A 60,948-nucleotide genomic window follows, 5' to 3' on the forward strand; every position below is an offset into this window, starting at 1 on the left:
CCACAGCCGCACCGAGGTACTCCAGATCACACAAACACAGGGAAGCAAGGGGCCTGCGGTTCTGCCCCAAACACAGCCCGTGGGAGTGGAAGGGTCCCTGAGAGCCTCTCGGGAAAACCTGGAAGGAGAAAATACAGCAGGCTCTAGCTGCTCTCCCTGCCTCTCCAACCGAGCTCCTTGTAAACAGTTGGCAGCGATGATGATGACAGCGGTTAGGACGACCCACTCATAGGGCATGTGCCCGGCTGACCCTTTCCCTCTCCTTTCTGGATGTTAGTGGAGGGGAGGCTGAAACACAAGCTGTGGCACACACACCCCACCCATTGCCCGCCTTCCGGCCTGAACTTCCCTCCTTATTTCGGGCTCCAATGTTCCTCCCTGGGTAGTCTCTGACTTGAATCTGCCCAAAAGTCCCCACCCCTAAACTCTTCCTCCCAGCCCTGCCTATGGCCTGCCCGCCAGGCTGCCTGGCACTCAAGCTCCGTCCCTCACTCCTTCCACTCTAGCTGTAATCACAGCTCAGCCCAGACCGCCCCCCCTCTTGAGAATAATTGGGGCTGATTTAGGGGCTATCAGGGGAGGGGGGGCTAATGGAGTTCGTGGGGGGCCGCCCTGGTGATGAGGGGAAGGTTGAGAGGCAATTAGCAGGGCTGACAGCCTCGGGAATCACCTAACGTGCATGCCTGCCCGCAATAAGGGCTAGTGGAGGGGTGGGGGCGGGGGCCTGCTCCACCCCCACATCCAGGGGTGGACTTGGACTTAAGAAGGGAGCTGGGCCCTCCATCAGCAGGAGGCTGGAGGACAGACAGCAGAAGGGACTTCCAGAAAAACAAGAGCAAGGGAGGTGGGGGGCATTATGGGGAGGGAGGGAGGCTGATGGGATGAGCCAGGAGCTTCTGGTCCTCCATTGCCCCCCACTTCCCAACACACACACACACACACACACACACACACACACACACAGGGCCCAGGCTGAATCCTATCCGTCGCTGGGGACCAGCTCCTGATTAATACCAACATTAGTCCTGAACACTCTCCCCTCCTGGCCCCCCTGTCATTAATTACCTCCTCTCCTGGCCCAGCGCAAGGGAAGCCAGCTCCTTCGAGGGAAAAAGAACAGAGTCTGCCCCCCTGCCCAAGAAGCCACTCCTGCCCCCTCCTCCCTGCTGCTGGAGAAAGAGAAGAAGAGAGGAGTCGGGAGGGAGGGACGGAAGGAAGGGAGGGAGACTGTGCCCCTCTGTCCCCAGCACCCCCACAGCGTCCTTTCATCCTGGGAGTCTAGGTTTCGTCCCCACCTCTGGCTGGAAGAGAGGCCCCGTGGACGAGGCCCTGAGCTCCCTGCCCAGCTACAACCCTGGTGTTTCCAAGTCAGGAGCAAGACTGCACAGATATGGGCAGAGAGCCCAGCTGACACAAACCTTCACACAGGGACAGCCACATACAAACACAACCCCTGAAACACTGGGGCCAAAGTCACACTGGGTGGGAAGGGGCTCACACACTCTGCTGCGGGGACTGCCCACCACCACACGCAGAATCACACCAGGAGCGTTCAGTCAGCTGCGTGGAGAGGGGCATGTAACGTGTCACAGAACATTCGAGTGTCAACGGAGGAGGCTTTGCCTCACATGAAAGTGTATGAGCCTCAGGAGAAGGGATGCCAGGCTTCTCCTCCCTCCCTCCCTCTCTCTTACACACGCGTGCACACACACACACCTTAAAGCAAAGGGTAGTGAACTGAAACTAAGCCCACATCTACCCCAGCTGTCCAGCCCAGGGCACCAAACCCTAACTCCTCTCTCAGCCCTTGCCCCCCAAACTGTGTCTCTGAGTGCTTCCTTTGAGAAACCCCAGGCAGCCCAGTTCCCACTCAAGGATAAGGGGTGCAGTGGCTTCATGAGATTTTTTTCTGAGGCCCTCCCAACACCCCCGTGAGCCCCGTTATAAGACCAAGTGAGCCTGGAGACTCAACAATCGATATCCCTCAAAGATGAAGATGCTAATAACTTTATCCCCTCTTGTCCTCCAACTCCCACCTACATTAGCTCTGACCACAGGCCCCAGGCAGCTGGGACCTGCAATGGGCGGGCCTGGAGCTGAGTAACCCCTTCAGATCCAGGTGGGAAGCAGGAGGGCAGACCGCAGAAAGGACTTCCTGACCCTCAGGATCAGGAGGCCACAGGGATAACAGATAGAAAGCCTCAAAGCATGTTTCCCACCCCTGGTTGTATACACTGGAGACTCGACTCAGAGTCTGGGAGGATTCATGGCCTCAGAAGCACCCTACAGAGGTGCCAAGGTCTGAGTAATCCCTGAGGGCTGCCCAGAGGAGGTGAGCCAGGAGGGGAGTTCCCACTTGGGAGTTGACAGAGTGGTGAATGGGGGCTGCTCTGGCCCTGCTTTCCCTGCAGACCTGGTGCTTATCCTTCACCAGGGCTGGAGACCCACAGCCCATGGAGTTTCGGGGAAAAAGAGAAGCCCCTTCCTCCCTCACACACTTCACAGCCAGGCTGGATCTCTCTTTAAAGCTGCTGCAGCTGGAGGGGGTAGCTGGGATCAAGGGACAAGAGCTCCTTTTTGGTGAGCACTATCCCCCCAAAAGGCTCCCCAGGTGGTGCCAGTGGTAAAGAACCCACCTGCCAATGTAGGAGACATAAGAGACGCAGGTTTGAGCCTTGGGTCAGGAAGGTCCCCTGGAGAAGGAAATGGCAACCCCCTCCAGTATTCTTGCCTGGAGAATCCCATGGACAGAGGAGCCTGGCGGGCTACAGCCCACAGGGTCGCAGAGTTGGACACGACTGAGCGTGTGAGCACTCACCCACGCGCATCCCCCCAAAACATTCTTCCTGCCAGCCTGGCCTATCGCACCCCAAAGACCAGGGCCAGGCCTGGGACTAGGGGTGCTCAAAACCTGTCACAGGAAAGAGAGGAGGAGGTGGAAAAGGAGGAAGAAGGGTGGTGGGAAAGGGAAGAATGAAAACAGCAGACATTCACAGAGCACCTACCACCCACCACTCAGGCCCCACTGAAGGGGTTGTCTGAACCTCATAATGAGACTTGTTTGAACCTCATAATGAGCCTAGGAGATCGGTGCTGTTATCATCTGCATTTTATAGAGGAAGACGCTAAGACACAGAAAGACTGAGTAAATTACTCAGCATCACCCAGCTGGTAGGTGCAGAACCCGGCATTCTGGCAGCAGAGTCTACAGGGAACCAAGCCCTGGAAAAAGAGGAAGGGACCCAGCTGAGTGGAAGGGGAGCTGAAGAGCCTCTTAGTCCAAGGCACGATTCGAGGCAGGGCTCAGAATAAAACACACTGCCCCGGGACTCTGGCCCGAATCTGGCACTCTCTAGCTTTTTTCTCTCTGCCCTGTGTGTGCCCCTCTTGTTTCTTTGCATGGCCCCAGGCTGCCTCTCTGTTTCCTTGGCCCTCTTTGCCCCTGTGAGCTCCACCAGCATCTCTGGCCCCGTTTTATCTCTGTCTCTCCCGGCTCCAGGTCTCTTTTCTCCCCACTGCCCCAGAGCCGAAGCTGCTCAAACTTTCCATCTTAGCACTGGAGTCCATCAGAACTGGGGTTGGGGTCGGGGGACAGAGAGAAACGGTCTGGGAGGGAACTGATGCTTAGAGCCACAGAGTCACCTCACTCCTCCTGGAGGGAGGCTGAACTGCCTGGTGGTTCAGCCTGGCTAGACTGAAAGTTGGTCTTTCTGAGTCCTGGCTCCTCCTGGGACTGTCAGCCTTTCTCTCATTGAGCAGGTCACTTAGGAAGTGGGCAGGACAGGCTTTCTCCAGCTGGTACTTAGACAGTCCTTGGCCTACGGAGTCCGGAATTTTCTCTAGGATCTCTCTTCAACTTGGGGGTTCAAGCAGACCCAGGATAGAACGTTCTCTACCCAGGCTGCCCCAGCACTCTGCCTGCACTGTTCCTGGAAACCTAAACAGATGCTCTGCTCTCCTGTCGGGAACCTCACCCCTGAGGGAGCAGGCAGGAAGGAGGCAGAGGCTGGTTGGGAAAGCTGGAAGTCTTGGACCCCTGGGTTCTGTAGAGAGCTCATCCCCCTGCTGGGGGCGCCTGGGGAGCCACGCTGGCTGCTGCACGGCTGTTTTCTCCTCTCGGTGGAGGATTTGGCAGAAGCCTCCTTAGAGAAGGGAGTTCTGGGTTCTTTCCTCCATGCTGGGTGTTCTTGTGGGACCCACCAGCTCATCTGAGCCTCTGATTTCCAACCGAGACAGCTCTCCCTGAGCGGGAGGGGTAGAGGGGAACCACGAGAGATGCGGGGGACTCAGATGTCTGATCCCCACAGCCTCAGGTGGCTGTCCCTGGCCCAGGTCCCCGTGGGGTCCTCAGGGCCCCATTCCACTGACCCCCTCGTAGGGGCTCATCTCATCTGGTGCTCAGCCCTTGGTGTGTGTGTGGCAGCAGCAGGGGTGGGCAGTTAATGGACCTGGCACAGTCAGGAGGCGATTAACAGGGGACGGGCAAGTCTCATGTCATGGTGGGTGGAGGGGGCACCATTGAACACAACGGGATCCAATAGCTGGGGCAGCAGGAGCTACGTGCCGCCCAAGTTTGCCAGGACACGAGTGACCGTGAGGAGTAGGCAGCTGTGCCTGTCAAAGCGCTCATGGGCGAGTCCATCAGTGAAGTGGAGGGACTCGGCGGGGCTCCCTCTGCACCACCCAGTTCAAGGCCGCAGACCCCAACTGCCCAAAGGGATCAGAGTGACTGGCTTCACTGGCTTCAGCGCCTGTTCCCAGATTGATAAAAGCTATCCAGTGCCCTCTCCCACACCGTGACAGAAGTTTCCTTTTCTTGTCTTAACCTTGTTCCCAGAACCCCTCGCCTCACCTGCCCAGCTCTCCCAGCAACACCTCCAGCTGTGGTATTAAAAGCCTCTGATGCTCGTAACCTTGGAAATGCTTCACATGCCCTGGCAGGCCCCTTCTGCTACCTGACCTCCATCCCCTCTGCTTCAGCAATGCTCAATGCCAGCCAACCCCAGGCCCCCTACGCCTCTACCAGCAGAGTCTCCAAGGCTGGAAGTGTGTCCTACCTCCCTCCCCGGCCTGGAACAGGCTCAAGAGGCAGAGGAGGTGGGGGCGATGGGAGTGTGGATGAGCCAGAAGGTGTCCCCCACAGGAGGCCATGCTATTCCCCAGGACTGCCTGATTCAGCTGCTTGTCCCACCTGCATCTGCTCGTGCCACTCCTCTCGCCTCTGTCACTCCACTTGCGTCCATCCAGCTGTACGTCTCTTTCTCCTTCTCTGCACCTTCTCTGCAGTCTCTTGGCCTGTCTCCACGTCTATAGGTCTTCTCTCTTTGCTTTTCTGCATGGTCTCTCTCTTCGCACTGTCTCTGGCCTCACTCGTTGGATCTGATCCTCCGACCCTGTCTCTCCCAGCATATTCCAACCTCCTCTCCTCCCAATCACTTCTGCTTAAGCCCTCCCTCCCCAGGAGTGGTGCCTCGCCAGCCCCACCCAGCCCAGTACATGAGAAGAGGGCTTTTGAACTTGGCCTTCAGGGACCAGACCCCCCCATCAATCAACCTGCAGCCTTGGGTCAGACCTCCATTAGCACTAACCAGCCTGGATAAGAGGCAGACACCATCGGGCTAGGCCTCGGGGTGATAAGACCCAGATTGAATCACCAGGTGGGGGGAGCTGGACACCCAGGGACAAGAGACAGCCATGCTGTCGGCCCTGAGGAGCCATGGAGAGCGTGGGTTATTGCAGGAGCTGGGCAGGTGATTGGAAGTGATGGGGCTGGAGTAGGGGGTGGAATTGCTTCTCCCTGCTCCTGGGTGAGGAAGATGGGGACAGGGCCCAGGTCCTGGGGTGGGGGACCTTGCCCGGCCTCGGAGTTGACAGAAGCCTCAGGCCACTCAGTAAGACCAGTGGTGTTCCAAGGGACAGAGGGGCAGGGAGAGCACACCACCTCCCTCAGGCAGAATGGAACGGGAAGACGGCCCACCTGGTCCTTAGGAAATAGCCACCTTGCTCAATCCCTGGCCTCCAGGAACAGACCTCAAAGCACTTAGAGCCAAGAAGCGAGACAAAGCGGAAGGAAGAAGGGGTCCTGCTTCCCTCAGCCACTCCTTTACCCTATTCCTTCCCTGTCCCAGCCACACGTACACACACGTGCATACATGCACCCATATGTGCAAGCTCTCCACACCTCTCCTTCTTTCTCAACCATTTCTTGTATTGTGTGCTTGCTCTGTTCTGGGAACTCCAGTACAAGGAAGACTCACCCCAGCAACGCTTCCATCCTGTCCACCACCCCATCTAACTTCAATCCCTCCCACTGCAGCCTTCCTGAATGAAATACAGAGACAGGCAGTTGGGGTCTGAAGGTCTAGGAAACTTGAGCCAAGGCTCCTTCACCACCACACAGACAAGATGGCCATGGTACCAGGAGGCAAATCACAGCCCCAAGACAGAGGTGACAGCTGCACGTGGCAGGGGTGGGTGGCTGGGGTTCACCAGCTCAGGGCAGATCCCACAGAGTCATCCCCTTCCCTGAGCCCCAATAACCCTCTCCCAGAAGGATGTCATCCCAAGAACTGGCAAGAGACACAACCAAGGGATAATAAATATAATTGCTATGACGGAACCCTGCCTAGAGAAGCAAGAACATCCTGCACTCCCAGACCCCACCTGTCCCCTCCTGCATGCTGAGGGTGAGTTAGATGCTTTGAGATCACCCTGGGGCTGCTGGGAACCATGGCAGTTGCTGAGGGCAGGCTGCAGTACTCCGCATTTGGCTACCCAGCCCCAGGCCCTGGGCCAGCCTCCTAGCCCAGGACATCCAAGTAGACAGGAGGCGCCTGGGCCAGGGCTTGCAGCCGGGCATGCACATCCTTGATGCTGTGGCGTTGTTGGGGCTCCCGCTGCCAGCAGCCCCGCATAATGGCGTAGACCTCCGGTGGGCAGGCACGCGGGCGCTCCAGCTCACGTCCCTGCGTGATGCACTCGATCGCCTAGGGCCACCAGAGGGAGAGAGGAGAGGGCACACTGGGCTAGGGGCAGGAGAGTGAGGCCAGACCCAGCACTGCCTCTGCCTCACTGAGGCTCCCAAGGCAGGCCATACAATATGTCTGGGCCTCATGGCACCTAATAGTTTAAAAGGATGCAGTGAAGCCTAAGATTCCTTTCCCCTCCGACTCTGAGCAGTGACAGGGATTAGAGCTAGATAGACCCTGTGAAGGCTGGACTAGGGTAGAATTGCATCCCAAAGGGCTGGAATCAGACCCTCAGAAGACTTGCCAGGTGGGTTGAGGAAGGAGAGGGGCCAAGACATTTGCCCAATCCATCAGCTAAGTGTTGAGGGCTGATTGGAAGAAGGGAAGGGTTCTCCATCTCTCAGCTCCAGAGGGCAAAAAGAAAATACAGCAGGGTGGCAGGTAAAGGACTTGAAAAGTGGGTCTCTTGCATTTTAAGGTGGAGGACAACGCCACTTTTTCCCTCTTCTGTAGGTACCACTCTGTGGGGATCTAGCTCCTCTGACAAGACACTGCAGTGGGAACGCTCAAAGTTTGACTCCAGGAAAGACTGCTAGAGAAGCTGACAGATGCAAAGGAGAGAATGTGGCAGGGAGATGGTTGAAGGGCCTGGAGCCTCTTCACCCCCCGCTTCTTCCCTCCCTCCCCATTAGAGGACTTGGGTTATGGACGGCACTAATTCCATTCCTTCTCTCAGTGCTTGAGAAAATTAAAATCTATAACCCTCTCCCCCACCCCACCAGCCTCCAGGGAGCAGACTGCATTAGGAGGAGAAATGGAAACTGACAGCTGCGAGCCAAGGAGCGGGTGAGGGGAGCTGCTCTGGGAGAGGGAACACCTGGGGCCTGCTCTGGCTGTGTCCAATCCGGGGGGCAAGGGGAAGTGGGGACTGTCCTTCTTACAGTCTAACCTCCAGCCTTCCTGCTGCAGTGTCAGGCGCGCCCGGGCTATGTTCCTCTTTCCACGCCTCTCCCATTCACTCCGATAATGCCTACTAGGTCTACAAAATGCAGCGAGGGATGAGGGTGTGGGCTCCATTTATAAAGTGCTTTGAGGTTCTCCCAGGAGCCGGTTAAAATAGGAGAAGGTGTACTGAGAATAGGGTTGGGATGGAGGGAGCAGGGCCGGCAGGATGCCGGATGAGTGCCGGCGGCGGTGGGATGAGGGGCAGAAAGGGACAGAATTCCCCAAAACAGGAACCCAAAGGGACAGGGAAGGGGTGGCCGGCAGGGAGAGACCTGCGGAGCGGTACTGACCTCGGTGTTGGAGAGCTGGTACCAGGGTTGCTTGCCGTAGGTGAAGATCTCCCAGAGTACCACGCCGAAGCTCCACACGTCGCTCTCGGTGGTGAACTTGCGGTAGAGGATGCTCTCGGGCGGCATCCAGCGAATGGGCAGCATGGTGCGGCCTCCCACCTGCCGGCGGACCGGTGGACGCCGCGTCACCTCCAGGGGGCGCCCGCCCCGCCGACAGCCTCTCCCGGCGCAGACCCGCCCCCCACCCCCCCGCCCCGTTATTAAAAATAAACAGAAGTGGCTCTCCCTCCCAGGGCTAAGAGGGAAAAACCGATGGTGCCGTGTCCGTCCGGGACAGTGGAGACAGACCCTCCTCCACTGAGGGCCAAGGGAGTAGGAGGAGGGTTAAAAAACCAGAATCAGAGTCTCAGACCCCACACCGCCCGAGGAAGAGGACGGCGTGGCCAGCAAGGGCAAGTCCTCCGGGGTTCGCGGCCACGTGTGTCTACCGTTTGGAGGCTGGGGGAGGGTTTGGGATGAAAGACCCTTACGCGGTAGTAGTCGGTGCTGTAGATATCCCGGCTCATGCCGAAATCGCCGATCTTAACCACTAGTCCCTGACCCACCAGGCAGTTGCGTGTGGCCAGGTCCCGGTGCACAAAGTGCAGGCCTGCCAGGTACACCATTCCCGCAGCGACCTGGCTAGCCACGGCCAGCAGCTGCCCCAGGCCCAGGGGTCCTGGAGCCACGTCCTCCCCGCCAGCCAGCAGCTTGGCATCAGGCCCGTGGGACCTTCGTGAAAGAGTGAGGGAGAAGGGATGGGCTAGGCGGAGAGAACCTCGGAGGAGCCTGAGAGTGGGGGTGGGGAGGAGCTGGGGGAAATGGGGGAGGGACTCAGGGAAGGTGAAGGAGAGAACAGGGGAAGCAGGTGTCTGGAGGGGCTTGGATGGGGGCCGGCCTGTGTGCCCACCGCCAGAGCATACACTAGTGCCCACACTTCCCAAGCGCATGCCTTCCTCTCAGGCAGCCACCTTAAACTCCAACCTCAGCATCTCGCTGCCCGCTGGCTCCTACACCTCTTGCCCAGCTACATGTCCGACTAAACCCCTGCCAAGATGCTCGGCATCCTCCCCCAGGTGTGCCCCTGCCTCATGGAAGGGAATGTCCCTCACCCAGGCTGTGAGCCTGAAACCCGGGAGTCCTCCATTTCTGTCTTGCTCACCTTTGCCCTTAGTATTCAGCCATTCCTGTGGGATCTGCCTTCCTTCCCACAGCTTCCAGGTTGCCCTCCTCCTCCCCACACCTACCCCTCCAGACCATTCCCCAAATATTCCTTCTTCTGAGGCTGTCTAAGCTGGTGGTTTTGTCAGTATTGCCCTTTTCCTACTAGCCAACTTTCTCCTCATCCATTTATTTCTTCGTTTATTCCAGACATTTGGTAAACACCTCCAGTGTGCCAGGCACCAGAGCCACAGTGGAGGGTAGGAGGCAAATAGACGGGTTACAGCAGTGCAGTGTGAGGGGCCCCTGGGGGCACTCAGGGTAGGGATGGAAGACGTTAGGGAAGGCTTCCTAGAGGAACAGACATCTAAACTGAGACTCAAGCCCTTAGGAAAGGAGGCTGATAAACCACTCGAAGGGATGGGAGACAAGAGTGGGTTATGTGGCTGGGAAAGGAGGCCGAGTGCACCAGGCAGAGATAGAAATTCAAGGGCAAGGAGAGGCAGACGGCCCCTCCTGGGGAAGTCTTCCAGACTCGTCTAGGAGCTTTCATGAGTCCCTCCTCTGGTTTCCTCGTGTGCTGTCTACCATATAAAACTGCTCTCCCCACATCCTGGGCCCCAGATGGGTCCTCGCTGATATCCAGTCCCTAGCAGGGAGCCCACATCATGTCTGGTGAGCAAGGGGAAGGGCTTCTCTCTGGCCTCCTCTTGACCTGGATTCCTCTGAGCCAATCCACCTCCACACATAACCTCAGATCTGACCTTACCTCCCTCCTGCTCCACATCCTCCCGGGGCTCCTCCCCATCCTCAAGATAAGCTCAGACTCTGGGGTCTTTTCCAGCTGAATTCTGCAGCCTGGCTACATGAATGACCCAGCACTCTCAGTAGGGATGTTTAGAGACCAAATCACAACCATCAACTGTACCAAGACACTCCTTCAGAACCACAGTCCCCCGTTCAGAGAGGGAAGCTACTTGGCAAGGAAGGCTCAGTTAACAAGTCACAGTTGATCCCAAACCCTGGCCCTTTCTGCTCCATCCTGCTCCGACCTCAGAGGCAGGGGCAGGGGGGTCCACCTCGTCAGAGAAGAGTTCAGCAAATGGAACACGTGACCATCACACATCTGGATCATTTGTTACCTGTGTGCCTTTGGGAAAGTCACTGAACCTCTCTAAGCCTCATCTGAGAAATGGGTACATTTCTAGAAGTCACTGAACCTCTCTAAGCCTCATCTGAGAAATGGGTACATTTCTAGAAATTTAAGTTATTAAACCTATCAGAGTTGTTCTGTCTCAAGCCAAAGAAAGGAAATTTGGGGGAATTTTCCTCAAGTATAAATTGCCATATATGCTAGGTAACTAAGAAAAATAAATAACCATTTAGATTATTACAGATATATAGGTACAAGCACATACAGTCATAAATGAATCATAAAATATGTAACATAGCACCTGGAACATGGCAAGCTCCTGATAAATGTTTGTTATTGCTGTTATCATCGTGATCCACATTGCCCCCTCCTATGGAACCGGCTTCTGTGTGCCACACACAAGTGCACGCACACACTCCACAAAGCCCAGCCATCCTGCAGCTTCAGCTCATGGCTTCCGCTAATGCAGTCTCCCTGACAGTCACTCTGCTCTCCACACAGACTCTCCCCACATCCACACATCTGCCTCAGAGCTCCTTGGGGACAGGAGCCGTGCCTTCCTGCTCCTTCCTGGTGTTCTCCCCACAGTTCAGCAGACAAGCCAGGATGTGCTTGTAGGGAAGGGGGGACAGGCCATGGGCCGGGGGCCAGAGCCAAGGCCGGGCGGGCCCTCGTACCGGAGGAAGCGGTTGAGGTCACCATGCCGCATGTATTCAAACACCATGAGCAGCGGGCGGCCCTCAGTGCAGACGCCGAAGAAGCGCACGATGTGCTGGTGCTGAAGCATGGTGAGCAGCTCAGCCTCGCGCTGGAAGTCCTGCCGGGCGCTCTCAGACACCTCCTTCAGTGCCTGGATGGTAGGGGTCGGACATCCCTGGATGGGGGCCCAGTCTTGACCACCCCACGTCCCAGCTGGCCCAGCATCCACCCCCAAGGCGTGAACTAGGCCAGGTCCCAGCCTCTCCCCTCTCCCCTGTCTTGAGCACCCTGTCCTGGCATGACAGTGCCCTGGGAGGTGGGCCCTGGACCACCAGTACTTCGTGGCCAGGGTCTTACCTTGACGGCCACTAGCATCTTGTCCTTCTCGGGCAGTAGGTTGTGGCATTCGGCAAGGAAGACCTTCCCAAAGGCACCCTCACCTAGCTCCCACTTGAGCACGATATCTCGGCGCTTGATGTGATGGACACCTGCGAGTGGGGGCTTGCAGGATCAGCCAAGATCCCCAGTCTCGGAAGAGGGATGGGACAGGGGCAAGGACAGGACCGTCCCGCTGGGTTGTGCTTGGCACAACGGGTGCCCGGCAAGAGGGAGGGTCACACTGAAAGTGAGCCTTCACCAAGTCCCATGATGTGATGGGGACGTGGGTAGTGGGGGGCTGGGAGAAAAGGCTTGTTCAGGCCTGGGGTGGGCAAAGGCAATGACACCCAAGAACCCCTTCACATGCACACACATGTACAAACACACAGAGGCTCGCCCCCACCCTTGACCCAGCCCCTCACAGGCATCACTGAAGTATTGTGGGTTCTCAATGATGTGGCCTTGGAGCCCAGAGCCTTTGCCCTCGGAGGGAGACAAGGAGCTGCCGCCCAGAGTCATGAAATGCAAGGACATGGCCAATCCATCCTCCGGAGCCAGCACAGCGGGGCCTGGGAAGGACACAGTCATGTGGAGGGGTCACAGCCCAAGCACACACCCTGGCTCCTGCCAGCTTGCAAGGTGCCAGGTAACCCCACCTCCTAACTTGCACGGGAAGAACGGAGGAGCTAGGAGGCAAGACAGTCGCAGGGGGAAGGGGAGGCACTCCAGCCATTCTCCGTCTGGCTCCTGTCCAATCCCAGGCCCCGCGGGCCACCAGAGAACTCCCCCACTGCCCCCCCCACAGAGCTCAGACCTCCCAGATCCACTTAGCGTTTGACTACAGTCCAGCCACCAATTAGCAGCCGCTACTTCTGAAACTACCCTGGCTTCAGCACCGACACACTCACACTCACGCGTCCTCATGTATCCCAAATACCCACTCTCTAGAACCCCATGTGTGCCCAGGCCCCCATACAGAGGACAGAGTCGGGAAGAACCAGGAGGAAATAAAGCCAGGAAGACAAACTGACGGCCCCTCCACAGCCCCTCTACTCACGGTTGATCCCAAACTTGTTCCTGCGTCCACATTTGTTGAGCACAAGAAATGTTGTAGAAAGGAAGAGGCAGGCAAAAACGGCCAGGCCCACGGCCATCGAGACCTGGGGGTATGGGGTGGTTGGATCTAGGGGTCATCCTGAGCCCTCGGAGCTCCCCACTATTCAACTAATTCTCCATCCTGCATAGATGCCCAGAGCCAGGCCCCCACACCTGCCTTCTCCTCCCCCGGCCCCCGAGTCCGGGCTGTGAAGGTGCTGATGGAGCTCAGGCCAGACTCTAGTGCTCTCTGTGCTCTGACTGGAAATGACATACAGAGGAGCCTCCAGCCCAGCCTCCTGTCCTAAGTCCTGGACAAGCTTCCACTTCCCATGCTCACCCCAAAAGGAGTCTCATCCTTCTCCACTGGGTCTCCGGAAGTACTGTTGGTGTCTGTGGGGACACAGGGTAGAAAGGCTTTGTCACAGATTGTATCTCCTCCACAGACTCCCCACCCTGGCCCCAGCTGAACCCTCAAGGGTCAGGTTAACTGTGCCCCCTGCCCCAGTGGTAGCTCCCAGCTCCAGGGACCAGACAGAACCTGCCCTTCCAGCCTGGGCTACTCACCCACTGGCGAGAAGGAGACTGCAGCAGGAGGGAGGAAAGAGAGCGATCACATGGAGGAAAAGAGCAGTGAGTCCCCTTCCCCCTCTGGACTCATCCCTTCGTGGGTGGGAGTGGGAGGGGGAGGCGGAGCTGCTCCAGCTGGGCCAGGGATGCCCTGGTTCGTGGCTCTCTCTTCAGCCAGCCCTAGTGAATGGAATAACTCAGGGGTGCAGGACTCCTGGGGCTGGGGAAGGCTGGGGCAAGGAAGCCAGCACAGAGCTGGACACCAGAACTCCAGGCTACTTTCTGTCTGGGACCAGGCCCTCCAACTTCCAGGGTCAGGATCTCAGTGGGAAGTGGGCCAGGCCTCCGCGGATACCTGGCTCTGCACTGGGTTGGGGCCCAGGGAGTGGGAGCAGGGTTCAGGGTGGCCCTCGCACCAGGAATGGGGTCCTCAGGGTTGAATTCGAAAGGGTTGTCCATGAAGGCAGCCATGACCCAAGCGGCGGCCTGGCCCAGGGGGTTGGTCGCCAGCAGCGTGTAGTTGCCGTTGTTGACGTGGGTGGGCTGGTTGAGGCGCAGGCAGCCGTGGCGCACCGTCTCGTTGGCTGCCAGCTCCAGGAACTCGGTGAAGATGAAGCTGGTCTCGTTGAGCACGGAGCCATTGAAGAGCCAGCGCAGAGAGGGCGCCGGCTGCCCGTCCACCGAGAAGGGGATGCACCAGTGGTGCTGCTCCACGGCGGTTTGCAGATGCACGCTGGCCGGGACTGTGGGCCGGAGAGGGTGGCAGAGAGAGTCAGGAGGCGTCCCGGGGAGGCTGAGGGTGGACAGTCCAAAGGGGGCAAGCCTAAGAGAGACTGCTCAGCGGGCTCCCAGAAATTCACAAGCAGAGAGGTTTTGAAGAAAGCTGACAGTAAGTCTTAAGTAAAGTCAGGCAGCAGGTGTATACATTCAGAAGCTTAAAGAATTTAAGTGGTGGGTTTAAAGCGAATAAGTAACAGTCCTAGAGAAGTAGGGTTCCCGCTTATGGAAATTAGACATGGAGGCTTTCGGATGAGGGAATCCAGAAAAATTAGTGTAGTCAAGCTTAAGGGGATCTGGAAGGGGCCTAAAAGATCAAACAAGCAAATATATATATATAATTTTTTAACTTTTTGGGAAAAGATATGGGTTTAAAATAGACCCAACCTGAAAGAAGTAAAAGACCTTCAATAATAGAAAAAAGTATATATATGCATATATCTGTGTGTGTGTATACACACACACACACACACGGGGTTTCTCAGTGGACAAGAACTGGGTGAAGCATTACTGCTAGAGAATTCACCTGCCAGTGCAGGAGACGTAAGAGACACAGGTTCGATCCCTGGGTTGGGAAGTTCTCCTGGAGAAGGCAATGGCAACCCACTCCAGTATTCTTGCCTGGAGAATCCCATGGGCAGAGGAAGATACATATACACAGTTGACACTGGAATTCCAGCCCGCATTCATGCAGTGGCATACTATTCAGCAGTGAAATGAATGAACTGTTACTCCAGTTACCATGAATGGATCTTACAAATATAATGTAGAGCAGAAGAAATTAGACACAAAGTAATATATGAGGTATGATTCCATTTATATAATATATAGGATCAGACAAAACTCAACCACGCTGATAGGGAAGCATATGTGTGTAAAATTACTTTTAAAAGCAAGGAGATGATTGTCACAAAAGTCAGAATGGGGTGGAGGAGAAGGATGGGGTTCTGAATGGGGAGAAGGAGGTATCTTCTGAAGTGTCTGTAAGCTGAATTATTGTTTAAAGTGTATATGTTTTATGTACATATCTACGTATAATATGTTTCCCAAGAAAAGAAGAAAAATTTATACAATGTAGATTTTAAATAATCTGTTGGCAGACCTAGAGAAATTAGGCAGTGAGCCTAAAGAGAAACTTGCATGGAGAATTTCTTCTTTTAAAACTAGGAAGTAGGGCAAAAGTCCTACAGAGGAATGAACGTGAAGAAATACAAGGAAGCAGAGAGAATGGATGTAGCTGGTGTTGAGGGCCTCAGGTAGCAAGACTTGGGCAGGGGGCCAAAAAGAAATCCTTCTCCATCCCTCTGGCCTTGATGAGCCCCCAGGACTTCCCTCAAAGGATCACTTCATGGGAATCTGGAAACAGCTGGGAGGGAGCAGCTGTGGACGCACGTACATCCCACCCCTTTCCTGCAGCCCCCGACCCTCACATCCTCTTTTCAGGGAAGCAGGGACAGGGTGGGTGCAGAGGCAGTCACTGGCACTCACACGAGACATTGACTTGGACGGAGACTTCAGCCCGGCCCACATCATTCTCCGCCCAGCACGTCACGTTCTTCCTATTGAGGTCACTGGTGACATTGGCCAGGGTCAGCCCCAAGGACGGCAGACTCCCAGATTGCTGGGTCAGAGAAAAGGGGGGAAAATCAAGAAGAGCTTCAGCTGGCTTGGGGCTGGAGGCAGCTGGGCAGGGGGGTGGGGGGGCAGAGCTGATGTCTTTGGGGAACCCCTCTGACTCCAGGTGGAAAAGAGAGGGAGGGATGGGAAGGGAAGAGGTGTGGGAGAGAATATGGCAGAGAATGGCCCTCCTTCAGAGCCTGTTTACACCTTCTCCTGGATCACTGATTCAATGATCTGAAAAATCCAGAACACAACCAGTAACCTCAAAATAGGCGCAAAGTCTCCCAAGCCATAAAACCACCCATCTGAACAGCTGAATACATGTCACAAATCCCAAGTATAGAAATGTACACAACCAATTGGAAAACCAGCTAGCACTTCACCACCTACTCATTCTTGTTTAACACATAATTCTAAGAAATTTAGTCTCAGCCCAAGGAAGATCAGAAACAAAGAGATGATGCTGATAACAGGGCAGCAGTTAGAAGCAACAGTAGAACCGTGATGAATACCTTCGGCAGATGGAAAAAGAGGCGAAGTTAGAGAGAAGCTAAGTGACTTGGTTCTGAATCACCATCGAAAGATTGACTCATTCAGATTCTCTTCCTGAGACACCACGTAGGTTATATGGCCCTAAGACAATTTTTAATCTTGCTGAATGAAGATTTTCTTATTTTGTAAACCAAGGAGGTAGACAAAATGATCTTTTGACATTTTTAGAAAGCTATTTTCATAAAATGATGAAAATAAATGAAGTAGTGGGCAAACTGGATTTTTCTGGAAATTTCGTGAATGTGGAATCCCTTGAATAAATGCCAGGGAAGGTGAAGTTTCTCTGGGCTTCAATTGGAATATGTGAGTTCAAAGATTCCAGAAGAGCTGTCCAGCCTCTTGTGCAAGCCCTGAGTTCCAGCCACTTGAAGGGGAAGCCCTGCCCTAAGCTTCTCTCGGCTGTTCCATCTCCTCTAAGTCACCCTGGAATATGGTATCCCATGAACTCTTCCCTTTGAGCTGTTCTGCCACTCTCCTGATGGTGACCTGATGGGGACCAGCCTCCCGGCCCCCCTCTATTTAAGCTAGGGGATGGCTTTTCTAGGGGATGTCTCTAGAAGACAGAAGTGAAGCTCCCAAAGAGAACAGCAAAAATCTGGAATTTCTCCGAACATACAGCTTAGCGAAGGTCTCTCCACTGATGGTCATGGCTAGCCTCTTGCTTCTGCCTTGTCCACTGTTCCATTACTCAACCTTAGAGGCTCTGACCTATGGGACAGGTGGGGCCCCTCGGTGCTCAGTTGTCCCCCTTCCGTGTCTAGACCTCCTGCTCAGGACTCCAGGGGCTCCTCCTTCAATGTTGCTCCAGGTTGTTGTTGTTTAGTTGCTATGTCTGACTCTTTGCGACCCCATGGACTGTAGCCTGCCAGGCCCCCCTCTGTCCGTGGGATTTCTCAGGCAAGAGTACTGCAGGGGGTTGGCATTCTGTTCTCCAGGGGATCTTCCAGACCCAGGGATTGAATCCGCATCTCCTGCTTGGCAGGTGGATTCTTTACCACTGAGCCATCTGGGAAGCCCAAGGAACCACCAGCAATTCTGGGGTTGATTCCCTTTCCAAAGCGAGGGCCTCCAAACTAGACACCACACCCTGCTTTCACTGGCCCGACTCCTTCCAGGGCCTGGACTCTGTGTGTCCACCCACGCGGGGCACAGCCCAATGTCAACCCCTGCTGTCCTTGTCTGTGAAACCTCCTGAGTCAGTTATGGCTACTCTTGGCTGCCTGTTGCCAGCCTAAGGACAAAGGGCAGGATCTGGGAAGATGCCCAAACTGGATAAGAGAGCTAGAGGCCAGCAAGTGCCCAGAGGCAGGCAGAACACCTGAAGGCCATCATGTCCATCTCCTCAGTTGACAGATAAGAAAACCAAAATGTAGGCGGATTGGGGGATTTTTCCAAAAGTCACTCCAAGGATTAATTAGTGAGAGCTGAAACCAGAACTGTGTCTCCCCTACTAATACACTCATCACACACCCAGGAGGATGCTGCTTCTGGATTCTCTAGAAAATGACTGGAAGGCCCTGAAGAACTGGCCTGGGTATAGGACCACAAATGTTGCTCCCTCTCTGTGGTCCTCAGTGTCCTTATCTAGAAAGGGGGATTGGAGAGCTGGTGTGTTGGGTTCCCCGGGTCAGCTCCAAATGGGAGGGCTCTATGACCCTCTCTCTTTGCAGCCAGCATATCTTCCCAGAGTGGGGACCTAAGCTCTAGCTGATCAGTGGAGCCTGGGGACCCTGCTGGACCAAGGTCTGCCCTGAGGGCATGTGGTGTGCCTATAGCTACCCTGAGCCTGAGTCCCAAGGGTCTAAACCATCTCGGTCCATCTCTCATCCTTTATGTGCTTCCTATTTGCTGTCTCTCTTTCCCTGTCTTTGTTCCCTGTGCTTGGGTGCATCAGGAGGGGGGCGTGGGGGTGGGGACAGTGGAGGGCTTCTCACCGTCACTGTGGCTGACCCCTCCACCTCCGTGAGGATCCAGCCAGCCTGCTCCAGGTCCTGCCCCTCCGCCTGGCACTGCAGCCACACGTCGGCCCCCACATCCACGGAGGCGTTGGGCATCTGGATCTTCAGCGTGGGCTCACCTGGTGCCCGAGGGGTGTTAGAGCGGGGAGAGGCCTCCGAATCCTGCCTGGGGCCACTGATCCTCCCCCCGCCCTCCCCAGTGACCCTGCCCCTGCCCCTCAGCCTTCAGTTTCCCCCAGCTCTCTCCCCCAGTCCCCCTTCAGGGCTCGCCCCCTGAGCCCTGCCCAATGCCCTCTCCCCAGGTATGCCCCTCTTTCCTAGCCCCTCACACCACCTGCAGCACCTACCACAGCTGACGTTGGACATGAGGGCAAGGGGCCCCTGCCCGGGACACTGCAGCTTCTGTTCCCGCACTCCTCCCCGCCCCTCCTCCTCCCAGCGCTGCAGCCAGAGCAGGGCACAGGAACAGTGCAGGGGGTTCCCCGACAGGACTCTGGTGGGTGTGAGGGGAAGAGAGAGAGTCAGGGGGAAGGGCAGATGTGAAGGAGGTTCTACAGCAAGAGGGAGTGCAGTTAGATAGCGGGGTGGACTGTCCAGAGGGGGAGGAGGGGGACATGGGGGAAGTTCCTCTCATGGAGCCCTTTCACGAGACACTGAAAGAGACAGAATGCCCCAAATCAAAGACACAGGCTACAGGCTGTACAGAATTGCCCCACCCGGGCTCCCCAGGGTGGCAAGCCAGGTGAGGGCTCTGAGCAGGGTGGCAAGGAGGGAACGGCACTCACTGCTTTCTGGAGTGACCCAAAGGCCTCAGGTGCCCAACAAACACATCCCACTGCTGTCCACCCACCCCACGAGCTTGCTGTGCTAAGAATGTGGGCAGATATGCCCTTGTGCACAGGCCCAGAGAACTGTGCCAGCCCCAGGCCCTGAGAACACACAGTTCTCCATGCCCCCACCCCCACCCCAAATGTGACCAGGGCAATAATCCCCTCCGTGGCTGCAGGGACCCACAGCCTCTGCTTTGATGGGGGGTGGTTCACAGACATGCATATGGACAGCCAAACATGCCATCCCCACAGAGAACCCCCTGCCGCCCCCCAACAGTTCCATACAGACACAGTGACATACCTTCACAGAGACGTACAGGCACTCGAGGGCCCACACAGAACACACACACGCTCACACACGTGCTGCCCTTGCCCCTGGAAGCTCCTACACTCACAGTTCCTGTAAGGAGAGGCCCTGGACCGTTTTCCAGGAGAGAGACTCCAGAGCGTTGAAGGAGAGATTCCTGCAGGAGTTGAGACAGAGCAGACAGACCCCTTGAATGACCCGACCTCGGTCTGACCCAGTGTGAGCGAGGGGAGGAGCCAGGAGGAAGCTGACATCTGGCTCCTCCACCCTGGCCCTGGCAACTACAAGTAGCCTGTGGGCGAGGCCTTGGGTGGGGGGACTGGTTAGGCTCTGAGTCCCATCTTCTCCCTGGGACAACAAGGGTTAACCCCACTTAACCCCCTCCCAGACCCCAGGGAGGAGGGGGTCTGAAGGAACAGCCGCTCCCCTCCCCCACCCTTGGCCCCAGCTGGCAAAGTGCTGAGGCCCCAGCTGGGGGCAGGGGCTCCATCTGTGCTCCCACTGAGCCCAGGACGGGGCCAGCAAGGAGGGGAGGATGGGCTCCCACACTCGCTTGCCCTCTGCCGGATGCCTCGGAACTCAGAGTCCTTGCTCAGGTCCCCTCCCCACGCCTCCTTCCTTCCCCTCCTCAAGGACTAAGGAAAGGGACCCCAGGCCTCCAGCCCCTAGCTGCAGAGACAGAGAAAATGAGTTTTTCAGCGAGGGGCCGGCTCCAGGACTCTGGAGCTGCCACACCTGTGACCTTCTGCTTCTGAGGGGCCTGCCCTGACCCTTCTTGCCTGGCTGTCTTTTGGTTTGTGGGGGCTGAGTTGGAGAGTAGCCACTACACAGGGATCATCAGCAAGACCCATTTTAACGCCAGGCAGAGCTGAGTGTACTTCTGTCCTGCCGCTTACGGTTATATGACCTCAGCCCAGAAACTCTACCTGGCTGGTTCTCTGAATCCTCATCTACAAAATGGGGATGATGCTCCCTCTCTCACCAGGCTAATGGTGGAGATTCACTGACAGTAAATATTGTGAGGTGTCACCGAGTAAGCATTTTTAACTGAAGCCCCCACACCTAGTCAGGGAGGTAACATCACCTTATCCCGTCACTGTTGTTAAACCACAGGACACAACAGAGAGTTTAGAGTCCCCAGCACAACTCCGTGAGTCAGAGGCCCCCACCACACTTCCCATCTCCCCTCGTGCCCCAGGTGTGAAGGAGGAGCTGAACTCCTACCCTCAGGAGGCCAGGGGATGGTTCACCAGGGACTCTAAGGGTCTTGCCTTTGGAGGTCTCTCTCACACACACCCCTTCTCTACAAAAGGGGTGCCTGTGACTCCCAGGGGAGTGTGCCAAGTGACTGATCTGATCCCCCAGCTCCCAGGACATCCCAGAGGTCAGGAAAGACAGGAAGACAGAGTCCTAGTCAGAACCCAGGGTCCCGCTCCTGATCCTTGCCCCCTTTGGACTGCGTGTGTCTGAACCCCGGGAAGAAAACTGAGGCAGACACCTAGGAGAAGTGTCCTGCAGCATGAAGCATGGAAGCAAGACAGCAAGAAGGACCTTCTAGTTGGCAGGGGCGAGAGCTGAGAGGATCTCCCTCCCTGAAGTGGATGCGAAAAAGGCCCAGGAGAATGGGTGGGATGACTTCCCTAACCAGGCTGGGGCCGTCCTCAGAACAGTGCCCTGGGGAGGGCCAAGCCCATTAGCCGCCCAAGCCTAGGTGTCTCCCCAGCCCGCCCTGCCCAGCCCCGGTCACTCACAGTCGACTGAGCCGCGGAGTGAAATGGAAGGCATCTGGTGCCACAGAACGGAGACCGCTCTTCACGATGGTGCTGGGGAGGGCACAGTGGGGTCGACAAAGGGGAGCAGTTACCTGGGCTCCTGCTCTCCGCCCATGCCAGCCCCCCAGTCTCTAGTGCTGAGCCCCAAACACCTCCTCGGCAACCCTGGACCCGAGGCCACCAAGCTGTCTGGCCAGCCCGCCCCTCAGTCCTCAGCCAGCCCGGTCCACCCAGGCCCCTCACACCCTTGGGCCTCGCACCCTCCCTGACCCTCGGGTCCCCCAGGCCCTGTGCGGAGCCCCTCACAGCGTCCTCAGCTCCCCCAGGCCTCTCAGGTCACGGAGCTTCAGCTGCTGCAGACGCTGCTGGTTCTCGACGTAGCTGTGGGAGAGGGAATGGGACTCACAGGGGCCCCAGCCCACACTCGAGTCCCCACGCTCAGCGGGCTCCCTCCCACCCTCCCGACCACACGCACCCACAGGCATCCGGTCACGCATGTAACCATGCACAGGCAGGCCCACACACACCCATCCACGTGCGCCCAGAGACCCCCGGCCTCACACAGTCGCACAGTCCCATGCCTGCATCCTCACACTATCACACGTGCATGCTCTCACACATTCAAGCACACACACAGAGATGTGTAAAGACATACACGGAGACGCACCTCCTCACACACACCAGCATGTGCATGCGTGAACCCACAGATGTCCCCATGTGCACGCTTACACTCTCCCATACAGACACACATAGCCACATAGCTCACGCACGCACACACGTGTACATGCATGTGAGACTGTGTGGGCATTACTCGCATGCATAGACACACATGAGTCCATTCGCAGCCTGGCGTCCTGCTTTTAAACACAGAGCCTCTCCTGCACATGCTCAACAATGGGGGGTCATGCTCAAACACTCGCTTCCATGAGGGGCCTGCGCTCATCACTGCCACTGCCCCACCCAGCACAAAGGAAGGCCTGGGGCTATGAAAATACGGGCTCCCAAACACACCCGCTCAGAGACCACTGTCTGGGCTCACCCATACTACTGGGCATGGGTTCGAGGGCACACGCACACACACATACACACACACACACACACACACACGCCACCCTCTCCCCCTCAAAGCCACTGGCCCCTCCCCACACTCAAGTATAAAGCCCTCCATTCTCCGCCCCCCACCCTGGCATCTTTCAGCAAAGCAAGTGACAGGCATACAGGCTGTCAGTCAAGGACCCCTTGAGCCCCTCCCTGCCCCAGGAGGGACCCAGGGAGGAGAAAGGGGCCATGAGAAAAGGGAGTTAGAGTTGGGAATGCGAAGAGGCATCGACTGGCCTTCTCACACAGTGAGAGAGCAATGGGAAGGCTAGGGGGCGGGGGTGTGCAGAAAAACAAAGAGATAGCAAAACAGAGACACCTAGGAAGAGGAACTGACAGGAAGAGACTGGCAGAGAGACAGAGACAGACAAGGAGAAAGACAGATAAGCAAAGGGAGACAGAGAGATAAGCACAGAGAGCCAGAGAAAGCAAGATAGCGGGGAGAGAAAGAAAGAAGTAAAAGCAGGCATGCAGGGCTGGGGGATTTCTGCTGCCCTGGGGCCCTGCCCAACTTCTGGATCTCACACACCAGGGAGTTCCTGAGAAGTCAGCTGCCCTTGCAGGGGCACATCATGTCCCCCCACAATGCCCCCCACCCCTGCCGCACACACACAGGGGCTCCTGACTCACTGCCTGTTCTCAGAACTCTCTCCCTCTACCCTGTGCTTCCTCAGTCTGTGGGAACCAGGGCCAGCCTGAGTGACTACTCCCCGCACATACACACACTGCCTTCCCTTCCCAGACTTGGCCCCTGCAGGACACCCAGGTGTCAGGTCATCAGTCCCCTGAGGTCTAGGGAGTAAATTCCAGTGACTCGGAGAGTTGGTCCCTATCCTACCCACTCACCCCCCAGCTCCTGCCAAGAGAGCCTAGAGGTGTAGGGACCTCAGGAGAGGGTGAGCGACCCGGGGAGGGAGTGAGAAGGTAGGGTGGCTGAGTATGTGCAAACTGTCAGGAAGCGTGCTCAAAGCTGCCTCATTCGTTTGGATTCATAATCAATCTGTCTATTCGAGTCCATTATCTCCTCGTTAGCTCTGCGGGTGAAGGAGGAGGAGGGGACCTTGCAGATGGAGGCAGGGGTTAGACTGCTGCCCCACCCAGAGGGGCAGCTCCACTCACACCCTGCATGGCTTCCAGCCCCCTGCCCCGACCTGTCCACACTCCCCACTCCCACTTCCCCTCTGCTGGGCCCACGAGGGGCTTGAAAGGGAATCAGGAAAAGAGAGTGCTGATGGGGAACATTCAAAAGCCTGGACCCTGCTTTGCAGACCCAGAGTGATAAATGCACAAGACTGGGGGTGGCAGTCTGGACTTCAGGCCTCCCTCCCATCATGCAGAAACCTAGGTCCAGACCAAGACAAGGCCATCTCTCCTCCTGGCCTCCCTAGGGCCATTAGGGAGCGAGATGGAGTACCTTCCCGTTAATTACCACAAGATACCCGAGTAACTCAGTGCCAATTATCGTAGGCTGCTCAAGTCACTTCCAGACATTGATGGCCCCTGCTACAGATACCTTTCAGCCTATTACTGCATGAGGCCAGGGTTCCTTGCCCACTGTCTAACCTAACAGGCCTAATAGGAGGAGGATATTTTAGCAGGTCCTTTCTTCTTCTAGAAGTCTTGCTGGCCCCACCAGCCACATAGAATACTCAAGTATTTTCCAGACACCATCATATGATGCTTGAGTATCTCTAAGCCAATTATTATAGAATACTCCTATAAGTTTCACCAGTTGCTAAAAACTACTTGAGTATTTTGTAACCAATTAATGCAGGATGTCAGAGTACTGCAAATGTTGGCGATTCCTCCCAGTTTCAGGTCTGGAAGGGAGGAGAATCTCTCAGCAAGGGCCCTGTCTCCCTACCCAAAGTAGGGAGAGAAGGGTGGTGAAGGAGATGGGGATGGGGAGAGGGGAGCTTGGAGGGGCTCTCATTCCCTACCTCCAAATCAAGCTGTGGTGGGGAGGAGAGATGGTGGAAATGGGGAGAGGAGAGCTCAACCACCAAGCTATGGCCCCTCAGCGCCTCCCACCTATTTCAGTTCAATTTCCAATTCAAGAGAGAAGAGCTGACTTTGCCTGGTCATGACAAGGCGGGGAGTAAGGGCGGATTTATCCCTGGGAAAGGAAAATGGTAAGGGTACCAAACTGGGGGTGGGGAGTGTTCTCTGCAGATAACCACCTTCTATATAGGGCAGAGGGTGGGCTCCTGGCTGAGCTCCAGAAAGCGATTTCTAGAAGGCTGGGCTCTCTCGGATCTGGTCCACAGAGAGCTCCCCCTTCCTCTCCTCGAAGCTAGCACCTAAGCTGCCCTGAGCCCAGCATCCAGGCAGTAACTGCGGAGGCTGTCAGGGCAGCAGAGGAAAACCAAGGCACAGCCGAGACTGGCTTGTGTTATCAGTCTCCCGCCGCACCCGCCCCTCCTGATCTAGCACGCAAGCGGTGAGTCCGCGCCCACGGGGCACGGCCATGCCCGCCTGTCCCCGCGCCCCCTGGCTCGCCAGACACTCACAGCTCCGTCAGGTTCTCGGCGCCTGGCAGGTGGCTGAGGTTATCCAGGGCCCCCGGCCGGGTGCAGCGCAGCCCCGAAGGGCCATGGGGGCAGCAGACATCGGGGCAGGATGCAGCGCCCGCAGATGCCAGCATCAACCAGGCCAGCAGCCTTCCCGGCCCTGTAGCCCGGAGGTGCCCGCCAGGTTGCCCGCCCTGTCCGCCTCGTAGCATCGCGACGGCGCCCGCCTCGCCGCGGCCGGGCTGCCGTCTGTGCGCTTGCAGCTGCCGCTGCCGGGCCTCCCCGGACATGTGCGCTGGGCAGTGTTAAAGACCAGCCGCCAGGAAAGGGCGGAGCCAGAGGCCCCCGCCCGGCCTCGCCCCGCCCCTTCTGTCTCCAACCCCGCCCTCTCCTCTTCTAAGTCGCGAACTCTGCCCCAACCCTTTTCCGAGGACCCCTGCTCCAGCCTACTCCCCCAAGGTCCCCCCAGCTCCAGTAGATGCGGAGGGGCAGCCTCAGAAAGCCTCAGAGGTGTCTGCTGGGAATGGGGCGCCTGGGAAGTTGATACATTATTTTTCCCAGCCTAAAGCCGCTGCATTTAGCTGAGAGGAGAGATGACTGAGCTTGGAAACCGTGGTAGCCCAAGTCATCCTAGCCAGCCCCCGGCCTCAGATCTCACTACGCATGGTGCGCGTACCTGAGGAAGTGTGCATGTCACTTGGGATAAATTAGGGGAAATACTCCCTAAACTCTAGAAAGAAATGAGGAGGGATTCCCAAGAAACCAAACGCAGGAGCTGGAAAAGGAAAAAGAGAAGAGACAGAAAGGGATGATGTCTCCCCCAAACAGCCGGAGAATGGAGACTCGGGAACGGAGACGCCGATTTCCAGGAGCGACCACAGGGTGGCGCTGGCAGCCCGCGCGCAAGGGGTGAGCTCCGCCGGAGTTGGGTGGGTGGGAGCGCAGTCTGCAGCCCCCCACTGGGCTGCGCCCGGCGACCCAGCGTCAGCCACTGACCCGGGCCAGCCAGCATTGGCCCTCAGGCAGGGTAGGGCCAAGCTGGGCTGGGCAGGCATCGATCGCCGCTCTGACAAGAGCATCGATTTCTGCGCGGAGAAATTAATAGATCTTCTCTTAGCTCCTCGGACTCGGGAGCCGCCCGCGGGCGGAGCTGGGGACACGTCGGTCCAGGGAGGCCGTGCACCCGGAAAGCCCCTGGTCCCCAGCACCAGCCAGAGGAAGGGTCCCAGCCCCTTCACCCCGCGGGCCTCATGCCTGGGAAAGGGGAAGGAAGAGGGGTCCTGGTGGAGGGACTCTAAAGGAACCCACGAAGGAGGCCCTCCGAGGGGAGAATTTTCCCCACCAGGGCCCCAGAACACATCTTCCCCTCAATTCCCCAAGAAAGAGACAGAGACCGACCCACCGAGCAGCCCGAATTCAGGAAGGTGGCGAGAGAGAGGCGGAGCCCACGGGGTGACTGCCCTTTCCACGACGATTTTGGTTGGAACCAAGGGACTTAACTGGGACAGAGCCTCGCGCCAAAAGCCTCCTAAGGAGGCTGCGAGGGCCTCGGAGAAGCGAAGGGCTTGGCTATTCCGGAGACGGGTCGTATAACCGCCAGCTTTCGAGCTTAGTTACCCCGCAGGTGTCAAGGTAGCGGGTAGCAGAACTCAGAACCACCCCGGGGGTGGGGGCTGCTTTCTGCCGCTCCGGCTAGCCATGCACCCCACCTGGGAGAAGTCCTCAGGGGCGGGGGGTGGAGGGGCCCACCGCAGCTGCAGCGGGGTTGGGGGGAGCCCTGTTCTAGGCCTACCATCCCCCGGTATTTGGGCCTTATTTCCCCAACAGACCTGTCCACCCTTGAGTTGTCAGGCTAAATATTTTGGTTGGCGGGAGAGGCGGAGAGAGCCGAGAGGTCCCAGTAAACCAATCCGTTGGGTCTGGGGCGGGGAAGCGGGAGCTGGGCGCGGCCCCTGCGTGCTGCCCTGGGAGATATCGCGGCAGCCCGGCCAGCTGGCGCTGGGGAGCCGAGCGCGCCTGGAGGGATCCGGGGAGACTCTCCCCAGAGAGTCCCGCGCGCCCCGGGACCCCCACCTGCTGTCCTCGGCCTGCTCCCGGGCTTCTGCCCCCGGGCTTCTGCCCCCGCCCTCGGGGTTGACCAGGCCTCTGGCGCTATCTTTTGCTCAGCACCCTGTGTGACTCTTTTCCCTGGAAGCTGGAGTCGCCCGGTTGCTGTCTGCGTCTCCGTCCTCCTCTCTCTGTCTCCGGGTGCACACTGAGTCTCTGGCTCCAGCAGCCTGTCACTGTCTGTGTCTGTGTCGCTCTCATTACTTCTTTTCTGTCTCCTGCCATCTCTGTGCAGGATTCTTTGTGGTTCTGCCCCTTCCCTTCCCTTTCCCTCTGAAGCCTTTCTCTGTGTGTCCCTTAGGACCCGTCAGACCCTTCTACTCCCTGGAGCCATCTGGAGAGGAGCCAGGACTGGGCACAAGACAGGACCAGGACAATGGCAGTGCCCAGTCTGTGGCCATGGATAGCCTGCCTGCTTGCAATCCTCCTCTCCTTGGGATTTGGCCTGGACACGAGAGAGGGTGAGTCCCCAGCCCTGTCTCCTGGAGCCCCATCTCCCTCCCAGCAGACTGGGAGGCCAAACACTGAATTTCCACCCAGAACGTGTCTATTTCCCTACTGGGAAATGAAGACTGGGGGTAGCTCTAAGGACTTCCCACCAGGGAAAGCAGTCAGTTTCCCACATTAAGGGTGTTTTCCTCTCCATTCCCTGGGAAATGAGAAGGACCTTGAAACATAAGGATGGATAGATGCCCTCCATTTCTGCTTATGAAACAGCGATCGTAATCCTAGTAAAGCCTGAATGAGAACCAATGTGGGGGGAGGGGTAGTCTTAGAGGTCATTTCTAGAATCGCTGAATGGGAAAGGGGGCCACGATGGGAAGGAGCTGAGAACTAGGCACCATTAAGTAACTGAACCCACTGTGCAGATGGGAAATTGAAGCTCAGCGAACTGAAAGGTCAAGCTAGACTGATGTCCTGAACTTCTGCCTCTGGGTCCTGTCCTGTGTCCCCCCACTTTGAGGGCCCATCCATTGGGCTAGGGGGCTGCTTCAAATTAGTCCCCAGGCTAAACACTGTGTAGTTTGGGGGGATGGGACCACGTAGACAAAGTGGCTCTCCTGGGGGACTTGGCGGGGAGAGGAAAAAAATGCTGAGAGTGGAAGATTCAGAGGCGGAAGGGGTAAGAGATGTCCTTCTCCCCAAACCCACCATTCCCTTGCAGACTCCCTTGCAGACTGAGGGAGCTCAGGAATCCAGTGCTCTGTGCCTCAGGGGTCACGTGATGCCCTCAGACTGGGGGCTTCCAGGGCAGAGCGGAGTCTCCCCTTCCTATACAGTCAGAGGGGTGACGTGAATGGGTTGGGGTACAGAGTCCCCAGAGGCACTGCCTGGAAAGGCGTAGCCCCACCGCCTGCACCCCTCCCCTCCTCCACTGCTGCACCAGGACAGGGCATAGCAGATGCCAGCCAGGAGCACAGTTGTCAGGACAGGAGCACGCCCCTGGGGTGTGGCGGAGGGAGGTGTTTGGTCAGGGGACCCAGATGTCTGGTTCCCAGTGCAGCTCTGCACAGGGCCAGGTCTGGAGGGGAGGCAGGCAGGGGTTAACCTGTGAAGGTCGGTAGATTTGTTTTTCCAAATGACTCCCATCAGGGGAGCCCTAGAGAGGCCAGGGCATGATGGGAAGTGGCATGTGGGCTCCTGAAAGAACCCCCCATCTGCCTGCAGAGCCTGATTGGCCTTTGCCTAGAGGGACTAGAAGTGTTTTCTCATCCCTCTCTTTGTGTGTGTGCCTGTGTACGTGCAAGTGCTCAGACACACACAGTTGCTGGGTAGAGCTAAGCACAGGGACCATTAATGACAACAGGGAGAAGGTATGAAGTGAGCCCCAGGGAGCCAGCCTAGCCTGCCCACCCCCTTTAAAACATCAGGGGATGGGCCTGGGTATCTAAGATGCCTGCCATGTTGCCTGAGGGCTGGGTAGGAGGGGAGGGAGTGGACGCTGGAGACGTTAGCAGGACTTGACTAGCAAACCAAAAGATTCAGACCTGAATCTTCTGAGTGAGGACCATGGAAAGTACCTTGGGAGAAGGGAGTGTAGGAACCAGGTATCCAACCTATTAGGGAATCACTCTAGGTGACTTGGGGGAAAGGAAAAATGGGGCCACGGTCCTGGGACCTGAAAAATCCAAACACACCCAGTTCCCTGAGGGAGGAATAGACTTGGGATCCAGATGCCATCAATTCAACTCACAACCCCTGAGTGCCCAGTGCTTACTGCCCTGAACTGGGTACCGTGGTGACTGACAAGGGCCCCAACCACCAGAGAGTCCCTTCTTGGAAGTGGTGACAGAGAGATAGAAAGCAATGTTGCAGCAATACCCCAGGTGTTCTGGTGTGAGTGCTGGACTAAGTGCAGCAGAGCCTGAAGGGGAAGTGATTAAATCAGGGTCAGAGCGTTGGGGAAGGGGGCTTGACCTGAGGCTGTCTGGACAAGAACTGAGGGGTTAACAGGCCAAGGAACTTTTCTAAGGTACTAGTGGGGCCCAGTTTATCAACGTCCTGGAATGTCAGGCTGAAGAATTTAAACTTGAACTTTTGGCAATGGGGAGCCATGGAATGTTCATCGAGAGTAAACAGATGCTGGGACCAAGGTTCTAGCTTCCTTAAGCCTGGGAGAGAAGGGGAGTGTATGAAGCTCAGACTATCACTTCTCAGTCACAGAATTCATTCATTCATTCCTTCATCAAATATTTACTGAGCACCAATTTTGTGCCAAGCACTATATCAGACACCAAGGACACAGCAATGAATTACATGGTGATCTCTGCCCTTCTAGAGCTTACAACAAACAAAATAAAGAAGTAAATTGAAAAAACACTAAGTACGAAAGGGAGTAGGAGATAATAGGGTGATCAGAGAAGTCCTCACTGAGAAAGCGACATCTGAGCAGAGACTTCAAAGAGGTGAAGAGCCATCGAGAAGGAAGAGTGTTCTAGCCAGAGGGAGCAAAAGGTGCAAAGACCCTAAGGTAGCGGCTTGGCAGGCTTGTTTGAGAAGCCGCAAGACAGCAGGTGTCTCTGAAGAAGAGAGGAAAAGGGGATAAAGTGGGAGAAATGCAGAGGCCATGTAGGCTGTGGTGAGGACTTCAGCTTTTCATCAGTGATGGAGGCCGCTGGGGTATTGTGAGCAGTAGAGGAGTGTGATCCAACTTGTGTGATGTGTGGGGTGGAGGATAGAAGAGAGAGGGGAGAGGGCGGAAGTGAGGAGACCATTTAGGAAGCTATTACTGTACAGTCAGGAGAAGATGATGGTGAAAGCAGTGAAGGTGGTTCTGGGTATATTTTAAAGGTGGAGCTCATAGGGTACGGGGGTTAGAGAAGGAAAGGAATCATGGAGGCTTTCGCTTTGGAATCTTGACTGCAAGAAGAAAGTTGCAGTCAACTGAGAAGGGGACGTGAGTTTGGGAGGGAAGGTCAGGGGCTCACTTTTGCCCAGGTGGGCTCCTCTGGTAGGGATCTCTAAGCTGCGGGTGAAGTCTCTGAGGCCCAGAGAGGAGGTTCCCCCCACATCCACAGCAGAGCCTGCCTCTGCCTTAATGTCCCCTCCCAGTATGGTTCCCTCCTCCCCAGATGCCAGGGCAGGATGGGGTGCTTGGCCCAAGCTGTACTGATGGCTACCTGCCACTTGTACCCACAGTGTGCCCCAGCCTGGACATCCGCTCAGAGGTGGCAGAGCTGCGGCGGCTGGAGAACTGCAGCGTAGTGGAGGGCCACCTGCAGATCCTGCTCATGTTCACAGCCACCGGCGAGGACTTCCGCGGCCTCAGCTTCCCACGCCTCACCCAGGTCACCGACTACCTGCTGCTCTTCCGGGTCTATGGCCTGGAGAGCCTGCGTGACCTCTTCCCCAACCTGGCGGTCATCCGCGGGGCCCGCCTCTTCCTGGGCTATGCGCTGGTCATCTTCGAGATGCCACACATGCGGGATGTGGGGCTGCCGGCGCTGGGGGCCGTGCTGCGTGGGGCTGTGCGTGTGGAGAAGAACCAGGAGCTCTGCCATCTCTCCACCATTGACTGGGGCCTGCTGCAGCCTTCACCTGGTGCCAACCACATTGTGGGCAACAAGCTGGGCGAGGAGTGTGCCGATGTGTGCCCTGGCCTGCTTGGCGCCACCGGTGAGCCCTGTGCCAGGACCACCTTCAGCGGTCACACCGACTACAGGTGCTGGACCTCCAGTCACTGCCAGAAAGGTGGGCACTGGCACAGAATAGGGCCAGGGAGCACAGGGAGGGCAGAGGCAGATGGCACTGGGCAACCATAAGATGGTATGTGTCTGTACTTTGCTGACACTATTTATTTTAACTCTCATTCATCCTATGTCTTTATTTCCGTTTTGCAGATGAGGAAACTGAGGCTCAGAAAAGTTAAATAACTGACGTAGCATCAGGTAGTCAAGGGGTAGGCACAAGACAGTATCAGGTAGTCATGGAGACAGTAAAAGAAAGTAAAAGTTGAATATGGGGGAGAAGAGTAGCTTGAATGGATACAAGGTAGCTGCATAAGAGGCAGTATGAGGCAGAGGTCGAGAACAAAGCCGACTGTCCTGGGTTTGAATCTCAGCTTCACTGCTTACTGGCTATGTTCATTTCACCTCTCTGTGCCTCGATTTCCTCATTTGTAAAATGATCGTAGCACTGTGACGAGGAATGAACTGTTCTATAAAACATTACAACAGTGCCTGGACCATGGTAACTGGTTCTGTTTCTGGTGCAAACCGCCACAGTACAGGCTGGCAGTACTGAAATGGGGAGGTTGGGAGCTGGGCGGAAGAAGAAAGCAGGAGGTGACAGATGAAGAACAGGACAGGTGAGGACAAATATGTGATGTGGGATCAAAGGAAAGGTGCCTGGAGGGGAAGCAGAAGGGAACAGTGGAGAAAAGGAGGGGTGGAATAAGGTGGGGATGGTTGGAGGAGGAGGTGAAGGTTGTAGAGGAGGGAAAGGGAACCTTGAGAAGTTGGGAGCAGATCTGGGGCCCCCAAGCTGGAGTTCCTTCCATGCAGCCCCTGGAGGTCAGCTCTCTTCACCCCAGCGCCTCAGCATCAGGGCAGAAGAGTAACCGGATCCCTGCTGTATCCACTGTGCCCCCACCCCCGAAGTCTCCCTGTTGGCTGTAAACACAGCTGCTTCATGTCCTCTCTCGTGTATAGTGTCAACACGCCCTGGCTGACCCCTGCCACATGCATCACTCCCACGGACACATCCAGCTGCCACTGTGCAAAGGAGCCAGGCTCCTGGCACCCAGCCCCAACCCCTCCACATCTGCTTGGGGCTCCCTTCCACCCGGGGCAGAGACTGAAGAGGGAGGAGGGATGGGCAGAGGCCTGGGTCGAATGACCAGGGATGGCCCCTTCTCCCACACACTCCCAGGGCCACCTTGCCCTAGTCCTCACTCCTCAGGAGAAGCAGGCTGGTTCACCTTGGCCCCATGCCCAGCGATGATCTGGGCACCAGGCCTAGACAGGACAGCAGGCGGAGGAAGCAGGAGCCCTGATGGACAAGGTCACTGCTTGGTCCTGAGTTCCAGTACCCCTGACTAGGCACTGTGGGAGGTGGGGAGTCACAGAGAGGGGCCACGGTCCGTATCCTCAAGAGCCCCCATCTGAGGAAGAGTTGGCGACCAGTGTCATCTGAATTGGACAGATCTGGGTGCAGACCAAGACTGTTAGCCCTTGGGGAGCGGGTAGGAAGGACCAAGGAGGTGCAGGTAAGGTCTAACGCAGCACTCTGCCCGCAGTGTGCCCCTGTCCTCATGGGCTGGCCTGCACAGTCAGGGGTGAGTGCTGCCACACCGAGTGCCTGGGAGGCTGCAGCCGGCCAGAAGACCCCCGAGCCTGTGTCGCCTGCCGCCACCTCTACTTCCAGGGAGCCTGCCACCGGGCCTGCCCGCCAGGCACCTACCAGCATGAGTCCTGGCGCTGTGTCACAGCAGAGCGCTGTGCCAGCCTGCGCTCTGTGCCTGGCCGGGCCTCCACCTTCGGCATCCACCAGGGCAGTTGTCTGGCCCAGTGCCCTCCAGGCTTCACCCGTAATGATAGCAGGTGAGTGTCGGGCGGGTGGGGGGCACCCTTGGAGCAGTGAGGAGGCCCACACTGGTCCAGGACTCATGCCACATCCTCTGCTTGCCCCTACTAGCATATTCTGCCACAAATGCGAGGGGCTGTGCCCTAAAGAGTGCAAAGTGGGCACCAAGACCATCGACTCTGTCCAGGCAGCACAGGATCTGGTGGGCTGCACCCACGTGGAAGGGAGCCTCATCCTCAACCTCCGCCAAGGCTGTTAGTTCCTTCCAGAGCCACACCCTTCCTCCTGGCCACACCCTTTACAATGACCCAGCTAAAGCACCACTTTCCATCATCCTGGGTCCCTGCCCTGAGGGCCCCCTTCCCTGGGCCCCCAGCCAGCTCCCCGACAATAGACCCATCACTTCCCTTGCCCTGGCTCCAGTCCTGTCTTCCCCATCCCCAGATAACCTGGAGCTGGAGCTGCAGCGAAGCCTGGGACTGGTAGAGACCATCACTGGCTTCCTCAAAATCAAGCACTCCTTTGCCCTCGTGTCCCTAGGCTTTTTCAAGAACCTCAAACTTATCCGGGGGGACACCATGGTGGATGGGTAAGGGATCAGAAATAGTTTGCTCTATCATATCTCCTCTCCAGCATTCCCCAAACTGTAGTCAAGTGTGTGGGAACCAGCTCTGCCACTTACTAACTATGTGACTCTGGGTACTTCTGGTACCTTCTGGTAACTTCTCTGGTCCTCAACTTTCTCATCCATAAAACGGGGTTAACATAACACTACTTATTTATTAGGGCTGTTGAGAATATTACTGAAGCTGTTATGTATAAAGCACTTAAAACAGAGCCTGAAACAAAATATATACAATTACATAAAATTGTATTTACATATCACCCTATATGGATTGCCTATAATTGTTGTCATCTGATCCTGTTAGCTGCAGAGCAAACTGCCTGGGTTTGAAACCCATTCCTACCTCTACCAGTCGAAGCTTACCCTTAACGTAGCCAGGATTTTTCAAAATAATGTTTTAAATTATCAGCCAGCCAAGTGGTTTCTCGTGTACCCTCCAGGGTGTCCCCACTCCAGCTGGAAAGGCATAGCCCCAGGCTGAGTCTCACTCCGCCCTGTGTCCCCAAAGCCAGGACAGAGCCTGGCAGAGAGCAGTGCTCAGTTAATGTGAGATGCAGGAAGGAAGAAGATGGAAAAACTGTTGGCCCCATTTCACTGATGAGGAAAACACAGAACGTGGGTGCCTTGCTGGACGCCACACTCCTGGTCAGTGGCGCAGAGTGGGTGTGTACTAATGCCCCACGTGGACCGGTATGGGTGGGCTGCTGTGTGCCCCGCCTCCCCTCTGCCCCTAGTGCAGCCCCTTCAGGAAGAGCCCATAAGACATGCCCTTCCTCATCCCTTGCCCTCACCTGCCGTGCAGAGCAAGGTCCCCTGGCCTTCCCCAGGAACTACACCTTGTACGTGCTGGATAACCAGAACCTACAGCAGCTGGGTTCCTGGGTGGCTGCAGGGCTCACCATTCCTGTGGGCAAGATATACTTCGCCTTCAACCCACGCCTCTGCTTGGAGCACATCTACCGCTTGGAGGAGGTGACTGGCACTAAGGGACGGCAAAACAAGGCTGAGATCAACCCCCGCACCAACGGAGACCGCGCTGCCTGTAAGGCCCGACACCCCAAGCCCCGGCACCTTGGCAGTGAGAGAGGGGACCCCAAGGAACACCCAAACACACACACACACTAGAACACACCAGACACGCTCCAGGGTGGAGGGGCGGCTTGAAGGGAACGATGGGATAAGTTCTCTTCAGAGGCCACGTTAAGGGTAGGATGCTGCGGGGTCAGGGTGGGCGCTTGGGAGTAGGCGGCTCAAGCAGGTGCTCTCAACATGGTCAAAAGCAGGTGTTCGCCTTTTACCCCACCCAGGCCAGACTCGCACTCTGCGCTTTGTGTCCAACGTGACAGAGGCCAATCGCATCTTGCTGCGATGGGAGCGCTACGAACCGCTTGAGGCTCGCGACCTACTCAGCTTCATCGTGTACTACAAGGAGTCGTGAGTGGCGGGGGCGGGGCCAGATAGGGTAGGGTCGGAGAGGGGCGGGGTCAGTGGGTTGGGCGGGGCGGGGCGGGGCGGGGCGGGGCGGGGCCAGAGCTGGGTTGGGGGTCAGAGCCTGACCGGGCCAATTTGTTGACCACACGTAGGTGAGGGCAGAGCCTTGCGGGGCTGTGGAAAGCCAGAAAGCCAAGAACCCCGAGTCTCACTCCCTTGTAGGGCTCACGTCTGGCTCTCCTCTCACCTTCTTCATCCCTCCGTGCCTCAGTTTTATCTCACCCAGTGATGAAGAGGACAGTCAGGATTTCTGAAAGCCCAGGAGAGGCGCCCTGCTGGGAAGACTTGGATAATTAAAGCTCAATTCACTATGCTAATGTTTTGTACTGACCACATGCTCCTGCCCCAGCAGCGGTTTGGGAAGTACCCACTAATTTGGCCAGTTTTATCCACATCTTTGCCAGCATTTCATTAAAGCCTGAGGAAGGGCGGTAGCAGGGACAACCAAGAACCAACTGCTCTTTTCTTTGGAGAGAATGTACCGACCATAGCAGGATGGATAGTGGTTAGACCACAGGAAGGACTTCTCCAAAAGCATGGCTAGAATCAAAAATAGAAATCTTTAGAAGAGAGAGATGGAGTGAAGAGTACTGTTGCCCTTTATGGTAGATGGAAGATGGGAGCTACCTGGATTGGAATAATTTCCTGTGAATTAAAATGGAGGGATCTAAAAAAAAAAAAATGGAGGGATCTTAGTTGCTCACTAGCACAGGGCCTAAGGGAACCCAGGTGGCACAGTGGTAAAGAATCCACCTGCCAAGCAGGAGACACAGGTTTGATCCCTGGGTCGGGAAGATCCCCCAGAGTAGGAAACAGCAACCCACTCCAGTATTCTTGCCTGGGAAAGTCCATGGACAGAGGAGCCTAGTGGGCTACAGTCCACAGTCCATGAGGCCACAGAGAGTCAGAACATAGCTGAGCAACTTCGTACACACACACGCACACAGGGCCTGGCCTGGGAGTGGGGGAGAGATCTACTCACAGGACCAAGGCTCTCCTAGGCCTCAGTAGAAGATGAAGGACTTTAGCATGACGAACTGGACAGTTTGTTAAAAACAGATTCCTGAGCCCCACACCCATAGATTCTGATTCCATTAGTCCTGGGCAGGGCCTGTAAATCTGCATTTCTAACAAGCTCCCAGGTAATGCTGAATCTTCTGGTCCACATGTTGAGGAGTGCTATCATGGAACACAATGTAAACCCACCCCCCAACCTCTGGCTTGTGCAGCTCACATTCTGCATGACTATACATGGCTGTCTTTGGACTCAAAGGGCAGACAGTCTTAGAGGTTTTTCAGGAAACTCCCCTGGCATCTGCCTTGCAGTGTGGCTATGGCTATGCTCCCTTAGAGATATGTACTGTGGGGTGTGTGCATGCGTGTGTGTGTGTGTGTGTGTGTGTGTGTGTTAGTTGCTCAGTCACATCTGACTCTTTGCAACCCCATGGACTATAGCCTGCCAGCTTTCTCTGTCCATGGAAATCTCCAGGCAAGAATACTAGAGAGGGTAGCCATTCCTTTCTCCAGGGGATCTTCCCAACCCAGGGATGGAACCCAGGTCTCCCACACTGCAGGAGGATTCTTACTGTCTGAGGCACCAGGGAAGCCCTCTATACTGCAGATCATGGCTCAGTTTCAGCTCTGAGCAGATCCACTCAGTGAGTGAGTCATGCCAACAGGGCACCTGCCCCAAAGGGCAGACCCACATCTGCTTCTGAATGCCCTTGCACACACCGGGAGGAGAATGCCAGTGACAGTCTTGGAGTGCTTCAGAGAAGAGGGGGCAGGGCTAAATGAGCTGCCCCTCAACTCCAGGGATGGGTTGTTCAGCCCATTCCAGAATGCCACAGAGTACGTAGGTCCAGATGCCTGTGGGGCCCAGAGCTGGAACCTACTGGATGTGGAGCTGCCCCTCAGCCGCACCCAGGAGCCGGGGGTGACCCTAGCCCCGCTCAAGCCCTGGACACAGTATGCTGTGTTTGTCCGGGCCATCACACTGACCACAGCGGAGGACAGCCCCCACCAAGGAGCCCAAAGCCCCATCGTCTACCTCCGAACCTTACCTGCAGGTAGGCTGAAGCCTTTGAAGGGCGTGGGAGCTAGGTGCCTGGACCCTAGTGAGAATGGAAGACCATGGGCACCAGAAATAGAGAAGCTGGGTCACTGAACACCTGGCCTACAGAGGCTGGGAGGCCGGACCTCAGAGAGAAGGGCCCGTTACCAGACAGTATTTAAAAGGGGGACCTGCAGCCCCTCCGTTGTACCCTCCTCCCACCCTCAGCGCCCACAGTGCCCCAGGACGTCATCTCCACGTCTAATTCCTCCTCCCACCTGCTGGTGCGCTGGAAGCCACCGATCCAGCGCAACGGAAACATCACCTACTACCTGGTGCTGTGGCAACGTCTGGCAGAGGACAGCGACCTCTACCTCAATGACTACTGCCACCGCGGTGCGCAGGGAGGAGGCGCCGGCCGGAGGGGTTGGGGTATCGGGCTGCGGGCGCGGCCAGTCTAACTACTTCCTTGCCCGCCGCCCCTCCAGGCTTGCGGCTGCCCACCAGCAACAACGACCCCCGCTTCGACGGAGAAGACGGGGAACTCGAGGCCGACAGGGAGCCTGGCTGCTGCCCTTGCCAGCACCCACCTCCTGGGCAGGTCCTACCACCGCTGGAGGCACAGGAGGCGTCGTTCCAGAAGAAGTTTGAAAACTTTCTACACAACGCCATCACCATTCCCAAGTGCGTCTCGGCGCGAGAAAGCCAGGCGGGAGTCCAGGGTGCTGATGGGCGGGGTTTGTGAGGGGAGGGGGGGGGTGGTTTGGGGGTTGTGGGCGGGGCCTGAGGTTGTGGGTGGGTTAGGAGGCGGTGCGCCCCTGCAAAGAGCACTGAGGTGCGTTCCAGGCGAGCCTGACAGGGCCCTCTCTGGTCTTCCCAGATCTCCTTGGAAGGTGACATCCATCAATAAGAGCCCTCAAAGGTGAGCGGGGACGGAGCAGGGGCCGAGAAGCGCGGTTCCCGAGGCGGGGCCTTGGCTCTGACTTGCACCCTCTCTAGGGACTCAGGGAGGAGCCGACGGGCAGCCGAGGCCCTCCGGCTTGGGGGAAACAGCTCGGATTTCAAGATCCAAGAGGACAAAGTGCCTCGGGAGCGAGCGGTGCTAAGTGGCCTGCGCCACTTCACAGAGTACCGGATCGACATCCATGCCTGCAACCACGCGGCGCACACCGTGGGCTGCAGCGCGGCCACCTTCGTCTTTGCGCGCACCATGCCCCACAGTAGGTGACCCTCCCCCAGCTCTACCCTGCCCACACACCGACCCCAAGGACCCTATCTAATTAGTGCTCTAACTAGCCAGGTTGACAACCTCCCACCTCCCTGCCCCCTCCAAACTCAGGGCCTCTCCTTGCTCACTCCCGCCAGTCCCCATAATCCCAGAGTTTCCTTGAACCTCCCAGTTTAGCCCCCTTGTGTTTGAACATGAAGGTGACAAGAAATAATTGTAGTCGGGTTGCGTGATGGCCTCTCCTGCAGGAGAGGCTGATGGTATCCCAGGAAAAGTGGCTTGGGAGGCAGCCAGCAAGAGCAGTGTTCTCCTGCGCTGGCTTGAGCCACCGGACCCCAATGGACTCATTCTCAAGTACGAAATCAAGTACCGCCGCCTGGGAGAGGTAGGCGCCCCAGGAGACACCCTAACCTAGCCCCAGTCTGTCCCTCCACCCTCTTCCCAGCCAGCTATTCTGTGCTGCCCTCAGGAGGCCACAGTGCTGTGTGTGTCCCGCCTGCGATATGCCAAATTTGGGGGTGTCCACCTGGCCCTGCTGCCTCCTGGAAACTACTCTGCCAGAGTTCGGGCAACCTCACTGGCTGGCAACGGCTCCTGGACAGACAGTGTCGCTTTCTACATCCCTGGCCCGGGTAGGCAGGCCTCTGTCTCAGACCTGTATTCCCAAACAGCCCCACCTGGGCCCCCACCCACATCTCCCACTGTGGAAACCGCAGGCCCCTCCACCTTCCACCCCATCCGCCCCGCATCCTCATCTCCCACTGTGTCCTTGACCCCCTGACTTCACCATCTTTTTACAATTATTATTGTTTTTTTCTTTTTCCTGACTTCTCCATATTTGACCCTCTGCTGTCTTCTGGCCACCAGAGGAGGAAGACTCCGGGGGGCTGCACGTCCTTCTCACCGTCACCCCTGTGGGGCTCATGCTGGTCATCATTCTTGCTGCCCTTGGTTTCTTCTACAGCAAAAAGAGGTGATGATGAGTCCCACTGATTCCCAACCCCCTTCTTCTCTGAGCCCTCATCATAACATCAGTGCAATCAGATGGTAGTAGATGAGACAGCAAAAAGGACTTCCTTAGAAACAGTAACTCTTCCCCTGGGGGCATTGACACACCTGGAGAAAAGAGACATGCTTTTTAACTAGGGTGACCAACTTGTCCATGTTTGCCCGGGACTTTCCTGATTTTAGTAGTAACAGTCCTATATTCTGGGAAACCCCTCAGTCGGGGCATCCTGGGACTGTTGGTCACCACACTCTCAGCCTGAGAGCTAATGAAACTGGTCCGATCATAGCAGAGAAAGAAGCAGGAAATCTCAGGATGTGTCCTGGGCTTCTTGATGTCAGATCCCCCTGGAGCCGAATATGACGGGGAACTGAGGACAGGACTTTGATTAGCTGGTTCTGAGGACTAGCTGAGGAGACCAGAGCCTCGCTACTCTTGTCCTCCCTATTCCCAGCCTGTCAGACCCCAGATCCCAGGACTAGGACCAAGACTAGCTTGGGAAGTCCTTGGGGTTCCCCAGGGGTCACCCTGACCAGAGCTAAGACAGGATCAGTAACTTCCTCCCTCCTTGGAATACCCCTCTTCCTTGCCCTCTGACATGGCTCCTTCCTTCCCGAGGACCCTTCCAGGCTGACTCCCCTCACCTCTCATTGCAGAAATAGCACCCTGTATGCCTCTGTGAACCCAGAATACTTCAGCGCCTCTCACAGTAGGTCTGGGGGTGGCTGGACAGGTGGTATGGGGAAGGGAGACCAGAGGGGAGAAGAGACAGACTTCCAGGCCATCTCGGAGAAGGCAGCCTTGGAACCCAAGCCCTTGAGAAGGAAAGAGGGTGGGTGGAGGTGTGGCAGAGAGCAGTGTGCTTGCTTGTGACCCCACTTCCTCTCAGTGTACATCCCCGATGAGTGGGAGGTGCCTCGGGAGCAGATCTCCATAATCCGAGAACTGGGCCAGGGCTCTTTCGGGATGGTATACGAGGGGCTGGCACAAGGACTGGAGGTTGGAGAGGAGCCCACGCCGGTGGCCCTGAAGACTGTGAATGAGCTGGCCAGCCCACGAGAACGCATTGAGTTCCTCAAAGAAGCCTCTGTCATGAAGGCGTTCAAGTGCCACCATGTGGTAAGGAAGGGTCAGGTCCAAAGTCAGGGTCAAAATTAGGATGAAGGTCTTGTGGTTAGAGGGGAAAGATCAGAGATGAGGTCAGGGCAACATCAAGTCCAGAACTGGGACTGTGGATCCTCACTGGAGTAAAAGTCATGGTAGGGCTATAATAGGATGATGGCTAGGGCTGAGATCAGTCATGGTTGAAGGTCAATACTGAGTGTTCAGAGCATTATTAGGAGGGTGACTGGAGTCAAGGTCAGAATTGAGCCAGTCATGAAGACTGAGATGACAGATACAATTAAGGTCATGGATTAGGGAGACTTCCCTAGTGGTCCAGTGGCTGAGATTCCACACTCTCAATTCCAGGGGCCCAGGTTCGATCCATAGTCAGGTAACTAGATCCCAGATGCCACAACTAAAGATCCTGTGTGCCGTCAACTTAAACAACAACAATAACAAAATCCCATGTGCCACAACTAAGACCCAGCGGCAACCAAATAAATATATTTTATTTTAAAAAGGTCATGGGTTGGGGTCAAGGTCATTGTTAGGTCAAGATGAGGGTCATGGTCATGGCTAGGGTTAGGAGGGCTGTTGTCTGAGTCAGGTTGTGGTCACAGCAGAACAAGGTTTTGGCCAGGTGGGTCAAAGGGAGCTGAGTAGACCTGCAACCAGGCTCTTTCTCCATGCCAGGTGCGTCTCCTGGGCGTGGTGTCTCAGGGCCAGCCAACCCTGGTCATCATGGAGTTAATGACCCGAGGGGATCTCAAGAGCCATCTTCGATCTCTGCGGCCCGAGGCAGAGGTGGGGACCAGGAAGCTTCTGGGTGGAGGGGCTGGGGAATTAGAAAGGACTTGGGCAGTTGAAGGCATAATCCTTGTGCAGGAGTCCAGCCTCAAGTTCCTGCTTCACCAGCCCATCTCTTGGTTCTAGAACAACCCTGGGCTCCCACGGCCAGCACTGGGAGATATGATCCAGATGGCTGGTGAGATTGCAGACGGCATGGCCTACCTTGCTGCCAACAAATTTGTGCATCGAGACCTAGCAGCCCGGAACTGCATGGTGTCCCAGGACTTCACTGTCAAGATTGGGGGTACAGAGGGGGCCAGGAAGGTGGGGCAGCCTGGGCAGAGAGACTCCCCCAGCAAGGCAGGAGAAGACTGAGGCCTGTCCCTCAGCTCTGTCCCTGACCGCCCCCTGACCTGGATCTCCGTCTCCCCGTCTGAGGACAGCAGGATTTGGATGGGGTGATCTCTGAGGTCCTTGGAGCCCGTACAGTCCCGGATTCTTGGAGACTGTGGAGGTGGAGGGGGTTGGGAGAGATACTCCTGGGGCAGGAGCTGCTGACTGGCTCTGCTGCCCCACAGCCCATCCACCCTCCCTTTCCAGACTTCGGGATGACTCGAGATGTGTATGAGACAGACTACTACCGCAAGGGCGGGAAGGGGCTGCTGCCTGTGCGCTGGATGGCCCCTGAGTCCCTCAAAGATGGAATCTTCACCACCCACTCTGATGTCTGGTGGGGCCTGGCTGGAGCAGGGGGCTCAGGGGTGTGGAGGCAGGGTCTGGCATGCACTCCCTAGGGTGTACTGAGCTGCACGAAGCATGCGGGGCTCAGGCCCTCCTCCCTGTCCTCCCAGGTCCTTCGGCGTGGTGCTCTGGGAGATCGTGACCCTGGCTGAACAACCCTACCAGGGCCTATCCAATGAGCAGGTGCTCAAGTTCGTCATGGACGGTGGAGTCCTGGAAGAGCTGGAAAGCTGTCCCATTCAGCTGTGAGTCACCCCAGCCTGGCCCTGCCTCAGCCCTGCCCTGCCAACATCTGCCCCACCCCTGGGAGTCTCTGAGGCTTCTACTTATGCTGATCCCCAGCTCTGAGCCCTCCAACTTGAAATCCCCCATTTACTCCCCTGTGACCCAAGCTTAGTTGGTAAAGAATCTGCCTGCAGTGCAGGAGACCTAGTTTCAATCCCTGGATTGGGAAGGTCCCCTGGAGAAGGGCATGGCACCCCACTCCAGTATTCTTGCCTGGAGAATCCCATGGACAGAGGAGCCTGGTGGGCTACAGTTCATAGGGTCACAAAGAGTCGGACACGACTGAGCAACTAAGCACAGCACAGACCTGAGCAGACATACTCCCCCCATGACCCCCTCCATAACCCCCTCCCTCACACTGATTGACCCTCTCAGTGCAGGAGGCAGGAGGCATGCACCCCTCTGACACTGCCCCCTGCCTCCACCAGGCAGGAGCTGATGCAGCGCTGCTGGCAGCAGAACCCGCGCCTGCGCCCCACCTTTACCCACATCCTGGACAGCATACAGGAGGAGCTGAGGCCCTCCTTCCGCCTCCTCTCCTTCTATCACAGCCCAGGATGCCGGGGGGCCCGGGCCTCCCTGCCGCCCACCGAGGCAGAGCCTGACTCCCCCCGAACCCCAAAAGAGGCCTCTTCAGACTTCAGCCCCCAGAATGGGGGTCCAGGACATTGAAGGGCACTCCGTTCCCTGGCTGATTGGCCTCCCACGGACAGAGAGGAAGGGACCTAAGCTTTGCAGCCATGAGAGGCTGAGACGTTCACACCCCAGCCCCATGCTGAGACAGCCGAAGGAGACACAGAGCAGAGCGGGACAGGTTGGGGAGTGACAGGGAGACCACAGCTGAGTCATGGCAGGAAAGATTTCCTCAGGAATCTGAGTTCTCCCTGAGAAAGTAAACGAAGCCACAGCAGCAGTGGAGATTAGACGGTGGACAAGACGCTCTGAGTGAGAGAGCCTACTCAGACTAGAAAGAGAGGCCGGTCTGCTCTGAAGGCAGGGTCTGGGGACCCCACTGGCGGTTTTGGAGCTCCTGTGGACATCCGGGGCCATCAACATGCTAGAAACCAGATAAGCCACCAGACTCGGGCCTGGAAGCCTCTCTGCGTTTGGGATGCTGGGGCTGAGCGTCCAGATGACTGCTCTTTGTACCGCTGTGTCTCACCTCCTCCCCTGCCCCATGCCATAGTGCGTGTGGGGAGAACGCAGGGACCTGGCTGAGTGGCTTCCCAGCCTGGCCTCGGGGCCTGCCCTCTCCCCTGCCTCTCCTTTGCCTCACCCAGGGACCCCAAGCTTGGTGCTCCCCCTTTCTCTTCTCCAGGGCCTTCCCTCGGTGCACTCACCCCTTCTCCCAGGCCCTTCCCCTCAATCCCCCTCCTGCCCTGGAATTATTAAGGCCTTAAGAGCCTTGCTTCCTCCCTGCCCTCATGCCTGCCCCCCACCCCCGCCTCTCATGGGAAGACTGGAGAAGGCACAATAAAGGCCGAGGTCTGTCTGTACCCTGGTCCCGGGCAGCCCATTATCTCTCCATCTATATGGTCTTAACATTGGATGAACTTCCTCCCTCCCTCCTTGGGGACTTGAGGTGGTGACCCTGAGGCAGTGATACAGGATAAATACACTGCTGTCAAACACCACCTCCATGAGGACCTGAGCAGCCAGGGTTGCCATGGCAGTGAAGCAGGACAATCCTGCTATTATCTGCGGCTCAGGCAGCCAGAAGTGGTTGAGCCCGGCAGGGGAACCTTTGTATCCGGCCTCCCAGCCTCACCAACCCGTTCCCCCACACCTCATCTTTAGGTCATCTCTCGCTGTTTCCACTGGATAGACATTTCCTGGGGTCTCCCAGGACAGACGTGAGGCGGGCAGAACGTGGGATGGGGGAGGTGGGGTCTTGATGACATTACCAGTCCCTGCTGGATGCCCCCCTGCCAGGGCAGGGAACACGTCAGAGCAGAGTCTTTGTGTCTGGCGCCCTACTGTTCTGCCATCTCATGAGCAGAGAAGCCCTGGAGGCATGTTAAAGGAACACTTAGGAGTTGGCTTCCAGGTTCTTATGGCAGTGCCATCAGGGCATCTGAAGGGGAGGAGTTGCAGATGAATGACTTAAAACCTTGCTGAAGGGAGTGGTAGCAGAAGGGGCTGGGCCCACTCCACAGGGGCTGGGCCTCAAGGCTTTTTAGAATCCTGTACCAGTGTTTTCCTGCATCCAGGTCCCTGGGGCCCAGAGCTCCCATGCCACATGCTGCCACACACACAGCAGGTCTAGGGAGATTTATACTTCTAAGCGCTTGCTCACTCCAGCAGCTGTCCTGCAAACCACAGCTCCTTAAGGCATGACTGGAGTGGGTATGAGTCTGTGCAAGGCCGTCTCTATATAACAACCACAACTCACGTGCACCATCCTGACATGGGCAGGAAGGACCTCGCATCCCACCGCACCCCTGCCCTGCCTGTCATTGGTGACTAAGGCAACAGTGACCCCTAATGGTTGCTGGCAGAATCACAGCTTAGGAAGAAAAGAGTGGAGAAGGTTGTTCTCACCTCCCCGGAGATGCTGGTCTCAGAGAGGCCACCATCGAGTACAAGGGAGGAGAGACTCCACACAAGAATCCTGGATCGCAGACCTGCACACTCGCACAGATCACACCGGTTACCCCGCATTTGCACAGGCCCAGAGAGGGCAGCACTGGGGTCCAGCTCTCTCCCCACTACCCACGTCCCCTCACCTCCACAGGACGGAGCATGGCATGCTCAGAAAGTGCTGGCCATCTGAATGGGGAGGGGTTTAAAGAAGGGATTGGGAGCTGAAGAAAAGAGGGCTTCAGAAAAAAAGTGTCTGTGCTTACCTCTAAAGATGAGTAGCTGGTGGCTGACCCAAAAGAATGTTTGGGAGAAGGATGCAGGGATACTGGAAGACAAACTCTACTGCCATCTGTACCCTAGGAAAGAAACGGATGTATATTGTAAATAACTAGACTCCAATAAAATTAAAAAAAAAAACTGGATGTAATAAGGTAGCAAGAAAGATGGCGGTTGGATTTCAGAAGCGACTTCCCAACTATACAGAGAAGCTTTGTGGGGGTAGTGGGGAGGAAGTGTCTCTGCTCTCAGAGACAGCTAGAGACAGACAATAGGCTGACTTGGCAAGGGAAAGCAACAGATGCACGCCATAGAAGCAGAAGGATGAATGCCGTGACTAAAAGTGTCCAGCGATGCCCTTGATTTTCTCCTCTCCCCCAGACTCAGGCAGAACTTCAGTAAAAATCACCTGCAGCTGGCTAGGAAGGTAAGAGAATGGAGTGGAGACAGATTAGCATAAAAGAATGAAATGTTTGGGACCTCCCTGCTGGTCTAGGGGTTAAGAATCTGCCTTGCAATGCAGGGGGTGTGGGTTCAGTCCCTGATCCAGGAAACGAAGATCCCATACGCCGAGGAGTATCTAAGCCCATGCGCTGCAACTGCAGAGCCTGCGCTCTGCAGTGACAGATCCGGCATGCCGCAACGAAGACCTAACACAGGCAAATAAAGTGAAAGTGAAGTCGCTCAGTCGAGTCTGACTCTTTGCAACCCCATGGACTGTAGCCTACCAGGCTCCTCCGTCCATGGGGTTTTCCAGGCAAGAGTACTGGAGTGGGCTGCCATTTCCTTCACCAGGGGATCTTCCCAACCCAGGGATCAAACCTGGGTCTCCTGCATTGCCGACAGATGCCTTACCATCTGAGCCACCAGGGAAGCCCTCAAATAAATAAATAAATATCTAAAAAAGAATCCCATGTTTACCACCTACCCCTTTGGAACTGTTCTCATGTCCTCGACAAGTCCCTCATTTGAGCAAAGGGACGCTGGAGGCTATGGGTCTTGTGTCCCACCCCCTCCAAGCTCAGGATCGACTGATGCATCTTCGTGTGGTAGGAGATAGGTGCCTTCTACAGTGAGGGACCCAGAAGCCTGGGCTAGGAGGTTTGAGATCAAGTGGTCGAGGGTCAGGAGAGCCGTAACACTGGATCAGACCTAGGTGGGGGCAGGACAAGTTGGGTTACAGTTCCTCTTCCTCTAGGCTCTGGGCATAGGGCAGTAGACTGCAGCCAGAGTGGCTGCTGGGTGTCATCACAGAGGGGGAAGAGCAGGGTTCGAGGACAGGAGGGCCAGCATCCTGCTCCTGCTCCCAGGCCATCCCCAAGCCCCATGCTCCCTCCAAGTCCTGGAAACTTGGATGGCAGGGCACTGGGTCTCAGCTGCCCAGCCAGGGGGCAAATGTGGAGTAGAAACTTGAACCTTCCACTAGGCCTAGTGTCAGCAACGCTATGGAAGCCCCTCCCCTGGTCCAGCAGTTGTCTGTCTTCCTCTCCAACCTTCAGTTGTGACAAAGGACAGGGGAGATGTTAGTCACAGCCATTGCCCCACAGCAAGAGGCTTCCAGCCAGAGGCTTCAATGCACAACCCCTTGGGCCATCAGCACCCACCCCCGGGGCAGAAAGGGGAGTTTGGGGGGTCCTCTCATCCCTGTAAGGCTGATGGGCAGTGTGCTGGCACCTCCTGCCAACTCTTGATCTTTTTCCGGGAGTTAGAGGGCTTGAACACCCGGGGCTTCTCCTGGTCACCTTCCATGAACGGGAGCCCCTCTGGGTCACTCACCTAAAGACGCTACCAGTGAGTGGACACTCGGGTGGTCTTATCTGTCCCCAGAGAGCGAGGCAAGTGACACTGCACGCGCGCCGAATTGGGAATCCGGGCTGGTAGCGCCGGGATGGAGTCAGAAGGGAGGCACTTGGTGAGCCCAGGGACATAACATCAGGAGCTTGAGATCAGGCGCTCAGGCACCCCTGATGCTGGCAGAAGGAAGGCACTTCTAAGGGGCCACAGAGCTGAGAGCTGTGGTGTGCTCGCTGTGGAAAGGAGGCCTGAGGGCCAATGGGCAGGCATTCCCAAGGGGTGTGGTGAGGGCTGGCGTGCTCATCCAGCCCGGATATCTGGGTCACCAAACTCAGGGCCACCTGCCCTTCTCCAAAGCCAGGCGATGAGGCCCCTACCCAGGATGGTCTTGGACTGAGCAGGCCAGAAGCTTCTCTTCCCATCTTCAGTCCTGCTACAGAGGGGAGAAAGGAGAGATGGAGGGGGCAGTCAGTGTGGGGGTGGGCAGGGGGAGGCACTCCCAGGATAAAGATGTCAACTGGAATCCTAGGACAGAGAAGGGGGCACAAAATTCCTTCCTGCCTCTCTCCCCACCTCCATCCCCAGTGGCTGCAGCTCTCAAACCCCAGCGCCATAGTCAGATGTCCAGCAGAGGGAGAGCAGGAAAGGATGAGGGTGCTGGGGAGGGAGTGAGGGGAGAGAGCCGGGCGAAGGCAGGGGGTGTGGAGAGGAGACCCAGGGAGACAGGCGTTCAGAACCTCTCCACACACGTGCGCTGGAGGCTCTGCAGACCCTCCACCCCTTGGCTCTCTGAGTCTGCCCCACCTTCCCCACTCATAAGCAACAACAGGGAAACTTGGTGTTTAGTTGTGTCTGGAGGTGGGGGGGGGTTTCACATCCTGTGGGAGCAGAGGGGGCCACCTAGGTTCCCACCCTCTCAGGTGGTGTCCAGTTGGTCCTCAAGCAGCACTGGACAGAAGAAGGGAAGTGGGCAGCGGTGCGGGGGGAGAAAGGGGAAGGGTGACCAGGGTGGCTGCAGGGAAGACATTCTGAGACTATGCAGGAAGATTCTCAGGCAAACGAGACAGAGGCCCCTTCCTCTCTGAGGGGCAGAGAAAGGAGAGGGGGTGAACAGAAGGACAGAGGTTGACAGCTGGGTCAGGCAGAAAGACGGAGAGATAGAGGGGTCTAGCCAGCATCCATCTCCTCAGATGGCAACTGGAAATTACTCCTGCCCAAAGCAGGAAGGATGCAGGTAGGGCTATAGAGAGGCTTCTGGGGAGCAGGGGAGGGGGAGGCGCAGGTGACACGGAGGCAGAGATGGCCTCTTTTGGAAGCAAAATTACAGAAGGGAGAGACCTCCCTTAGGAAGGCCAAGGGCTGAAATAAGATAATGGATGCCAAGTGCTTCGTAAGCTGTAGAGCACTACACAAATGATTGCTGTTGTTATCTAATTGTGATATCATTTAAAAGATGCCTCAGAAGTACATTTAGTGGCATGGAAAGATGGCCGTGATGCGCTGAGCAGTGGCAAGTGGAGGTGTCACGCAATAAAAATGCAATTTTTTGCATTTACATGTACAAACCCAGAGAAGTATCTGGAAGCATAAACATTCATCTGGGAGGTGAGGTTATGTGTGATTTATACCTTCTTTTTTGCTTATCTGTATTTTCTCTTTATGTTTCTTAAAGAACATACATAATTTACGTCATGAAAAACAAGCAGTTTGCTTTGAAAGGAATGAGACTTTCTCCAACTTGGGCTCAGGAAGGGTAAAGTCCCTGGCTCTGTCCTCTCCCAGCCTGGTTGGGTACTTCAGGGTCTGACCCATACATATTCTCCAAGAACATTTTCCCTCCATGCTGTAGGCTGGGCCGAAGTCAGTTTTCATGAATTTAGGACTGGCAGTTTGTTTTCACAACCTCACAATGTTTCCGGCTAGGAAGATATAAAACAGGGGGAGGTCAAGGAAACAGAGATTATCAGCAACTTTGGGCCCCCCCGAAGGGAGGCCCACAGCCCTCTGCTTGTGGTCTTTAGGGCCACCTCCCCCACCCACCCCCGCCAGATCAGCCTTTACTTACGGTGGCTTCCAGGTGGCAGCAGCCTGGGTTCCCACACCCCCTCATTCCTCAGCCCTACCCACGTACCATGGTTATGCCCAAACATGGCTTCCTTTTGCATCCCTTCCCCTGCCCTCTGCCAGCCTCTCCTCCCTGTCAGAGTGTGGACCATCACAGCCCTGGAGTCCTCCCCGCCACACATTTTTCCCCGATGGACTCTCACCTCCTCTCTTTCCCAGCCTCACAATATCCTTCTCCCTCCTGTGAATCCCTCCCCCAGAGCTACTCAGAATACTATCTAACATCGATAATTTCTTCTGCTGGCAGAGCTTTCGGTTTCCAAAGCATATGGAAAGTCCACTTTAGAGAGTATGGCATCAATGATCTGAGAGGCAAAATGACTTGTCTAAGACGACACAGTCAGTTTCTGGAAATCCAGCCCCTTCCGCCGCCCACCATGCCTCCAGGGCTGAGAGGAAAGTGATTGTCCTCTCTTGTCCTTCAGTTCAGTTCAGTTCAGTCGCTCAGTCGTGTCCGACTCTTTGCGACCCCATGAATCGCAGCACGCCAGGCCTCAACTCCCGGAGTTCACTCAGACTCGCGTCCATCGAGTCAGTGATGCCATCTAGCCATCTCATCCTCTGTCGTCCCCTTCTTCTCCTGCCCCCAATCCCTCCCAGCATCAAAGTCTTTTCCAATGAGTCAACTCTCCTTCAGTCCATGCTTTATCTCAAATCTTCCCTGGCATGTCAGCCTTCCATTTCTAGCTGCAACTTGCCTTTCCAGCATCATGATCCGTCCCAACCTAAAATAAAGGCCAAGCTCTGATCAGTCTAGACTTTTCCCTATCCCCCAGCTTGCACCATGCTGCCCATCCCCCAACCTGGCTCTACTGGGACTTGCCTCTGCATCTGCCCCACCTCCTTCCCCATGTTTGGTCTCTGAGGCTCCCTTATCACACCCTTTCTGAACTCCACATCATCCACAGGGAACAGGATACAGGCTGCCATACATAGCCACGGTGTTATGTCAGGACCCCCCTTAGGGAAACTGAAACCTCATAGGTATTTCCACAGAGAGTATTGAACATAAGGCATTGGCTTTACTGGTGTGGGAGGACTCAGTAAGAAGGGAATAGTAAGTAACACAGAGCAAACAGCAGAAGGAAGCTCCCACCCCTGGCTTGGGAGAACAAGTGGTTGAGGTTGGGGTTGTCAGAGGCTAGAATCTCAGGGAAGGGATCCCTCTGGAGGTGGGATTCAGATCTTGGAGGAAGTAATGTTGCCCAGTTGGTGTTGGAGCAACATTGAAAGGAAGCAAATGGAAGAAGCAAGTCCTCCCCTCTCTCATTGTAGCCAACCTCCCTGTTGGCAAAACCTAATAAGAACCCACTGGAAAATATGCTCTGCAAAATATAGTTTGCAGAGTCAGGCCGAGCCTCGCAGAGCAGAGTATAGCATTAGAACTGAGAGACGATAGGTAAGTGACTAGCACCCATGATGGCCATTATTTATTATGATTATTATAACTAAAATGTATTGAGCACTTTCTACATATCTACATTTGACATGCACTCTAACATAAAGAATAATCTGGTAGGCTTCCCTGTATCACTGACATTGGACAAATGAGGGAACTGAGTCTTCCGAAAGTTAAATAACCTGTTCAAAGACCTACAACTGGTAAATGACAGAGCTGGGATTCAAAGTCAGATCCATCCACACTTAAAAAAAAAATCTCTATCTGTATTTCCTGAAGATGCCCTAAATGTCTTTTTTTTTTTTTTTTGGCCACACTGCTCAGCACACAGGATCTTCCTCTACCAGGGATCAAACTCATACCCCCTGCAGTGGAAGCACCCACTGCACCACCAAGGGAGTCCCACCAACACTTTCCCCACATCATCCTGTTGTCTACGAGGTGCCCACACCGGGCTAAGAGGGCTCTTGGAGAGGGGTGGGCATAAGTCCTCGTGAGTGGGATGGCAGATTGTACAGTGGTCTGACTGCAGCACCAAGCCCCCCCAGAGCATATCGTGTGTGCGGAACCTCTGCTTACAGCAGGGCCTGCACTGAGTGAAGGAGCCACGTGCGTGCTCCGTCGCTCAGTTGTGTCTGACTCTTTGGAGCCCATAGCTCTGCAGGCTCCTCTGCCCATGGGACTCTCCAGGCAAGAATACTGGAGTGGGTTGCCACGCCCTCCTCCAAGGGATCTTCCTGACCCAGGGATCAAACCCACGTCTTTTATGTCTCCTGCACTGGCAGGCAGGTTCTGTACCACTAGCGTCACCTGGGAAGCCCACAAAGAAGGGCAAAAGCCAGGCCCTGCCCTTGCACAGGGCAGTGTCTCCCAGGCAGGAAGGCATGCAGACAGATCACTGCAGTGCACCATGGCAGCCCCACAGAGCTGTGCAAGAACCAGGGCTCTGCGAACCCCGTAAGTGACGCTCAGATCTCATCATTTCCCTGCTGAGAGTCCCCCAGGGGCTCCCCAGAGCCAATCAGCAAAGACAAAGCTCCCAGGCAGGCTGATCTCTCAAGCTCTCTGCCGCTCACAGCCATGCCATCCCCAGAGGGCCCTGCAGCTCTAAGCCTCTATATCTTCACTCACTTTGCTCCTTCAACCCAGAATCTCCTCTACTCTCCCCACCCTCCCCTTCCTGTGTATCCTGAGGATCACCTGCTCACCCTTTAAACCAGCTCTCTCAACTACCAATGCCTCTCTGAAGCCTTCTTGACCTCCTTCCCCCATGCATCCTTATTCTGGGCAAAATGGACCACTCCTTCCTACATCTCCCAAATCTCTAACTTCTAGTTTAGCTCCTGTCACTCTGAATTATCTGAGTTTGTTCACCCATGCATCTCTCCTGCCCTCATGTCTTATTTATCTTTGTAGCCCTTGAAACTATCACACACTCCAGCACATAATACATTTCTAATAGATGCTCCATGAAACCATGATAACAAACCAGCCAGGGGCAGAGAATGCAGAGAGGAAAACATACTGCCTTTGGAGCCAGACCTGAACTGAATCTTAGCTAAACATACTTACTAGTTTGCTTGAGCAAGTTATTAGTAATTTACTGCACCCAGGCTTTGTCAAATGCAAGGTCCACTGCACTCTCACAGCACAATGCCCAACACCTGCAGGGCTATCTGCCTTCCCCTTCAGGTGGTCGTGGGTGAGGTTCAGGCCATGTGTGAGGGCCTTGGCCCCAAGGGCTGCACCAAGGAGTGTGCAGGTCTGACTGCCATAACACCTTCCCAGACAGAGTCTACACTCTGGACATGCTGGAAGAGAGAGAGTGTGAACCCTAACTCTCCCAGGCTCCCTAGACCTCAAGTTCCAGCCCCAGTGTCTATGAGATCCCAAACTCTGCTGAACATCTTCCTGTGCTGACCTTCAACCCCCACCCCGGTGCCTTCGGCGGCCCCCAGCTTCACAGGTCCCTCATCGCGTCTGGAGCTTCCTCTGGTGGCCTGGGGTCCCTGGATATCACCAGGATCCTCTACACTTCTCCACCGCTCTCCCTTCCCGAATACCTCCAAGCAGTCCTGGGTCCTGTCTGTCACCAAGAACCCTCTCTGCTGGCCCTCCAGACTCCCCAGGTCCCTCCTCTCCAACCCTCTCCATCTCCGCCAAGCTCTAACCCTGCGCCATCTGGCCGCGTGGCCAGCTGGCTGGCACAGGGGCCTGGGGCTCGAGCTGCTGCAGGATTCCTTCCGCTGCACTGCCATCACCGCTGCCCAGCCAGCTCTTTCCTTTGCCGGGTTGAAATTCGCTTTAACAGCACATTCAGCCTGAGCAGACTTCTGGCAGCACAGACGTTCCCCAAGTACCCACAGCAGGGAAGAGAAGCAGAAGAGAATTGGGGAGGGCAAGCTGATCTGACCTGGTGTGCTCCTCGCAGGGCCCCAGGTCTTTGCCCAGACTTCCCTGGGACCTGGCAGCCCTCCCCACCCAAGACTTCTTATCAAGGTCCAGCCCAGAGGCCCCACATTGCTCCCTCCCCTGGGTCTCCTGTCACTCCAGCCAGAAGAGAGCTCTCTCCTCTGAGGTCTTGGAAGATGCACGTGGCTCTGGGCTTGACTGCTTCTCCTCTGTGGTCCTAGCCACCTTAGAACCCTTATCTCCTCGAGGGGAGATATTTGGTATATGGTTTGATATTTGGTGTATAGACTGAATTGGACCCCCTCAAAATTCATATGTTGTAGTCCTACCCACAATGTGACTATATGTGCAGAGAGAGTCTTGAAAGAAGTCATTTAGGTCAAAGGAGGTCATAAGGGTGAGGCCCTAATCCAACAGGACTAGTGTCCTCGGAAGATGAAGAAGACACACCAGAGACACCTCCTGCCCCCGGCTTCCCCATGTGAGCCCAGAGGAAAGGCCATGTGAAGGCATGGTGAAAAGACATGCAAGCCAGGAAGAGAAGCCTCGCCAGAAACTGACGCTGCTGGTACCTCCACCTTGGACTTCCAGCCTCCAGAACTGTGAGAAAATAAATTTGCATTGTTTATGCTGCCCAGTCTGTGGTTTTTGTTATGGCAGCTCAAGCAGACTAATACATCCAGGAACTCAGGGAAAGGGTTCTAGGAAGGGAACACCAACAGGCAAGCCATCCCACACGTGCCCATGAGCCCTTCCTGTCATCAGTTCAGCTGCTCACAGGACTGAGCAGAGGGACCAGCCCCAGTTGCTAGGAGCCCAGCCTGAGGGAGGACCTGAGGCTGCCCCTACACCTCAGCCTTGAGGAGGCTGTGGTTAAATGTCCCCATCACAGGGCTAGGAACTTAGAAAAGAAGGGAACAAAAGACCCGAGCTCCTCCTACAAACCAGCAAACCCTTTGCTGGGCTCAGCACCCATCTGCAGATGGAATCCCCAGACCACCTTTCCAGAGAAGTGTTCTTCCCTCAAGTTTTGGACCAGGCAACTGAGGCTTGGAGAGATCAAGCAACTCACCCAGGTTGACCTTGGCACAGTGATGGAGGGGGATGAAAAGTCACAGCCTCAGAGAGGCTAAGGCTCTTCCAGGCACATCCATCTGATGACATGGTGAGGAACACGTGGGATTTCGACGGCAGACCCGGAACCTTGTCTGTATTTTTGGGAGGAGTCCACTGTTCCTGGGTTTAAGAGAATTCTTCCCCTGCCAGAGCTGCTGGCCTGGGCCCAGGCCTCCAGACAAAGAGAGTGAGTAATTCCATTTTAAAGGTGAAAAATGCTTCCGTTGCAATTATCACACAGTGTATCAAAGCAGTGGGCATGGTTTCCAGAAACGGAGGGAGGGGGGGTGGCTACTGTGCACGCCGAGCGATCAGAGCAGAGCCCTGGCATCGGTGGGGCTGTGCCAAACCTGCCCCCCTCCCAGCCTGATGACCAATTAAACAGCAAGTTTGGAGAAGATGGCGATCAGGTGTTTGACTACTGAAAATCAGACTTGAGGGTCTTCTGTTTGATTCTTCTCAGATACAAAAGGATATGATTGATGTGAGGGGAGGGTAAGGGGGTAGATATTTAATACCAAGCAGTGCGCATTCTCATAGTGCTCCTCTATGGGGGGGGGAACGGGGGGGTGTGGTGTGTGGAGAGACAGAGTCCATCCCTAGGGTCCTCCTTGTCCAAAAGGCCAGGATTGTGGAATTTTCTGCTGAATCTCTGCAGCAACTGGGCCAGGTTAGATTGACTTACGGGCTGGAGAGACCATGGCAGAGCCCCCATCACTCCTTTCTGCCTTTTGACTTTGTTTCCAGCTCCCCCAACACCTTTCAGGCCTGCTCTGCCCCACTCCAGGCCTGGGCCAGCCCTCCCTGCTTCCCAAGGAAAGAATATTACAGGAGAGGCAATTCCCTGGTGGTCCAGTGGTTAAGAGCCCATTGCCAATGCAGGGGACATGGATTTGATCCCTGGTCTGGGAAGATCCCACACCCTACAGAGCAGCTAAGCCTGTGAACCACAACTACTGGGCCCACACTCTAGAGCCCGCGAGCTGCCACTCCTGAGCCCCCATGTACCCTGGAGCCATGCTCTGCAGCAAGAGGAGCTACAGTAACAAGAGGCCAGCGCGCAGCAACTAGAGAGCAGCTCTGCTCGCCACAACCGGAGAAAGCCGGCGCACAGCAATGAAGACCCAGCGCAGCCAAAAATAAATAAGTCAATGAAATTACCAAAAAATGCTTATGATAAAAAATAAATAAAAAGAATATTACGGGAGGTTGTAACTGAGCCAGTGATTATGTGGCTGGTGTGGGAAAGGCCTGCCAGGGAGCTGTGCCGGCCCCACCTGCAGAGGGCTCTCCCAGACAGGCAGCTGCTTCAGGGGCCCGGCCCTGTGACAGGCTCAAGGTCCCAGGTCTTTGCACTCTTGTTCGGCCTGTTTGGGACACTTTCTCTAGACCTTGAAGGGCTATTCCTTCCCACCCGGTCAGTGGGTTACCGTGTCTGTCACCTCCTGGGAAGCAGCCTTCCACAGCAACTTCTGCGTGTGGTACTCACTCAGTCATGTCTGACTTTGTGACCTCATGGACAGTAGCCCACCAGGCTCCTTCGTGCAGGAGAATTATCCCAGCAAGAATCTTGGAGTGGGTTGCCATTCCCTTCTCCAGGGGTTCTTCCCGACCCAAGGATCAAACCCAGGTCTCACACATTGCAGGCAGATTCTTTACCATCTGAGCCACCAGGGAAGCAACCTCTACTGTGTGTCTAAAACCCTGCACTATTATCTTATTATTGTCTCGTGATCTGAAATTATCTTCCTGGTTTGCTACAGACTTCTTCTCCTCTCCCCTCAGGAGAATGCAGGCTCCCGGAGGGCAAGGGCTGTGCACTTCTTGCTCCTGCATTTTCATTACCTAGGCTGCCTAACACATCCTGGGAGAGTTCAGCTCTGTTGAACTGGCCAACTGGATGAATCTCCATTTCTTATTATCACCCTGCTGATAAAACAACAGCACCCGAATGCAACAGCCTTTTCCAGTCCATGAATCATCGCGTGAGTCACAGCACATTTTCTGCATTCAGTGGCTTAGTCTGGGTTATCCCCGTTTTACATGTGAGGCAACTGAGGCCCAAGGGGCCTGCGGATCTGCCCCAGGTCACAGGGCCAGAAGGTGGTGGAACGGGGGCTCCAACAGACCTAATTTCTATTCTCCTTCCACAGTACCCTAGTCTCCTCTTCCCCCGACACGCTCACCCACACAGGCGCAGGTGTCCACGGAGAAGAACAAGTCTGCACCGTGACAGAGGCAGTCCTGCAACTGTTTGCAAGGAGGCACGTGTGGAACTGCGGGAGAGCGGCCTGTGAAGGGGACGATTGCACAGTGAGGAGGTGGGGAGGTGCCAATGTGAGCCACCTCTGCCCGGAGGGGCTTCTCTTTAAATTGAATTACAGTTGATTTACAATGTTGTGATAGTTGTTAGTTTCTGGTGTGCAGCAAAGTGATTTGGCCCCTCTCCTGCCTCTCTCTATATATATACATTTTTTTTTTAAACGAACTGGCTTTTATTCATTTACCATTAAATAGTTTTCAGTTAACACAAGAACATAGAGGTAACATTACAATTGCATTGTTATAAAGCTAAAAGGCTTATGTATGTTTCATTACCAGGGAAATATACTGGAACTAGGTTCCCCACAGATGATGCTAGACAGCCTTTTATTTTATTCTTATTAATAGAAATATAACTTAATGAGATTGTAAGCATAGGCCTCTTCATAGTTTCGTAGGAGTCAGAAGTTTTGCTTTCACTATCAAATAATATCTGGAAAACATGCTTACTTTAGTGTTATTTTGAGAAGTTCTTAAGAACTGGCCCAGATTCATGCGATAGTCATTCTTTAAGCTGTAGTCACTGTGGGCCTCAAGGAATAATTCTTCCAAAGAAGGGAAAAGGCACATGTATATTTTCTTTTTCATACTTCTCCCATATAGTTTATTACAGGATATTGAGTAGAGTTCCCTGGGCCATACCGTAAGGTCTTGTTGGTAATCTACTTTATATATAGTCGTGTGTATCTGTTAATCCCAAACTCCTAATTTATCCCCTCACCTCCTTTCCCCTTTGGAAAGCCATAAGCTTGTTTTCTGTCTGTGAGTCTGCTTCTGTTTTCTAAATATGTTTATTTGCATCATATCTTAGATTCTGCATATAAATTCTATCATATAGTGTTTGTCTTCCTCTTTCTGACTGACTTTACTTAGTATGATGACCTCTAGGTTCACCCACGTTGCTGGAAATGGCATTATCTCATTCTTTTTATGGTTGCGTAGTAGTCTGTTGTGTATACATGTATATACCACATTTTCTTTATCCATTCATCTGCCGATGGACATTTAGGTCACTTCCATGTCTTGGGTATCGTAAATCATGCTGCTTTGAACATTGAGGTACACGTATCTCTTTTAGTTAGTTTTCACTTTCTTCAGGTATACACCCAGGAGTGGGATTCCTGGATCATATGGTAATTTTATTTGCAGTTTCTTAAGGAATCTCGGTACCGTTTTCCATAGCAGTTGCACCAGTTTACTTTCCCACCAACAGTGTAGGAGGTTTCTCTTTTCGCCTCACCGCTTCCAGCATTTGTTGTTTGTGGACTTTTTTGAGGAGGCTTTTTAATGATGGTCGTTCTGAGTAGTGTAAGGTGGCACCACGTTCAGTTTCTTTTTTTATGGCTGCACTGGGTTTTCGTTGCTGCACACAGGCTTTCTCTAGTTACACTGAGCAGGGAGTTACTCTCTAGTTGCAGTGCCTGAGCTTCTCATTGCTGTCGCTTGTCTTGTTGCAGGGCATGGGCTCCAGGGTGTGCCCGCTTCAGTGGTTGGTGGCGTGCAGGCTCAGTAGCTGTGGTGCACAGGTTTAGTTGCCTCGTGGCATGTGGAATCTTCCTCAAGCAACGATCAAACTAGTGTCCCCTGCATTGGCAGGCAGATTCTTAACCCCTGGACCACCAGGGAAGTCCTCATTGTAGTTTTGATTTGCATTTCTCTAATAATTAGAGATACTGAGCATCTTTCCATGTATGGAAGGGCTGTTTTTAATTCTCTAAAAGCTAATTCTCCTTGTAAAAATGTTCTTAACATGTTAATATGTGTTACTGACCAGCTCTGACAGAACAGCATTTTTCAGGCTCTGAGAATGCAACATAAATAAGAGAAGATTTCCACCTTGAAGTGGATAAGAATGAAGAAAAGAAACTTGGAAACCTGTCTCTTCTGCCATTGACTCATTGTTTCTTTCTTTTTTTTTTTTTTCTCTCCTACCCGATTGTGTAGGGATCTTTTTCTCATAGCTTTTGTTGTACAAGAGATCTTCTGCCAGCTTTCAACTGGTATCCTGTGAGAATTGTTCCACATGAAGATGTAGTCTCTATGTGTTTGTTGGGGGGAGGTGAACTCCACATCCTTCTACTCGGCCATCTTGATCTCTACCTGATTCATTGTTGACTTGAGGAAGTCAGATGCTCTTTCAGCCCACTATACTGCATTAAAAAGTCAGCAATGGATCTAATTTATTAGGGTCAATATGAATATTACACTTGCAAAAGGCCTCCTAACTTTCAAAAAATTGTAAATATAATTATTATGTATATTACACCATAGAGGAAGTTTTTTTCACACCTTCATGAGAACAAGAAACAACTTTACTAGGCCTGGTTCATTACAAATTCATGTACTAATTCTGTAATAAAACTTTGATTTAGAAACCCAGCCAGACACATGCAGACCTGTGGGGAAAAGGGGCTGTTGAGGCAGGGTTCACAGTCTCTTCTTCTTAGCATGCTTCTTTGTTACCTGCTGGTTTGCAATAAGAAGTAAGAGGCATTAAAAGGTTAATATGCCATGGGTACTTCTCTTCACCCAGACGTGAGCTCCAAAAGAATAGCTTGTTGAGTTTTTATTTACTTTTGCATGCCTAGCCCCTAGCATGTTTGGTATACTGTAGGCAAGAGAATACGTGTTGACTAAATAGATACAGCAAGAGTAACTGTAAAGTCAAATCTTTGGTCCTGTAAACGCCTAGAACTGTTCAGAGAAAAGGCATCATGTGAAATCTGAAATATCACTGCTCCTTTCCGTAGCATCGTGGGAGCATGTCATGATCACTTGTGATGTCAGCCAAGCGCATTCTGGTAGATGAAAAACTACATTCAAAGATACTGTGGTTCTGCAAATGAGTCCATGTTTTAAGCTGAAATTGCAGCAAGACATAAGTTACTAAAAGGGTAAAATATTTGACTGGTAGTTAGGAAAGTTTCCTGGACTCTGATTTCTTACAGCTTGAATATTCTGGTCTTCACAGGGAAATTTCACAGTGGGCTCTTTGGTTCTAGTGAGAGTTAAAGGCTTAAAAAAGTCAGCTCTTTTTCCACTCCCCTGGGTATCTTTAACATGAAATCATTCAATGGGAAAGCAGGGAGGCAGGGCTCACTCATCCATGTGGGGTGATGTCCCTAACTCCTTGGCACATGTATTGGCTAGTAGTTGAGGTCCCAAGCCAGATCACCTGGTTCTAATGCCCACTTCCTGACTGCGTGACCTTGGGCAAGTCACTTAACCTTCCTAAGTCTCAGATTCCCTGTCTGTGAAGGAAGATGATCAGAGCATCTCCTTTGTGGGTCTGTATTAAAGGTATGAGAGTCCACGCCTGTAAAGAACTTAGCACAGTGCTTGCTCACGGCCAGCACTCAAGATGTGCTGACTCTAATATCCCTCCCCACTCATATGCCCTAGAGGTCCCAAGTTGGAAGCTCTCATTGTGTGACTGAAGCTAAGTCTCTTGACCTTGATCTCAGTTTTCTCACCTGTAAAATGGTGCCAGGTAATTCTCAAATAAGACAAATCCTGCCCTTGACAGTTTGTATCAAATAACTGATTACATAAAGTAATTGTGGGTCAATGGTAAGGTCTGGACTCAGGGCAGGATGATAAACACACATGCACACACACACAACAGCTTTGTTCCCTGAATGCAAATGGTAGGAAAGAAAAGTGAAAGAAAGATATGTATATAATCCAGTTTGTGTTATCCTTGCTATATTGGACACAGCTCTCTTCAGAGTCCCTCCATTCCTACCTTCTTCCCAAAAACCCTGGTCTGGAACTTGCTATAAAGGACAAGATGTTGCTCCTTATACTTTCTAGCACCAAGATAGAGACACGGGGACTTCCCTGGTGACCCAGTGGCTAAGAATCTGTGCTTGCTATGCCAGGGACCCAGGTTTGATCCCTGGTCAGGGAACTAGATCCTGCATGCCGCAACTAAGAGTTTGCATGCTATAAGTAAAAAAGATCCCAAAAAGCTCCTGCATGCTGCAACTAAGAGCCGCCATAGCCAAGTAAATAAATAATTTTTTTAAAAAAAAAGAGAGAGAGAGACAGCATTTGTTTGGCTTCTTTGGATTTGTTGTGATGTGACCCAGAAGGCTGCCAGTTTCAAGTGAGTCCCAGAGCAAGAATGGCCCCCGCAGCAGGTCTAGCCTATAAATAACCTGTCCCACCTCTTGGGCCTTAGGATGCAGTCTGGGCAATAGTGCTAGACGTCCCTGTGATAAGGATGCTGAGTGGAAAGCTCTGATGGGGAACTGCAGCACATACCCTGGGGTTCTGGAACAGTCATGCCCTCTATGACAAAGAATTACAGCTGAAAAACAGCTACTGGTTTGATATTGGGCCTTACTAGAGACTGAGTGCCTGACCAATGGGTACCAAGTGATCATTCAACCTGAACTGCCTATTCATAAAGCTGAATGATACCTGACCCACAAGTCCTAACGCTGGACAGGCAAAGCAACTAACTCATTTGGCAATGGGCATGATACCTCTGGGCCAGGCTTGAACTGGTAAACTGTATGAGCAGGTGGTCCAAGACTGCCAACAACCTCCTGCCTCCGGGGCTACTGCTTCTTCTTGAACCTCATCTATGACCTCACGTATGCATGTTAGATCGCCTCAGTCATGTCCGACTCTGTCGACCCTATGGACTGGAGCCTGCCAGGCTCCATGGAATTCCCCAGGCA

The 60,948-nt window shown here is 54.9% G+C and overlaps 2 protein-coding genes across 2 annotated transcripts; one reads left to right on the forward strand and one right to left on the reverse strand.

Annotated features, from left to right (window-relative positions):
* Positions 1-6,586: 6,586 nt before the first annotated feature.
* Positions 6,587-24,994, reverse strand: NTRK1 (neurotrophic receptor tyrosine kinase 1). The gene is made up of 17 exons (XM_040230228.1): positions 24,783-24,994; positions 21,481-21,555; positions 21,154-21,225; positions 19,491-19,559; positions 18,613-18,758; positions 18,242-18,384; positions 15,624-15,756; positions 13,775-14,101; positions 13,356-13,373; positions 13,129-13,181; positions 12,751-12,853; positions 12,116-12,262; positions 11,673-11,803; positions 11,294-11,466; positions 8,794-9,034; positions 8,264-8,422; positions 6,587-6,986 (listed from the first exon to the last, which is right to left on the reverse strand). The coding sequence occupies exons 1-17, from the start codon at positions 24,992-24,994 to the stop codon at positions 6,801-6,803; spliced, it is 2,388 nt and encodes a 795-aa protein (XP_040086162.1). The 3' UTR covers positions 6,587-6,800.
* Positions 24,995-26,866: 1,872 nt separating this feature from the next.
* INSRR (insulin receptor related receptor) lies at positions 26,867-43,730 on the forward strand. The gene is made up of 22 exons (XM_040230227.1): positions 26,867-27,349; positions 30,528-31,079; positions 32,626-32,929; positions 33,024-33,166; positions 33,357-33,501; positions 34,365-34,579; positions 34,845-34,971; positions 36,859-37,097; positions 37,310-37,477; positions 37,570-37,765; positions 37,962-38,003; positions 38,081-38,301; positions 38,558-38,694; positions 38,779-38,941; positions 39,177-39,282; positions 39,972-40,024; positions 40,205-40,434; positions 41,113-41,223; positions 41,353-41,512; positions 41,809-41,938; positions 42,060-42,194; positions 42,663-43,730. The coding sequence occupies exons 1-22, from the start codon at positions 27,265-27,267 to the stop codon at positions 42,904-42,906; spliced, it is 3,906 nt and encodes a 1,301-aa protein (XP_040086161.1). The 5' UTR covers positions 26,867-27,264; the 3' UTR covers positions 42,907-43,730.
* The last annotated feature ends 17,218 nt before the right edge of the window (positions 43,731-60,948 follow it).

This window comes from Oryx dammah, unplaced genomic scaffold, assembly GCF_014754425.2.
Source record: "Oryx dammah isolate SB20612 unplaced genomic scaffold, SCBI_Odam_1.1 HiC_scaffold_28, whole genome shotgun sequence".
NCBI classification, from domain to species: domain Eukaryota; kingdom Metazoa; phylum Chordata; class Mammalia; order Artiodactyla; family Bovidae; genus Oryx; species Oryx dammah.

Bases quoted from the DNA above. Each gene is read 5' to 3' on its own strand.
- NTRK1 (XM_040230228.1), bottom strand. From the start codon at position 24,994: ATGCTACGAGGCGGACAGGGCGGGCAACCTGGCGGGCACCTCCGGGCT. The intron at 18,759-19,490 runs GTGAGTGTAGGA...CACACCCACCAG, and splicing joins GGCCTCTCCTTACAGGAACT to AGTCCTGTCGGGGAACCCCC. The intron at 14,102-15,623 runs GTGAGTGCCAGT...TCCGGCCCACAG, and splicing joins CGTCCAAGTCAATGTCTCGT to TCCCGGCCAGCGTGCATCTG.
- INSRR (XM_040230227.1), top strand. From the start codon at position 27,265: ATGGCAGTGCCCAGTCTGTGGCCATGGATAGCCTGCCTGCTTGCAATC. The intron at 27,350-30,527 runs GTGAGTCCCCAG...TTGTACCCACAG, and splicing joins TGGCCTGGACACGAGAGAGG to TGTGCCCCAGCCTGGACATC. The intron at 41,224-41,352 runs GTGGGGACCAGG...TCTTGGTTCTAG, and splicing joins CTCTGCGGCCCGAGGCAGAG to AACAACCCTGGGCTCCCACG.